The sequence below is a fragment of the Hemiscyllium ocellatum genome, unplaced genomic scaffold (assembly GCF_020745735.1).
Source record: "Hemiscyllium ocellatum isolate sHemOce1 unplaced genomic scaffold, sHemOce1.pat.X.cur. scaffold_1187_pat_ctg1, whole genome shotgun sequence".
Classification (NCBI taxonomy): Eukaryota; Metazoa; Chordata; class Chondrichthyes; order Orectolobiformes; family Hemiscylliidae; genus Hemiscyllium; species Hemiscyllium ocellatum.
Window position 1 is genome coordinate 1,585 of NW_026867700.1, and position 72,089 is coordinate 73,673.

Consider the following 72,089-nt stretch of genomic DNA (forward strand, 5'->3'; position numbering starts at 1 on the left):
CACTCTTTGTCAGCTCCACAGACAGACAGATCTGGGAAGTGAAGCTGTCAGTGTGGTTCTGTATTCGTGGGCCGAGTGGTTTATGCGATGGACTTGAAACCCATTGCGGTTTCCCCACGCAGGTGTGACCCCTGCCGACTACAAAATGAGAAATGTCGCCGAAAAGAAAGGGAGCTTGCTCCCCGGCTTCTTCTTTAAGATTCAAGTCAGTGGAGTGGGAAAACTATTTCACTCACATTGGGACTGGTGGGAATCTGTAACCCACTGCCTGTTCAGGTGGAACAAGCAGATACACGCAGAGCTTCTTTTGAGGCGCTGAGCCAAGTGTCTGGAAATGAGACAAGAACAGTGAGGGGCTGGAAATCGTGATCGAAATGAAGCAGGCACCTGAGGACAAGGGTGTTTCCTTTGCCAGTGAAAGATACTGCTTCACAAAGTTGGGACTGTGGAAGGGAATCAGTGACGCTGATTGTCTTTGGTTGTTGACCTTGTGAATGTTCCCATTGCTGCGCATGTCCGTGTTAGCGTCAGAACTCTGCAGCATGGTGGCGTTAGATACGCACAGGGCCGGGGCGCAATGGATGACGCATCTGTCTCCACCTACCTGTTTGAAATGCAGCTCACAGCTTCTTCACACACCCCAATTAATCTTTCTCATTGTCCTGAAGCCGGCATACTGTTTGAATTCCTGATCTGCGGGAATGAGAATCTTTTCACTGTCTCGCGTCAATAAATGTCCCTCAGAACATCGGAGTCAAGTCACAGCGGAAGCTGAGACAGCCCCACACGCTGCTCACGGGCAAATTTTACTTTCGGGTAAACAATGAGGTCTGCAGATGCTGGAGATCACAGCTGAAAATGTGTTGCTCGTTAAAGCACAGCAGGTTAGGCAGCATCCAAGGAATAGGAAATTCGACGTTTCGGGCATATGCCCTTCATCAGGAAAGGGCATATGCCCGAAACGTCGAATTTCCTATTCCTTGGATGCTGCCTAACCAGCTGTGCTTTAACCAGCAACACACTTTCAGCACATTTTACTTTCCCCAACTCACCGCCCCAACCACTGTGGCTCCTAGGAGTGGAAAGGAAACAATCACCAAAACCCAGTCTTAGCTTTGTGAATCTTCAGAAAATAAGCAAACCTTCATCCCTTCGGATTTTCTATCCTGGGCTGACAGGGATGGGTTTTGTCACTCTTTTGTAGGACATTACAGGTGGATGCTTTGCAGAAAAGCACCACAATTCAATCTGATTAATCAGGATCTGGATGTTTTTGGTGTTTGAATGTAAGTGTGGTACTCCAGAACTTTGTTGTTCACAGTTTATAATACTTTTCTTCCCAGTCCCCTGTATCACTTGTCGAAAATGCTTGTAATACTTTCACGGCTGTTAACTGGAAGGTTGGTGTTTCGAACCCATCCAGGAGGGCTTTATTTGCTGCTCTTCCTCGGCTTTGACAATGTGTGCTTTTAATGGGGCCAGGAAAATGTTCCCCAAACATCTATAGAACATCTATGTTCTGCCTGCAAAAAAGACCCTGAGCTTCCAGTTGCCTGCCAATTCCAACCCCACCCTGTTCCCTGACCAACATCTCTGTCTCAGGTTTGCTGTATTGTCCCAGCGAAGCTCAGGACCAGCAGAACGAAGAGCACCGAATATTCCACTTGGGAACTATACATCCCTTCGGTCCCAATATCAAATTCAATAATTCTAGGGCCTGAAATCCATAGTATCCTCGTCTCTACCACACACACCAAGCCTTGTTGTCACATAGTCTGTCATTACACACTACCTATTCTTAGCCACTAACAGTCTCTATTAACAGTTATTCACCCTCCCACGCAGATCGTTATCAACTCCCTTTCCTGTCCAACAGTTCTTCCCTCGCTTTGGGCTCTGTCCTGATCTATCATTTACTGCATCCGCCTTCCTCCCACAATATCTCCTGCATATAAACCAACGTTTTCCCAATCACCATCGGTTCTATGGAAGGGTCACCGGCAACTACTGTTTGTTTTTTGTTTCTGATATACAGCGTCCGCAGTTCTTTCAGCTTTTAATTGAGGTAGGGTTGGAAATTGTTTCGAGAAACAGAAGGAGAGGTGGAGAGACATAACGCAAAATCATTGTAGTGCGATGACTTCCCTTAAGCATGAATAGAGGCCTCAAATTCTCCACGAGCTTGTGGCGCAACGGTAGCGCATCTGACTCCACATCCGAACGTTACGTGTTCACATCACGTCAGGCTCATTGAAATCGGTTCCGTATATTTCCAATCAAGGAAGGATTGCGTTCACTCGGGATGTTTGTTATTCCCAGTATTATTCCATCCTCTTCTATCTTGTTGTATTTGGTGTTCAAGAATTCTTGGATGGAGAAACTGGAGTGGCGTGAGTCTTCGACTTGGTGTTTTAGTCTTCAGTGGAGGTCTTTGACTAGTCTGTATACTGGTGTTCCAAGTGGTGAGACTGTGGCCTGAGGGGGGCTCCTGGTTTGAAGAGGAGGAGAACAGCAATAAAGTGCCATTCCTAGATGTCACAGTAGAGCGAACAGTCAATGGGGAACTTCAAACTAGCATCAACAGAAAAACAACACACGCAACCAAATACTTAACCGCAGAAGCAATCATCCCAACACCCACAAACGAGTGAACAATCCTCACTCTCTCCGCGGAGCAGGTAAGGGCTGTTTGGCACTGTCTGGTTGTAGACGCGGTTACGTTTGTTTAACGGTTTAAGTTAACTTTTTTTTCAAAAAAAGCGCAGAGCGGACCCGGAAGCTGGTGTAGCGCAAACTTACCTGGGTAGGTTTTTTTTCCTATAAAGGAGCGCAGGAGAGTCCCGGAGATGTGACATGACTCTCCAGTCTCCCTAATGTTGCAGAGATCGCACCGGGAGCAATGGATACAAAAAAAATTACATTGATGGATGTACCGGTGAAAGTCTTCTTACCACCGCAGCCTAGGTTCGATTCCCAGGCAGCGAGGCAATTTTCAGCAGAACTACAAAAGCCGGTCTCGGTCTTCCTGGTGGTCTAGTGGTTAGGATTCAGTGCTCTCACCGCTGCGGCCCGGGTGCGATTCCCGGTCAGGGAAGCAGTTTTCAGCTTTAGGGAAGTACTAACTCCAAAGGTTGCAGACAAATGGGTGACAGTGAGAGGGACTTGGAGGAAGCAGCCAGTGCAGGGACCCCCTGTGGTCGTTCCCCTCAAGAACAAGTTTACTGTTTTGGATACTTGTCGGGGGAACGACTTACCGGGTTAAGCAATGGGGTTCAGGCCTCTGGCACGGAGCCTGTTCCTGTTGCTCAGAAGGGAAGGGTGGAGAAGAGCAGAGCATTAGTTATTGGGGACTCTCTTGTTTGGGGCACAGATACGCGGTTTTGAGGGGGCGAGGGAGACTCACGATTACTCCAGTTACTCCATCCAAGAATTCTTGAACACCAAAGACACCAAGATAGAAGAGGATGGAATGAAGCTGTCCTTTGACATACAGCCCTGTTCACATCCATTAACATCAACGTGACCAAAGAAAACTGAAGAGACTACTTGAAGAACCAAAGACACAAGCACCAAACAGCACCAACGTCATCAGCAATTTTTTTTTATCCATTGCTCCCGATGCGATCTCTGTAACATTGGGGAGACTGGAGAGTCAAGTCACATCTCCGGGACTCTCCTGCGCTCCTTTATACGAAAAAAAACCTACCCAGGTAAGTTTGCGCTACACCAGCTTCCGGGTCCACTCCGCGCTTTTTTTTTAAAAAAACTAAATTTAAACCGTTAAACAAACGTAACCTCGTCTTCAAACAGACAGTGCCAAACTGCCCTTACCTGCTCCACGGAGAGAGTGGGGATTGTTCACTCGTGTGTGGGTGTTGGGATGATTGCTTCTGCGGTTAAGTATTTGGTTTGCGCGTGTTGTCTTTGGTGTTAAAGAATTCTTGGATGGAGTAACTGGAGTGGCGTGAATCTTCGACTTGGTGTTTTCGTCTTCAGTGGAGGTCTTTGACTAGTGTGTATATTGGTGTTCCAAGTGGTGAGACTGTGGCCTGAGGGGTGCTCCTGGTTTGAAGAGGAGGAGAACAGCAACAAAGTCCCATTCTTAGATGTCACAGTAGAGCGAACAGTCAATGGGGAACTTCAAACTAGCGTCGACAGAAAAACAACAACAAAAAATTTAATTTTTTTTTCAAAAAAAGCACGGAGCGGACCCGGAAGCTGGTGTAGCGCAAACTTACCTGGGTAGGTTTTTTTTGCTATAAAGGCGCGCAGGATGGGTATCGGGTCCTTCGTTCTGGTGAGTTGTTGTCTGCGAGTGGCTGTTGGTTTGTGTGCTGTTATGAGTCCTAGTGGTCGCAGTAGTCTGGCTGTCAGTTCTCAAATGCTCCTTATGTATGGTAGTATGGCTAGTCCTTTGGGTTGCGGTATGTCCTCGTTCCGTTGTCTTTCCCTTCGGCATCTGTTGATGAAATTGCGTGGGTATCCGTTTTTGGCGAATATATTGTATAGGTGTTCTTCTTGCTCTTTTTGCAGTTCTGGTGTACTGCAGTGTGTTGTGGCCCTTTTGAATAGTGTCTTGATGCAACTCCGTTTGTGTGTGTTGGGGTGGTTTCTTTCGTAGTTCGGGACTTGGTCTGTATGTGTGGCTTTCCTGTAAACCTTCGTGATGAATTCTCCGTTCGGTGTTCTCTGTACCATCACGTCTAGGAATGGGAGTTGGTTATCCTTTTCTTCCTCTCTCGTGAATCGGATTCCTGTGAGTGTGGCGTTGATGATCCGGTGTGTGTTCTCTATTTCTGTGTTCTTAATGATTACAAAGGTGTCATCCAACATATCTGACCCAGAGTTTGGGTTGAATTTGCGGTAAGACTGTTTGTTCTAACCTTTGCATTACTGCTTCTGCTATGAGTCCAGAGATCGGTGAGCCCATGGGGTGTTCTGTTGATTTGTTCGTATATCTGGTTGTTGAATGTGAAATGTGTTGTGAGGCACAGGTCCAGTAGTTTAAGTATGCCGTCTTTGTTGATAGGTTCAGCGTCCTGTTGTCTGTTCTGTATGTCCAGCAGGTTGGCTATTGTTTCTCTGGCTAGGGTTTTGTCGATAGAGGTGAACAGTGCTGTTACATTGAAGGAGACCATGGTTTCTTCCTTGTCTATGTGTATATTTCTGATGATGTCCAAGAATTCCTGTATTGATTGTATAGAGTGTCAGGATCCGCTGATCAGGTGTTTCAGTTTCTGCTGTAGTTCTTTAGCCAGTTTGTGTGATGGTGTCCCTGTTAGTGATACGATGGGTCTGAGTGGGATGTCTGGTTTGTGCACTTTAGGTAGTCCATGGAATCTTGGGGTGTTGTTGCTTTCAGGTTTCATTCTTTGTAGTCCGACCTGGTTATCTGTCCATTTTTTGTAGATTCCTCAGTGTGTTGTTTATCCTATTGGTGAGCTGTGGGATGGGGTCAAACTCCCTCTTTTGGGAGGTGTTGATATCTGCAAGTAGTTGTTGCGCTTTTTGGATGTACACTGCTTTGTCCAGGATGACCGTCATTCTGCCTTTGTCTGCTGGTAGTATGATTATGTTCTTATCGTTTCTTAGTGTTTTTAGTGCTTCTCTCTCCTGGGTTTTGAGGTTATTTGTTTGTCTTTTCCTTGTTATCAGAGGTGTGATACTTTGTCTCACTATTTGTTGTGTCTCTTCTGTCAGTCCATTGTTCCTGAGTGTGCATTCTAGTGCTGCTAGGACGTCTGCTGTCTTGGCGTCCCTGTGGTTGTAGTTGAGTCCCTTGGCCAGTATTATTCTTTCCATGTCTGTGAGCTGTCTGTGGGAGAGGTTTTTAACCCAGGTGTGTGTTGTGGTGTCCTCTTCGTTGTGTGTTAGTTTGGCCATTTTTTTCTTTTAGTGCCTTTTTTTGCAGTGTGTGGTCCTGTTCTGTCCTATGGTGACGGCCTGTTCTATGGTCCGGGTCCATTCCTGATTGGTGGTTTTTGAAATTAACGATTTTTGGCGCGCAATTTCTTGTCGGTATTTTTGAAGTCTGTTGTGAGCGTCTGTAATCATTACCTGGATCATCCTGAGTCCGTTCTGTCTGGCTGTGTCCCTGGCTTGTGGATTGTTGACTGGTGGGACCTCTATAAACAGGATGGTCTACACCTGAACCTGAGGGGCACCAGTATCCTTGGGGGGAGGTTTGCTAGTGCTCTTTGGGGGGGGGGGTGAAACTCTGCAGGGGCATGGGAACCTAGACTGTCGCTTTAGGGTGCAGGACCTTGAGTGTAGGGAGGTTAGGAACATGGCATCAATCTCGAAGGAGGGTGCCTGCAAACAGGAAGGTGACTTGAAGTGTGTATACTTCAATGCGAGAAGTATATGAAATAAGGTAGGTGAACTCGCAGCGTGGGTTGGTACCTGGGATTTCGATGTTGTGGCTATTTTGGAGACATGGGTAGAACAGGGACAGAAATTGGCTGTTGAAGGTTCCAGAGTTTAAATGCTTTAGTAGGGTCAGAGGTGGGGGCAAAAGAGGGGGAGGAGTGGCATTGCTTGTCAAGGGTAGTATTACAGTGGTGGAAAGGACGATGGATGAAGACTCGCCATCTGAGGTAGTTTGGGCTGAGGTTAGAAATAGGAAAGGTGAGGTCACCCTGTTAGGCGTTTTCTACAGGCCTCCTAATAGTCCGAGAGACGGAGAAGAAAGGATTGCGAGGATGATTCAGGAGAAGAGTGAAAGTAATAGGGTGGTTGCGATGGGGTCTTTAACTTTCCAGATATTGACTGGGAAAGCTATAGCTCGAGTACGTTAGATGGGACGGTGTTTGTTCAACGTGTGCAGGAGGGTTTCCTGACACAATATGTTGACAGGCCAACAAGAGGTGAGGCCATACTGGATTTAGCTCTGGCTAACGAATCAGGCCAGGTGTTAGAATTGGAGGTAGGTGAGCACTTTGGGAGCAGTGACCACAATTCGGTGACTTTTACTCTGGTGATGAAGAGGGATAAGTGTGCACTGTAGGGCAAGAGTTATAGCTGAGAGCAGGGAAATTATGACGCGGTGAGGCATGACTTAGGAAGCGCGGCTCAGAAAAGTAGGCTTCAAGGAAAGGGCACAATTGATATGTGGAGCTTGTTCAAGGAGCAACTATTGAGTGTCCTTGATAAGTTTGTACCTGTCAGGCAGGGAGGAAAGCATCGTGTGAGGCAGCCCTGGTTTAATAATGAATTGGAATTCCTTGTTAACGCGAAGAGGGCGGCCTATGTAAAGATGAGGCGTGAAGGTTCAATTGGGGTGATTGAGGGTTATAAGGTAGCCATGGAGGATCTGAAGAGAGAGCTAAGAGCAGCAAAGAGGGGACATGAAAAGTCTTTGGTTGGTAGGATTAGGGAAAACCCAAAAGCTTTCTATAGGTATGTCAGGAATAAAAGAATGACTGGGGTAGGAATAGGTCCAGTCAAGGATAGTAGTGGGAAGTTGCTCATGGAGGCTGAAGAGATTGAGAAGACACTGAATGAATACTTTTCGTCAGTATTCACTCAGGAACAGGACATTGTTGCTGATGTGAATATTGAGTCACAATTAATTAGAATGGATGGCTTTGAGGTATGTAGGGAAGAGGTGTGGAAATTCTGGAAAGGGTGAAAATAGATAAGTCTCCTGGGCCTGATGGCATTTATCCTAGGATTCTCTGGGAAGCAAAGGAGGAGATTGCAGAGCCATTGCCCTTGATTCTTATGTCCTCGTTGTCTACAGGAATAGTGCCAGAAGACTGGAGGATAGCAAATGTGGTTCCCTTGTTCAAGAAGGGTAGTAGAGACAACCCTGGTCTTCCACTTGATGTTCTTCAGAAAAATTAACAAAGTAAGTGTACTGTTAAATGAACATAGCATAGGCACCAAATTCATGTAAACTGCCAAATACCTTCTGATCACACGTTATCCAGGACACCAAAACTGAAAACTGTCATGCAGCCAGTCAGCCAGCCTTAAGAAGCACCTAAGTGAAGCTTTCCTCCATACACAATGACCTAGAACAAGATGCTGTCAAAGATGTTGCAAATGGAGCTGAATCAAGGACATGAAAATGAAATAACAAGGCCGCTTGAGAAAAGAAAGCCATTTAAGTTGCTGATTGACTTCCTTCTATTCTATTAAATGAAAAAGATGACAAGAAATATAGAATGTTATTAGAAGATAAAGCATATTAGCCATTAAACTTTTACAACAGTGAATCATATTAGATATACTCAAAATGAAGCAACACATATGTACTTTTTATATCAATGTGCTAATCCCTTAAATGCAGCTCGGTTCCATCAGAAACTACCCTTTTAATTGTGTACATGAGGAAAGAAGCTATCCATTTCTAGGGTGCAAATTGTATTCAAATGAATGTGTCAAATTAAAGAAAAAAGTGAAAATACATTTAAGTGGGACAGAGAGCATCTGAGCACCTTTGCAGAGTCTTGTACCTCCCTGGATTCACTGCAGTTGCAATAAGTGAACAGTTTTCCCCCATCTCTCCCTCCCAAGATGAAGAATGGAAAAGGGGAGACATTGCTTTGCTCCTCGGTGTTGTCTAGAGGAGGGAGTTTTACACTGAAATTGAATGAAGATAGAGCTTCATTCCAGACTGCAACTTCCTTCCATTGTCCAACATGTGAGTACGGCACTTTCTGAGGAGGGGAGGCTTGTCAGGATAGATGCCAATAAAATGCTTCCTTGTCAGAGAATCTAGAACTCGATGACACAGATTATAAATAAGGGCTTTCCCATATCAGCAGAATGAGGAATTTATTCGCTCTTCTTTATTGCAATGCTCCCACACAAAGAGTAATAGAGACAGGCTCTTTGAATGTATTCAGGGCTGAATTGAACTGAAGTTTGAGTGACAGGGAATGAAATGTTATGGAGTACAGGTGGCAAATGAAGTTAGCACTACAGCGGGACATGCATGATCTTCTTAATTGGAAAGTAAGCCTGGTGAATGGCAGTGGCAACAGATTTAACACGTTCCATGTGTGAGTCGTCCTTCAAACAGTTGTCGAAGCTGGACAGAGACATGGATTCCCACATCATAGAGAAACCGTGGAAATATGAGGACTGTGGGAAGGAATTCAAAATGCCATATTTGCTTGAACGTCATTGCCACGGTCACACCGGAGAGCGGCCTTTCGCCTGCTCTCTATGCAGCAAGGGCTTCATTCATTTATCCACCCTGGTGCTCCACCGGTAGAGTTTCACGGGGAAAAGACCTTTCATCTGCTTCGTGTGTGGGAAGGAGTTCATTTATTTATCCCCCTGGTGACCCACCAGCCGGCTCACACCGGATAGAGTCCGTTCGCCTGCTCTAAGTGCATGAACGGATTCACCCAGTCATCTGCCTTGCTGGTCCTCCAATAGATCATACTAGGGAAGAGACCATCCTCCTTCTCTGTCTGCATGAAGGTATTCATTAACTTGTCTGCCCTGTTTATGCACATTCGAGTTCACACCAGGGAGAGACTGCTCTCCTGCTCCATGTGCAGGAAGGGGTTCATTCATTTATCCACCCTGGTGACTCACCAGCAGGTTCCCACTGGGGAGAGGTCAGTCACTTGGTCCGAGTGTGGGAAGGGATCCATTAACCCCTCTGACCTGCAGACAAACCGGCACATTTACACCAAGGAGAGGCTGTTCACTTGCTTCGTCTGTGGGAAAGGGTTTAGCCATTCATCCATCCTGCTGGCGCACAGGCGCATCCACACTGAGGATAGACCGTTCTCCTGGTCTGTGTATGGTAAGGGATTCACAGATTATTCCAGTTGCAGAGACACCAGCGGGTTCACACTGGGGAAAGGCCTTTCACCTGCTCCACGTGCAGAAAGGGATTTAGTCAGTCATCCCATCTGCTCAGACACCAATCCAGTCACACCAAGTAGAGCACGTTTGGATTCTTTGTGGGTGTGACTTGTATTAGTATTCAAGAGGAAGGGGAGTATTGCTGAGGCTGGACTGAATGCAGGTAGAGTAGGTGGCGGTGCATGGCTGCTAGCATGGAGCAGAGGATTCGGAAAGAGAATTGTTGCTGAAGGTTTCGAATTTGTAGGTGTACTGGCTTTCCTGATCAGGTTCAAACTGTGTTGGGCTGAATGTGGTCTGGAGTCCATGTGAGATCGGATAGTTCCATAGGCAGTTCTGAGGAATAGCTGATTTTGATGAAGGTCGTCTGCCCGAACGTCGATCCTGATGAAGGGCTTATGCCCAAAACATTGATTCTCCTGCTCCTGGGATGCTGCCTGACCTGCTGTCCTTTTCCAGCAACGCACTCTCGACTAATAGTACTCAAGAGTGCTGACATTCACTGGTCAGGTGAGCACCTATTAAGACACACTTACTGAAGCAGTGGAGTCAGGAAATGTATACTTGTCATGTTTTACTCTGTGAAGAAATCTATCCCATGGAAAGGTTGGCTCCAGTTTGTCCCTTCCCCAGGAGGCTATCAGAACGATAACATGGGAAACAGAGAATACTTGTCCGGTACTGAAGGTTGGACAAATTGGCAAAATGAGAGTTTCTGATAATGTCTTACAATCCTGGTGACTTTTGGAGATATTTTTGAAATTTTCAGGGTCTGTGTGACCCACTGATGTTCCTAGAGTCTGAGCCACACCACAAATGGCAGGATGGAGAAGGGAATGCAGACATGGTTTATATCCCTACCATAGAGTCATAGAACCTGACCGCATGGAAACAAACCTTTCCGTCCAACTCATCCATGCTGACCAGTTATCCCAAATTGTGAGGCCACTTCTGAAATATTGTGTTCAATTCTGGCCTTCTTGCTATCAGAAGGATGTTAAAATTGAAAGGGTTGAGAAAAGTTGCACAAGGATGTTGCCAGGCTTGGAGGGTTTGAGCTCTCGGGAGAGTCAAAGAATCTTAGAATCATGGAGATGTACATACAGAAACAGATCATTCATTCCAAATTGTCCATGCTGACTAGACGTCCAAACCTAAACTAGTCCCATTTGCCAGTACTTGGCCAATATCCCTCGAACCCTTCCTATTCATTTACCCATCCAGATGCCATTTTGAATGCTGTCATTGTAGCAGCCTCCACCACTTCCTTTAATAGCGCATTCCATGCATACACCACCCTCTGCGTGAAAAAGTTGCCCCTTAGGTCCCTTTTATATCTTTCATTTCTCACCGTAAAATTATGCCTGCTAGTTCTGGACTCCCCCACCCCAGGGAAAAAAACCATGCCTATTTCCTCTATCCATGCCCCTCATGATTTTATAAACCTGTATAATGTCACCCCTCACCCTCTGACACTCCAGAGAAAGTAGCCCTATATTGGTCAGAGCATCGAGTATATGAATTGGGAGGTCTCTGTCCCATGGTCACTTACTGTTCCCTTCAATAATTCTATAATTGGAAGTATATGACATAGCTAAAGAACAAAAATACAACAGATAATTGTATTTGAATCTCGGAGACTAGCATAATGAATATAAAGCCATTTATGGGTGGCACAGTGGTTAGCACTGTTGCCTCATACCACCAGAGACCCGGGTTCAATTCCCACCTCAGGTGACTTACTGTGTGGAGTTTGCACGTTCTCCCTTTGTCCTTCCCTCCCACCATCCAAAAATTGTAATTGGCCATGTTAAATTGCCCGTGGTGTTAGGTAAAGGGGTAAATGTAAAGGAATGGGTCTGGGTGAGTGGCGCTTCGGCGGGTCAGTGTGGACTTGTTGGGCTGAAGGGCCTGTTTCCACTCTGTAAGTAATCTAATAACACTAGATCAATCTCTATTCCTTCTCTAGTTCCAGTCCTGATAAATGCTTTGCGGATCTGAGAGCCAAAGATAAGTTGAAACCTCTTCCATTTGATTCACTTCCTCTTTTTCCAGCTGCTATATTGAATAGTTTTACCCCTCCCCCTCTCATTCCCCGTCTCCAAGCCAGCATGAGGAATGGAAAGGGGAGTCATTGATTTGCTAGCAGATGTTGCCCAGAGGGAGGGAGTTTCCTTCTGAAAGTGGCCTCGTCCCGCGTTGTGACGTTCACGATGGAGGGCAGGGTGTCATGAAGGAGCCAATAGGAATCGCAGCGCCGACCAGTGATGTCGCTGTGTTACAAGTTCTTTTGGCCAACGGCCCGTACGTCGCGCAAAGACATGAACCATACTTGGCGACTGACCAATTGCAAACCCTGGAGGACCCGAAAGGAGTCTGGTCCTCCTCCCAATCAGAGCTCACCTATTGTCTAAATGAGCTGCAGAAGCTGCCTCTACTTCTCTGAATGAAGATAGAGCTTCACCCGAGACTGCAACATCCTTCCTCTGTCCAACATCTGTGAGTACGGCACTTTCTTTCTACACCCTTCCCATCCTTTTCAATTTATTTTCTCATTCTGGGGTTAAAATGATATCCCGGCCTTACCTCAGCTCCTCAGAGAACATCTCTATTATGCTCATCCCAGTATATAAGGGGTGTTAGACCCGTTCTGAAGCAGGTAAAACCTGGCCAGGTGGAGCCATTTCTGCTCTTCAAGACTGTTTTGAGCGCACTGACTGGTGGGTGTTCAGGGAGACCCCAAATTTTAGCGATCCCATCAATTTAGAGGAGTACATGGTGTCGACGATTTCCTACGTTAGCAAGTGTATTGACGGTGTCATTGTGTCCCAGACCATCACTTCTTGCCCCAATCAGAAGCCATGAATGACTGCAAAGGTGTGTGCAGTGCTGAGGACCTGTGATTCTACCTACAAAGCAGATGACAAGTTGGGCCTAACAGTGAGAGTGAGGATTGTTCACTTGTTTGTCGCTGCAGAAGCGATCATCCCAACACATGCAAACAAATCTGCATCAGGATGCCATTTCAACGAGCTACTTCACATTGCAGTGCCCAGGAACAACGAAGATCAAGAAACAACTGTACAGCGCATTAAGACCCATTGAAAACTACATCCCTGACCGGGAATCGGACCCGGGCCGCGGCGGTGAAAGCGCCAAATCCTAACCACTACACCACCAGGGAGACGTAAATCCGCTCTTGTAGCTGTGCTGAAAATTGCCTCGCTGCACGGGAATCGAACCCGGGCTGCGGCAGTAAGAAGACTTGATCCGATCTCTGTAACATTGGGGAGACTGGAGAGTCAAGTCACATCTCCGGGACTCACCTGCGCGCCTTTATTGGAAAAAAGCGCGGAGCGGACCCGGAAGCTGGTGTAGCGCAAACTTACCAGGGTAGGTTTTTTTTCCCTATAAAGTCATCACCATCCGCTCTCTCTCTGTCCTGAGAAGGGCTGACACAGTGAACGAAGAGGGTTCGAGGCACAAGAAAGGATGGGGGAGCGGGGTGGTGTGGGTAGAGAAATTGGATGGGAAGCAGAGGCTCGGCGGAAGAGAGAGAGAGAAATGGACATGGGGACAGAGTATTGGAGTTATAGAAACCCTGGGGCTGCACAGGATGGGCGGCAGAACGTTTGTCAGAGAGAGAGAGAGAATGGGGTTGCAGAGTGTGGGGAGAGAGAATGGACGTGGGTCAGTGGGTGGGGAGAGAATGGAAGGGGGGCAGAGGGTGGTGGAGAAAGAGAGCAACAATGAATGTTAGGAGATGGTGGGAGAGAGAGAGGGAATGGATGGAGAGCAGAGGGTGGGGAAGAGAGAGAATGGAGGGGGCAGAGAGTGGGAGGAGAGAGAGAACGAGTGTGGGGAGAGGGACTGGATGTAGGAAGGCAGAGGGTGGATGAGAGACTGGACTGGACGGGGACAGATGGTATGGAGATAGAATGGACGGAGGTGCAGAGAGTGGCATGTGTGTCAAAGGGCGGGGGAAGCTAGGAATAGTGAGAGAGAATAGACTGGGGGTGCTGTGGGCATGATTGGATCTTGATTGAATGGGGAGTTGGTGAATGCGTCCCACCCACTCCCAGCATCCCCTTCTTTCCACATGTGCAGTGCAGATTGTTGTGAATGATGCGAGAGAGAATCTGGAGCGTGAGCGCAGTTACCCTCAGATCCTGGCATCAGCAAACCACTGCCTTTCTGTTTTAAAAACTAAATAAGGATGTGGGAAATATACTGGGAAAAGCAAGAAGAGACTAAGAAACTGAACTGAGAGCGCTCTCCGGTGAGGGGAGCTAGGCAAAAACAGGAGGATGGAAGGATGAATTCGAGTTGGAATCCATTGAAAGGTGGAGGAATTGGGAAACAGAGATTTTGGGTAGGCGATAGGGAAGGCTGTTCGGTACAAACTAGAATTCTCCTATTCTATTTCCTGCCCTGCACTGACAGCAATGATCTGTTTTCTCAAGGTATTAGCAGAGGAGGATTTGCTGTTCAGGCGCACACAAGAAATTTACTCAGGGCCTGAATATCACCAGCGTTTGAATCCAGGAGGGGAAATTATTTGAAACATCAACGTGACTTGAGAAGCCCCGTGATTACACACAGCCTGCGTGGGAGTGTTCCAGGATTCTGATTGTGGAGAGAACTTTAACTCTGTAGCGAAATGTGGACTAGTGTTCTCGCTGTAGACGAGCCCTTCTTTGGATCGTTGAAGCTGCTGAGACGCAATGACCCCTGCACAGTGGAAACTCTGTGGAAGCAAATTCAATTCCCCAAACGGGCTGGAGTGTCACCAGGACTGGCATGAAGCTAATCCATTTCTTCAATCCTGGAATGAAGTCAATCGATTCCTTCAATCCAAGACTGTGGGTGGCGCGGCAGCAGCTCAGTGGTTAGCATCGCTGCCTCACAGTGCCAGGGACTTGAGTTTGATCCCACCCTCAGGGTGATTGTCTGTGTGGAGTTTGCATTTTACTACCCCCTTTCCCCAATCTCTGGGTGCTCTGGTTTCCTCCCAAAGTCCCAAGATGTGCAGTTTAGGGTGGATTGGATGTTCTAAATTCAGGGATTAGCTGTGGAGGTTATTGGGTGGGATGGTCTAAGAAGGGTCAGTGTGTATTATTGGACCAAAGGGCCTGTTTCCACAGTGTAGGGGGTTTGATGATTCCCCCAACGTGTCTGCAGCCTGGCTTCTAGCTGCATCTCTCTGAGCCGAAGGTCCTCCAGCATGTGTTTTCCCTAGTTTCCAGCACCCAGAACCTCCAACTTTCTGCAAATCGAAAGACAAGTCCCACCCTGCCCTCTCCAATGTGTGCTATGTAACTGCTTATTCAGTTTTAGTGGTCCAGCAGAGGCTGGTAGCCAAGTTCGGAACACATGAGGATGGCATCAACCAGGACCTTGGATTCCTGTCACATGACAGGTAACCCCACTTCACTGTCACGCTCTCTCACACCCACACAAAGCACACATTCTCACATTCACAGAGATCCCTCTCTGACACACACACATTCTCACAGGCTGATACTCTATCACTCACACACTTTATCAAGCACGCACACACTCACACATACTCTCATGCATGCACACTTACAGAGAAGGCTTTGGTGTGATTTTGTATTTGCAGGTACATTGTGCGCTTTTTGAGCCAAATACAATCTACAGGCAGTCAATCCATGTGAGATTTTATAAATTCCTACTTTGGAAATAGAACCAGTCTCACTCAAGATTGGGATACAGACCTTAAGTTGTCTCGAGAATGTGTCTTCAAACAAGTTCTGGGATTTACATATTAATGAAGCTAAACCTGCAACCCATTCTAAAAGATGAACGATTTCACAACAATCTAAGTTTGTTCTATATCATTTCTGTTGCATGATTCTGCGACCTTTTGCTATAAATTTTACTATGATCCTGCTCCACAAACATCTGATGAAGGAGCAGTGTTCCGAAAGTTAGTGCTTCCAAATAAACATGTTGGACTATAACCTGGTGTTGTATGATTTTTAACTTTGTTTCTCGTGAATACATCCCACACCTCCAGGTGCTGCCAGTAAACCTTACAATGTCGATGAAATGATGCAATACCTGTAGAGATGAAAAGTTTACAATTTCTAATGATATTAGCTACTCATTCACTGCTCCTTCTGATACACGATATTGGAAACTTAGTGCAAGAGGTTGAAAGAAATGCGCAGCTTTAAAACAAAAACCTATTGGATCTCATAGCTTTCATTGACAGTCTGAGACTGGGGTTAAGTTCAAGTTACCTTTATTGACACTCAACTTTGTTACAGTTTCAGATCTCCCCAGCAAAAAAAAGGTGTATGAAAAAAGCTTTTTTTAAAAAACAGCTCAAAGCTCACACACTCCTCCCAACTCCACTTCCTTTACTGTTGGTCAGCACAGAGTTGTCCCTTCATAATTGGTCCTTGGTACAGCCTTAAGCTGAAGGAAGTGTTGCCTCACTCAGCAATTTCAACCTACATACTGTGTCCATTTAGGTTACTCCCATCATTTTACATGGGGGGCAGTCAAGAGTCAACCATGCTGCCTTGGGTCTGGAGTCAGGTGTACGCCAGACCGGATAAAGGATGCAGTTGAGATGACTGAGTGAATCCTTTCCTAAAAGGGACATGAGTGAATTAGATGACAGTTTCTCCCCCCAAAAATGGTTTCATTATTAGATTCAGAACTCCAAATTTCTGACCGAATTCCAATCGCACCAACTGCCTCCGCGGGATTCAAACCCCGGGAATCCCCGGAACTGGGTTGTTAGTCCAGTCGATAATGGCACTCAGCCGTCGCTCCTTCAATCCTGCAATGTCACGTGAACTCAATAGACAATAGGTGTAGGAGTAGGCCATTCTGCTCTTCGAGCCTGCATCACCATTCATTATGATCATGGCTGATCATCCTCAATCAGCATCCTGTTCCTGCCTTATCTCCATAACCCTTGATTCCACGATCCTTGAGAGCTCTATCCAACTCTTTCTTAAACAAATCCAGAGACTGGGCCTCCACTGCCAGAGCATTCCACCCACCCACGACTCTCTGGATGAAGACGTTTCTCCTCATCTCTGTCCTAAATGGCCTACCCCTTACTTTTAAGCTGTGTCCTCTGGTTCAGGACTCACCCAACAGTGGAAACATGTTTCCTGCCTCCAGAGTGTCAAATCATTAAATCGCTGCAATGCACAAATAGGCCATTTGGCTCATTGAATGCTGTCGGTATAGGAGTTGGGAGGTCATGTTGTAGCTGTACAGGACATTGGTTCGGCCACTTTTGGATTATTGCATTCAATTCTGGTCTCCCTACGATAGGATACGAATGATGTTGTGAAACTTGAAAGTGTGCAGAAAAGATAGATAAGGATGTCGCCAGGATTGGAGGGTTTGTGGTATAAGGAGAGTCTGAATAGGATGGGGAGTGTCCCTGGAGTGTCGGAGGATGAGGGGTGATCTTATGGACATTTATAAAATCATGAGGGGCATGGATAGGGTAAATAGGCTAGAGGAAGTGGTGGAGGCTGGTACAATTACAACATTTAAAAGGCATCTGGATGGGTGTGTAAATAGAAAAGGTTTGGTGGGATATAGGCCAAATGCTGGCAAATGGGATACTAGATTTATATAGGACATCTTATCAGCATGGATGTGTTGGATCAAAAAGTCTATTTCCGTGCTGTATATCTCTATGTCTATTTGACAAAAGATGTTTTATTTCTGTTGATGTAAATATTGTTAGGGAGAGAGAATTCCTCAAGTAGGGGATGATAAGAATCCTGGGAGACCCCTAATTCTGTTCTACTATCTAATTAACACACTTGAAGCACCAAATGTGCATTTATGTCTAATTTTGTTTCATTTTTCTTGTTTTATTCCCTGCTCCGATTACTCTCTCAGTCTGGAAGGTTATCAGACTGAGAATATTGTGGATTGGGCCTTGATCGACTGAATGTTTTATTGCTCTGGAAGGTGTAAAAGGGGCTCAGCAGAAAGCCAGCTGAGCTGAGAACAGACAACATCTTACTCTGTGGGAACATGGAGAAGAGGACAGAGAAATCAAGACCTGAAATCCGAGCTGACACCAGAGTACCATGTTATTAGTGCTTTGATTAGCAGTGCCAACCCTCTACCTTTACCTCGCTTCCTATTCAACTTGAATGTCACGTACCCCCTCAATATTCAGATCCAATCCTTGTCATCCTGAAGCCATGTCCCTGTAAGGAGTCTCAGATCATAATTATTCTCTTCAATGTGTGCAGACAATTCATTCAGTTTTGTTACATTGCAGCACACATTCAGCCAGACAGTCTTCAGTTTCAATTTTTGTGTTCTGTAGAATCCAGTTTTGATTAATTAGATTAGATTCCCTACAGTGTGGAAACAGGCCCTTCGGCCCAACAAGTCCACACCGACACCCTGAAGAGTAGCCCACCCAGACATTTCTTTCTGATTAATGAACCTAACACTATGGACAATTTAGCATGGTAATTTGACCTGACCTGCACATCTTTGGACTGGGACATTTACTTTCCGTGTCCCTTTCTATCATTCTCTGATGTTCATTTTCCACATCACTACATTGCTCACCTGCCTTGATTCGGATTGGCCATGAAAAATGCATGTTTATACATTCGCAGTAATAGAAGCACGAGTAGGCCATTTGGTTTTTCGAGCTACTACACCAATCATTAAGATCATGGCTCATCTATCCATCGTCTCAGCTCCTCTTACCTGCATTATCCTGACTATCCTAAATTCACCTACCATACAAAATCCCATCAAACTATGTCTTGGATATGGCTGCTTCTACTGTTTCCTTGGGCAGAGATTTCTATAGATTCACCACTCTCCGGGAAAAGCAGTTCCTTCTCCTCTGTCTTAAACCTTCTCCCAAATCTTGTGACCTAGTCTCACTCACCGGCAGAAACGACTAGATAGCGTGGGTCTGGGTGGCATGCTCGTCGGATGGGTCAGTGTGGATTTGATGGGATGAATGGCCTGCTTCCACGCTGTAGTGATTCTATGATTTATCGCAGTTGTGTTTGCCATGGACCGCAGCACCAGAAACTCCCACTTTCTGCAAATCGAAAGACAAGTCCCACCCTGCCCTCTTGTACGTGTGTTATCTAATTGCTTAATCATTTCTAGTGAATGCAGTCCATACCTCCCGCTGCTGCCAGTAACCTTTCCAAAGCTGATGAGACAATGCAATACCTGCAGTACTGAAAATCGTAAGGCTTCTAACGCTACCAGTTACTGATTCACCGCTCCCAATGATGGACAGCATTGGAAATACAATGTTGGAGGCTGAAAGAAATGAGCAGTTTAAAACAAAAACTATCCTAACCCTTCCCTAGACTCCCTGCTCAGCACACTTTACTTCAATCACTTCAACTCCACATTAAAACAAATTCCCACTTTCCACCAATATCCTGAATGTCCTCACTCACTCAGTTGCTGTCTCACAAATGAAAGATTTCATTGTAGCTTCTGCTCCCAGTAAGGACAAAACATCCTTGAAAGCTGCTCTGAAAGTCCAGTCTTCACAATGACACTTCTGCTTTCCTTCACTCCACATTGTCCGTGCTGAACAGATATCCCAAATTAACATAGTCTCATTTGTCAGCACATAACCTATATCCCTCTCAATTCTCCCTATTACCAGATGCCTTTTAAAATGCTTTAATTATACCAGCCTCCACCACTTCCTCTGGCTGCTCTTTCCATACACACAACACCCTCTGCGTAAGAAAGGTGCCTGTAAAGTTCCTTTTAAATATTTCCCCTCTCACCTCAGACCTATGCCCTTTAGTTTTGGAAACCCCTACTCTGGGGAAAAGATTTTGGCTATTCACCCTATCCATGCTCCTTATGAACTTCTATAAAATCACCCCTCAGCCCCCAATGATCCAGAGAAAACAGCCCAGCCGATTCAACCTCTCCAGATAGATCAAACCCTCCAACTTTGGCAATAGCCTTGTAAATCTTTTCCAAATCCTTGCAAAAGTTCGTAACACTTTTCCTGTAGCAGTGAAACCAGAACCGAATGCAGTATTCCAAAAGTGGCCTAATCAATGTCCTGTACAGCCGCAACATGACCTCCCAACATCTATATTGAAATGTACTGACCTATAAAAGCAAATATACCAAATACCTTTTTTGCTATCCTGTCTACCTGCGACTCCACTATGAACCAGCACTCCAAGGTATGTTCATTCAACAAGACACCCCATTAAATGTGTATATCCTGCTCTGACCTGCCTTTCCAAAATCCATATTTCAAAGTGGCGTTGAGAAACATATATGCCGTGATTGAATGGTGGAGCAGATCTGATGGACTAAATGGCTTAATTTCTGCACCTATGTTGTATGGTCTCTGGCTGTCCTGGATACAATGAGAGAATTGGAAGCAGGAATAGGTCATTTATATTTCCAGCTGGCACCAGCATTGAACAGTTCATAACTGGATATAAACATACCTGCATCTAGATGGATAGGCTGAGACTTTTTTCAGTGGAGCATCAGAGATTGAGAGGTGACCTTAGAGAGGATTATAAAATCATGAGAGGTATAAATGAGGTGAACGGCAGGCATTCTTTCCCTAGTGTGGGTGTTTCAAGATTAGGGAGCAAATTTTGAAGGTGAAGAATGAAATATTTTAAAAAGACATGAGGGGCACCTTTTTCTAAAAGATAAAGAGTAGATCGTGTGAGGAATCAATGTCCAGAGGAGTTGCTGGATGCAAGCGCAGTTACAAAGTTTAAAAGGCATTTGGATAAGTACATGAATAGGAAAAGTTCGGAGGGATATGGGCCAAGCACAGGCAGGTGGGCCCAGTTTAGTTTCAGAACACCATCAGCATGGACGTGTTCGACTGAATGGTCTGTTTCTATGCTGTATGACTCTGTAACTGTTATGTACTAGTCTTAAAACCATTTTCTTGCCTCCTCCCATAACTTCTTCGTTCTTCAAAGTCACATGAACTCAGCCTTGAATAAATTCAATAACCGACCTAACTGCAGGAAGACATCCTCATTTCTGAACTCAATTCCTCTCGCTGATATACCACTTGCTTTGCTCATTGCTTGCTGCACTTTCTGACAACTGGCAGTGACTGGTGTAGAAGGACACTGAGACCCCTTTGTCTATCCACACGTCACTCTTGATGAAGTGCTCGTGCCCGAAACGTCAACCCTCCTCCTCCTCAGTTGCTGTCTGACATACTGTGGTTTTCCAGCGCCACAATATTCAACTCTGATACAGCACAACAGTCCAACGTTGAACACGTACACCTTAGTCCAACACGGGCACCTCCCGATCATAACAAATATTAAGCGTCCAAATGCGAATACGGGAGACAAATGCCGACGCTATTTTATTTTGCCGATTTTTTTCGCTGTGCCTCGACATTTTATTTCTTTTGCATTTTGTCTGGCTGCTCAACGTTTCTGTCCTTTCCCCAGGGTAGAGGTATTCCAAAACTAGAGGGTAAAGGCTTAGGGTGTGGGAGAAAGATTTTAAAAGATCTGAAAAACTAGGAATAGAACATTTACCCCTTACTGGGCGAAAGTGAGGACTGCAGATGCCGGAGATTAGAGTCGAGAGTGTGGAGCTGGAAAAGCACAGCAGGTCAGGCAGCATCCGAGGACCAGGAGAATTGACGTTTCAGGCAAAACCCTTCATCAGGAAATAGCCATGGGGAACTGCAGGGCTGTAGCCTAATCGAGTGAGTAAGTGGGATGCTGTTGGGAAGGTCGGTGTGAATGGCCTGTAGGGATGATATGGTTCCACTGCCTTAGCCACGTGTATTGTGAGAAATGTAGGAGGAGTGGGTTCCAGTTCGTGGGACATTGACACCAGTCCTGGAGAACGTGGCATTTGTGCCGTCTCTCTCTTCACATTCTGCTCCCCGTCCATTTTCTCCCCATTCACTGCCCCCTGCCCATTCTCTCTCCTCACACTGCACCCTCTATTCTCCCCCAACCCTCTGAACCCCACTCTGTTCCCCAGTCCATTTCCCTCCTTTCTCCACCACCCCCAGCGACCCCCTCATCCCCCGCACCCCCACAATCGTCCTTTCTCGTGCCTCAGCCCTCTTTGATCGCTGTATGAAGTCTTTCTCAGGGGAGAGAGAGAATGGATGGTGATGACTTTACCTGTGAAACACGGCATGTGGGAAATAGTTGATATTTAAAATTGAGACTAACTAAAACCGTATATTCAGAAACTTCGTTAAAGTCGGGAAGAATGTTATTTTTTCCAAAAAAAAGCTGCAAAAATCTTTATGAAACTTGCATTGATGTATGTGCAGTTAGGCCACAACAAAGGAGAGGCTGTAAGGAGTGAATGAGTGAATAAAAGACAAGTCCAACCTTGCCCTCGAGGAGAAAGTGAAAACTGCAGATGCTGGAGATCAGAGTCGAGAGCATGGTGTTGGGAAAGCTCAGCAGGTCAGGCAGCATCCAAGGGGCAGGAGAATCGCGTTTCGTGCATAAGCACTTGGCACTCGGCCATCGCTCCTTCAATCCCCCTGCGATGGCGCGTGAACTCACTGGTGCCTCCGCATGTGGGAGGAGCAGGTGAATCCTTTCCGGCACTGACAGCAGGTGAATGGCCTCTCTCCGGTGTGGACCCGCTGGTGGGTCAGCAGTGCAGCTGTCTGAGTGACCCCTCTCCCGCACATGGGGCACGTGAATGGCTTCTCTCCCTTGTGGACCCACTCGTGCATCTGCAGATGGCAGATCCGACTGAAGCCCTTCCTGCACACTGAGCAGGTGAATGGCCTCTCCCGGTGTGAATGAGTCTGTGGGTTTCCAGCACGGATGGGGAAGGGAATCCTTTCCCACGGTCCCCACATTTCCACGGTTTCCCCATTGAAGGAGCTTCCCTTGTGTTACTCTGGGTTTGAAATTACCAGTCTATCCCCACCGTGAGGGGTGAGAGTTTGATTCCCATAAGCTGAGTAAATGGTTTGAAGCACTTTTCACAGTCAGCGCACTGAATCTCCCTCACTCGGGTGTCTCAGTATTCTTCCTGCCACACCAGCGTCCAAAATCTTTCAAGCAAACATGTCTTCTTGATTGGAATGGCTGCTGATATTCAAGGCCCAATGAATCAAGTGGCTCTGTCAGAAGTTGATGTATCATTTGCTTTCAGATTTCTTTCTGCACGTCTTCCTGCAAGGAAAAATCACAAAATAAGTGACCACTGTCAGTACAGTTAAATGAACATAACATAGGTGGCAATTCCTTTAGATTGCCAGATGCCTGCTGATCACATATTATCCAGGCCACAGAAACCTGAAAACCCTCATGCAGCCGGATAGGCTTCGGTATGTATGGAGGAAAACTTCATTCCAGTGACAATAACATGGAACAAACTGCCTACAAAGATGCTGGAAATGGAGCTGAATCAAGGATATGAAAATGAAATGTTAAGGCTGCTTGAGAAAAGAAGGGCATTAAAATTGCTGAATGACTTCCTGCTAAAAAAAATGACAAAAAAGGACGTAACTCCATTACTACATTAGAAGGTGAATAATAATTACAAAGAAACTTTTACAACAGCCAACAATATCAGATATACATCATATAGAACAAAGAACAAAGAAATTTTACAGCCCAGGAACAGGCCCTTCAAGCCTGAGCCGATCGAAATGTACTGTCTAAACCTGTTGGTCAATTCCTAAGTATTTGTATCCCTCTACTCCACACCCCCTCATGCATCTATCCAGACTCATCTTAAATGAATCTACCGTGCCTGCCTCTACCACCTCTGCTGGCAATGCGTTCCAACCGCCCACCACCCTCTGTGTGAAGTAAAACTTAGTTTCGCTTTGCATAAGTGCTGCCTTTGCTGCGTTCATTGTAATGGTAGCTCTGCCCCATCCCTGATTCAGGAAGTCGGATCTCGTTGAACGAAGCTGCTTTTGAAAGAATTGATTGGCCGTTTTCGCACAAGGCAACGTAAGAAGCAAGGGCTCGTCCGGGATTTGAACCCAGGATCTCTCGCACGTCCACACAGTAGAAGGCCCGAAGCGAGAATCATACCCCTAGACCAACGAGCCACACGGCCCAGCGGCCCTGCATTTTTTAACACGTGCCAATCCCTTAAATGCTGCTCAGATCCATAAGAATCTAACCTTTTAGTTGTGAACATGAGTAAAGAAGCAATCCTTTTCGAGAGTGCAAACTGTACACGTGCCAAACTGAGTGAATACACAAGGAAAATAGTTTTAAGAGAGATAGAATGTATTTGAGCACCTTTGGAGCGTCTGCCCCCTCCCTGGATTCACTCCAGTTGCTACAAGTGAACAGTGTTTCACCCACCCCTACCTCCCCTCCCCCCTCGCTGCTGGAGGATGGTATATGGAAAGAGGGAGACATTGCTTTGCTCCAAGATACTGCCAAGAGAGAGGAAGTTTCACTCTGAAACTGACGGGGCTGCACCGCATTGTGACGTCAACAATGGAGGGCGGGCCGGACAGCTGTCCTGCAGTTGAGGCACGTGTGGAGGGGAGGAGACTTTGCAAATCCCACTCTCCTCCAAGTCAATGCAGTTTGAGTTCAAGCAAAGCAAGGGATTTAAATTTATTTTAGAAAACCTCCTTTGTGCCGTGGGAAAACTCCTGTCGCGGGAAACGCAGTATTGCAGATTCATAGTAACAGAAGCAGGAGGAGACCATTTGGTCAAGCCTGCTTCGTCATTCATTAAGATCACAGCTCCACCAACCTGCATTATCCCGACTACCTTTAAATCCCCTACCATGCAAAAACCCATCCAACTGTGTCTTCAATATACTTCATGAAGCTGTCTCAACTGCTCTCTTGGGTAGATAATCCCATGGAGTCTCACAGAGTGACACAGATGTACAGCACGGAAACAGACCCTTTACTCCAACTCGTCCATGCAGCCCAGATATCCAAACCTAATCCAGTCCCATTTGACAGCACTTGGCCCAAATCCCTACAAAACCTTCCTATTCATCTACACAACCAGACGCATTTTAAATGTTGTAATTATACCAGCCCCCATCACTTTCTCCAGCAGCTCATGCCGTACATGCATCACCCTCTGCGTGAAAAGGTTGCCCCTTGTGTCCCTTCTATATCTTTCCACTCCCCTCCCTAAACCTATGCCCTCTAGTCCTGGACTCCCCCATCCCAGGTAAAAGAACTTGTCTATTTGCCCTATCCATATCCCTCATGGTTTTATAAACCTCTATACGGTCACCCCTTAGCCTCTGACGCTCCAGAGAAAACAGTCTATTCAACCTCGCCCTATAGCTCAACCCTCCAACACTGGCAACATCCTTGTAAATCTTTTCTGCACCTTTTCTAGTTTCACAACATCTTTCCAATAGGAAGCAGACCAAAATTACATGCAATAATCCAAACGTGGCCTGACCAATGTTCTGTACAGTGGCAACATGAGCTCCCAACATCTATCCTCGATGCTCTGACCAACAAAGGAAAGCACACCAAAAGCCTTCTTTACTATCCAATCTACCTGCGTTTCTACGTTTAAGGAACTATCAACCTGAACTCCAAGGTCTCTTTGTTCAGCAACACTTCCAAGGAACGTACCATTAAGTGTAAAAGTCCTGCTCTGATTTGTTTTTCCAAAATGCAGCACCTCATATTTATCTACATTAACCTCCATCTGCCACTTCTCAGCCCCTTGGCCCATGATCAAGGTCCCGTTGCAATCTGAGGTACCCTTCTTTGCTGTCCACTACACCTCCAATTTTGGTGTCATCTATAAACTTACTAACTATACCTCCTCCGTTTACATACAAATCATTATATAAATCACAAAAAGTAGGGGACCCAGCATCAATCCTTCTGACACACCATTGGTCACAGGCCTTCAGTCTGAAAAGCAACCCTCCATCACCACCCTCTGACTTCTGCCTTCGAGCCAGTTCTGTATCCAAATGGCTAGTTGTCCCTGCATTCCATGAATTCCTGAAGAAGGGCTCATGCCTGAAACGTCGATTCTCCTGCTCCTTGGATCCTGCCTGACCTGCTGCGCTTTTCCAGCAACACATTTTCAGCTTCCATGAGATTAAACCTTGCTCACCAGTCTCCCATGAGGACCCTTGATGAACGCCTTCCTGAAGTCCATATAGATCACGTCTAATGCTCTGCCCTTATCAATCCACTTTGTTACTTCTTCAAAAAACTCAATCATGTTTGTGAGACATGATTTCCCAAGCTTAAAGCCATGCTGACTATGCCTAGTCAATTCTTGCCTTTCCAAATACATTTAAATCCTATCTCTCAGGATTCTCTCCAACAACTTGCCCATCACGGATGTCAGGCTCACCGGTCTATAGTTCCCTGGCTTTTTCTTACCACCTTTCTTAAATACTGGCACCACAGTAGCCACCCTCTAGCCTTCCGACACCACACCTGTGACAATGAATGATACAAATATCTCAGTGAGAGGCCCAGCAATCACTTCCCTAGTTTCCCACAGAGTTCTTGGGTACTCCTGATCAAGTCCTTGGGATTTATCCACTTTTATGCATTTCAAGATATCCAGCAATTTCTCATCTGTAATATGGACATTTTTTCAACATGTCACCATCTACTTTCTCACATTTTATATCTTCCATGCCCATCAGTATACACTGATCCATAATATCCGTTCAGTATCCACCCCGCTCCCCTCCCATCTACTGCAGCTCCACACAAAGGCCGCCTTGCTGATCTTTCAGGTGCCCTATTATCTCCCTTTTATCCTTTTGTCCTTAAGGTATTCATAAAAACCCTTTGGATTATCATTAACTCTATTTGCCAAAGCTATCTCATGCCCCCTTTTTGCCCTCATGATTCCCCTCTCAAGTATGCTTGTACTGCCTTCATACTCTCAGGATTCACTCCATCTCTCTGTCTATACCTGACATATGCTTCCTTGTTTTTCTTAACCAAAATCTCATTTTCTCTAGTCATCCAGCATTCCCTCCATATACCAGCCTTTCCTTTCACCCTAACTGAAATATACTTGTCTGGACTCTTGTTATCTCATATCTGAAGGCTTTCCATTTTCCAGCAACCTGCGAACATCTGCCCCCAATCAGCTTTTGTAAGATCTTGCTTAATACCTGAATCTTCCTCCAATTTAGAACTTCAACTTTTAGATCTGATATATTATTTTCAATCACGATTCTAATGTTAATAGAATTGGGGTTGCTGGCCTTAGGTTTTGCACCCTCTCCAGTAGGTACATCCACATTGTGAATTAGAAAATTTCCTTGTACACACTTAACATATTCCTCTTTTTGGCAGATAGGTAAATGGGCAGGAGTTATGCCTTGGGTCCACACTTCATTCATTCCCATCAACCCTACCCCCATTCCTACCCCAATAGTCCAACGCCACTTTCCTCTGCAACTGCCGAATGTGTGACGCCAGCCCATTTACCTGTTCCCTCCTCACTATCTAAGTGCCCAAACTTACCTTCCAGGTGAAGTGGTACTTTACCTGCACTTCCCAGAACCAGTCTACTGCATTTGCTGCTCACAATGTGGTCTCATCTATATTGGGGAACCGAAGCATAAACTGGGTGACTGCTGAACAGAACATCTACGCTCTGCCTGCAAAAAAGACCCTGAGCTTCCAGCTGCCTGCCAATTCCACACCCCACCCTGTTCCCTGGCCAACATCTGTGTCTCAGGTTTGCTGTATTGTCCCAGTGAAGCTCAGCACCAGCAGAACGAAGAGCACTGGATATTCGACTTGGGGACCATACATCCCTCCGGTCCCAATATCGAATTCAATAATTCTAGGGCCTGAACACCATGGTATCCTCGTCCCTCCCACACACACCAAGCCTTGTTATCACATCGTCTGTCATTCCACACTACTTAGCCACGAACAGTCTCCATTAACAGTTATTCACCCTCCCACGCAGATCGTTATCAACTCCTTTATCTGTCCAACAATTCTTCCTTCGCTTTTGGCTCTGTCCTGATCTCCGCCTTCCTCCCACAATATCTCCTGCATATAAACAGACATTTTCCCAATCACCATCAGTTCTGTGGAAGGGTCACATGCTACTCCTGTTTTTTTTGTTTCTGATATACAGCATCCGCAATTCTTTCAGATTTTTATTGAGAGAGAGTTGGAAATTGTTTCGAGAGACAGAAAGAGAGGGGGGAGGAACAGAACAGATATGAACTGTTGATCTCCGTTGCGACTCAAAACGTAAAATCATTGAAGTGCGATCATTTCCTTTAATCATGAATAGAGACCACTGGCCATCCGTGAGCTTGTGGCGCAACAGTAGCGCGTCTGACCCCACATCAGAAGGTTGCGTGTTCAAATCACGTCAGGCTCACTGAACTCGACCAATTACCTTTCAAACCAAGGAAGGAGGATGTTTACTCCGTTTTTCTGTTGAGCCAAATCTTCTTTCCGGAAACTTTCGATCACAGTGAAGCTTTGCTGTCAGTTTGATTTGTGAACACTGAATCAGGGAGGTGGTGTGCCCAGTGTTTGGGTAAATGCTCAGCTCCCCCCAATGTGAGAAATAAAAGACAAACTGTTCATCACGGGATTTAAACACACAGCCGTTTCGTTCAGTTTGTGACAGCGCGGTGTGAAAAACATTATACCGATATTTTTACAACATAATCTAGAGATTATCAGCTTTGTGTTTCAAACTATCAGGAGGTCCCAGCTCCTTCTGTCATAGCAGAGTGACAAACGAGTTCAGATAGAAATGTTTCCCACCAACAGCAAATCCTTTCCTCTCACTGGACACAGTTAAAATTATCTTTATTCAACAGAAGGAGCGGAAACTACAGTCTGACGGCCCCTCTCCACATTAACGGTGAGCCTGAATTGTATAAACGGTGTCAGTAAAATCCAATGGAGGACACTGATTTGGTTCAATCGTTTTTATTTGCCAAGCGTAATTCACCGAGAGGATGCTGCTGTGTGAGACAGCGTGGGGAATTACTGCAGGGCCTCCTGCGCATGGAACACACCGCAACTGATGTGTTTCACCTTCATCAGTTTATTCCCATCTCGGAGAAGAGAGGTTTGATGATTCGGATCATAGGAGGCCGACAGAGAACATGAGAAGAGCACTCAGACCTTCACAAGCTTGTCACCACAGCTGGGTCATCGTGGCCCGTGTATCAGTATGGGACAGTAATCTGCATCTACTGACTGGAAGCACAGCAAATTGGAGTGTTGGTGGGACTATCACACAGGAGAAAACGGCTTCGACAGATCAACTGGAGTGGCTCCCAATGCGCAACTCCACTCACCTCAACTGAATAACTAAACAAATTACTCAGTGATTCAAATGAATACTCGGTTTTGAATCTGCACTGTGTCATGTACCATCGAGAATGATGTCAAAACACTTTCATTGCTGTGATGGAGTATCCTGTTGGGCAGAATATATCCGTTGTCAAATTTCCTACGTTCTGTTGGTCTAACTCCGATTTCACTCAGAATCACGAAATGTGTGACAGCGCAGACTGAGGCCATGCAGCCCACCTTAGCTCTGCTGGTTCAACACAATATGTAAATACGTGCCTCATTCTGTCTCCTTCTCCCTGTAAATCTGCACATTGTTACATTGAACATGCCCACCGAATTCCCTTTTGTGTCCATTGAATCTGCCTCTTTGTCACTGTCAGACAGGGATTTACTGACCCCACTCCCTGTGCGAAAACGGTCTTCCTAATGTCACTTTTGCTTATTTTCCTGATGACATTAAATCTCTGCCAAATTGTTCTCGATCTTTTCAGGCCTGGGAGCATTTTCACTGCATTATTTCCTCTGTCTAAAACCCTCATGATGTGGAAAACTTCAATCAGGCCAGTTTTCAGCCTTCTGTTCTGCAAAGACAACTGCCCTAACTTTCCAATCTACCTTCATGACTGACATTCCTCGTACACGGTACCATTCACTTCAACCTGTTCAGCGCCGTCTGCAATCACTTCACTTCCCCGCTTCCTGAAGTATCACCCTCAGAATTGAGCGTAATACAGGTGGAGGATTCATTCAGACTCGGATTGCGCCGGCGAGAAATCTGCAAGACTTGTTCTCACTTTGAGCAAGTGTTTCCCTTCGCCGTGTTCACTGCAATGGTCCCTCTGTCCCATCCCTAATTCAGGCAGTCCGATCTGATTTAACAAAGCGGCTTTTGAGAAAACTGACCCGGCATCTTTGCTCAGGTCAATTTAAGAAATGAGGGTTCGCCTGGGATTGGAACCCGGCACCTCCCACCCGTCTGTATAAGCTAGAAAACCCAAAACTGACATCATACCCCGAGACAAATGAGCCAAAAACCATGTGCGCGCCCAGCTCCTGAAGCAACTGGGAGTTGCTCAGTCCGAAATACATTGTACATTGCTCCCAGAATTACAAGCAGCAGAGAGTTTCAAGAACATCTGCTTCTCATTCTGCCTCCCTGCTCCCAGGACGCTGCTGTTTGTTCCGTCCCCAGGAACCAGGCTGTCTCCACTGGTGGATAATTGAACCATTTCGTTTCTACTTGCAATTCTCCCGCCGACAGAGGCTGTTAAGTCCATCGAGTCCACCGCGACTGTCTGCCACTTGTCTCTTTCTGAGGTGATTCACAATCAGTGATATCTGTCCTAATAGTAAGGGACTGTGTCTGAATGGTGATACAGTTTCTGACATGCTGATTGTCTTGTCATTCACGTCCGGCCCGGCGTGGCGAATTACTGCAGGGAATGGGCGAAACCGCAAGGCATGCGTTTCAACTTTTTCAGCTCATTGGCATCTCAGAGAAGTGGTTTTGCGAATCAGTTCATAGGAAACTGATGAAGAACAGGAGAAGACCACTCAGACCTCCAAAAGCATGTTACTTGAACCGTGTGAGGTTCGCGAGTGTATCGGTATGATACAGGGTATTCAGACACTCAGGCAGTAGGTGCAAAGGCAAGATACAGAACAGAGCACAGCACCATTACAAAAGGAAGCTGCTCAAGGAGACATCGAACAACAGCAGAGGATGGTTTCAATCCATCGATCTCTGCGTTATGGGCCCAACCCGCTCCTGTTTTCCCCAGGTCCCTTCAGCCTGTCGTCGGGCACGCGGCATGCACGTTCGAGACTGATGTCAAAGACCTCCGCTGCTGTCGTGTAATATGCTGGTGCGCAGACGTATGGAGGCTGTGTAAATAAAAACTTTTTTCTCACTTCCCACATTGTGTTGATCGAACTGTGATTTCATTCTGAATCACAGCATGTGTCACAGCGCAGACGGAGGCCATGCGGCCCACCTTCCCTCTGCTGATTCGACACAGTAAGTAAACGTGTGTCTCTATTCGTAGCATTCGCTTGCCTTCCCCGTGTGTTTCTGCACATTGTTACTTTAAACATGACCAGCGAATTACCTTATGCGTCTATTGAATCTGCCTCTTTGTCAATGTCAGAAGATTTGCTGACCCTAACCTCACCTTTCTAATCTCTCTTTTAGTTCTTTTCCTGATGACTTTAAAACTCTGCCGATCCTTTCAGGTGTGGGAGCATTTCAACTGCATTACTTTCCCTGTCTGGACCCCGCATGACTTGTAAAACTTCAAACACGCCAGATTTCAAACTTCTGTTCTCCGAGGAGAGCTGTCCCAATTTTCCAATCTGCCCTCATCGCTAACATTCCCTAAACACGGCACCACTGACGTCAGCGCAATATTCCATCATTTCACTTCCTGGCTTTCTGCTCAATTTGTACTCCAAGCAGCCCAACCTACTTTAGCAAGAGTGGGTTTTGAGAAAGTTAAGCGGGCACTCTTGCACAAACCTGGAAACGCAGGCTCATCAGAGATTCGAACCCTAGATCTCCTGCAAGCCTGCACAATAGAAGGCCCAAACCGCGAATCATACCCAGAGACCAACGAGCAACACCGAGACTGCGCAAGCCCCCCCGCTGTTCCTCTTCAGCCAGCTGAGTCTTGCTCGGTGTGAAATACATTTGACATTGCTCTGAGAATTGCAAGCGGCAAAGAGTTTCCAGAACAGCTGCTTCTCATTCTGTCTCCCTGCTGCTGTTTGTCCCGGGTCCTCTCTACTGGTAGAATTTTAAAACATTTTGTTTCTAAACTTTTCTGTAACACCGGAGTGACCAGTGATAAGCATTGCCCTCCTCAACACAGGATACAGAGAACAACAGAAGACCAGTCAGACCTCCGCGAGGCTGTCATCTCAACTGTGCACATTGGGACAGTATATCAATGTGAAATATTTATGTCGAAGTTTTTTGTGAAAGAGATGAGAAGGCGAGGTGCAGAACAGTGCGCCGTTAGACGGGAAAGTTGCTGAAGACGACATTGACTGAATAGGAGAGATGGTTTCCCTTCTGGGTGATGCTTCCATCACACACCCGCAGACATATCGCCGTTGTACCAGTATAAACTCTGTCTAAATTCCCACATTCTGTTTTTCTGAACTGTGATTTCGCTCAAAAGCACAAAATTTCAACACTCGCAATGTTCAAACTTTAACAAAGTGCTCATAGATATATTTAGCGAACACCTGGAAGGAATTCTGCCAAACGTACCTTGGGAATTTCGGTTTGAGTGCTCTTGAACTTTAAGTCAAAGGAAGGGAAATTTGCCTCGAGGCTGTGTAATGTGGAGATGTGTTCCCCATGTAAACTGATAGTGGTTAGCCATCCCAGTGCTTCCCGATGCATGGCTGCGCTGACCCACAGGGAGGTTTCTTTGATAAACTGTCCCGGGGACTTCCAGTCGCACCATGACGTCATAGTGCGAGCCCCCGGTGATGGCCTGCAGCTGCTGTGACGCAATAATGGTGCTGGCCCCGGAACATGAATACGAATTAGTTCATGAGTCACGTGGTACTGAATCATTCTATGGAGTGTTCTTTCAACTTCACGGATTTATATATGAGAGGAGGAAAATGGGCAGGGCTTACACCTCGGGTCCACTCGTCCTTCACTCTCACACCCCACAACCACCTCCCATTGTCCCAAGGCACTTGCCCCTGCAACCGCCGAATGTGTAACACCTGCCCATTTACCTGCTCCATCCTGAATATCCAAGGGATCGAACATACCTTCCAGGTGAAGCAGCACTTTACCTGCACATTTGTCACAAACTAGTCCACTGCATTCGTTGCTCACGGTGTGGTTTCCCCAAAGTAGCATGAAGCATAAACTGGGTGACTGCTTCGCAGAATATCTCGGTTCTGCCGAAAAAAAGGCCCTGAGCTTCTGGTTGCCTGTCACTTTAACACTCCACTCTGTACCCTGGCCTACTTCTCTGTCTCAGGCATGCAGCAATATTCCAGCAAAGTTCAGCCCCTGATTGAAGACCAACGCCTCATTTTCTACTTGGAGATCCTATAGTCATCAAGTCTTCAACATCGAGTTCAATATTGTTCGGACCCGAACTCCCCCATGCCCTTGACCCCGACCACACCCACACGAGGCCTTATTTTTACATCTTCTGCTGTTACACACGACATATCGTTAGCCAGCAACAGTCTTCATTAACAGTTAGTCACCCTCCTACACAGATCGTTATTCACTCCTTTGGCCATCCAATGTTCTCCCTCTGAACTGGTGGCAAAGAGAGCAATGTGGACTGATAGCCCTGAGTCAGCAGTTTGTCCCATCTCCAGGAACCGGGTTCTCTGCATTGGCGGATTATTAAACCATTTTGTTGTTGCGTTGATGTGAGGAGACTGTGTAAATATAAACTTTTCTAAATTCCCACCTTCCGTTGGTCGAACTGTGAGTTTACTCTGAATCACAATGCGTGTCACAGCGCATTTGGAGGCCCACCTTAGCTCTGCTGGTTCTACACAGCAAGTAAATAAGAGTCTCTATTCGTATCATTCTCTTACCTTCTCCCTGTAAGTCTCCACATTGTTACTTTGAACATGACCACAGAATTCCCTTTTGTGTACGTGAATCTGCCTCTTTGTCACAGTCAGACAGAGATTTACGCATCCGAACCACTCCTTGTGCCAAAATGTTCTTCCTAATGCCACTTTTACTTTTTTTCCAAATGCCTTGAAATCTCTGCCGATTTTTTGGGAAATTGAAATGATTCTCATTCCTGCACATGAGGCTGAAATGATTTAATTTCTAACGTAAAGGACTGCGGATGCTGAGAATCCGAGACAGAAAGATGAACTGCTGGAGAAACTCAGCAGGTTTGGCAGTATCTGTGGGAGAAAACAGAGTTCTGAAATATTGTCTCTGATTCTCTTTCCACCGATGTTGCCTGACCTGCTGAGTTGCTCCTGCAATTTCTGTTTTTGCTTTTAACTGAAAGTTCATTTCATCTTTCGGTGTGAAACAACCAGACTCTCCATTTGCGGATATTTAACCCTTTCGTAACCTGTGAAGTGATTGGATTCAAACAAACCCAGCAATAATTCACTCTTTCTCAGCTCCACAGGCAGAGAGACCTGGGAAATGAAGCTGTCAGTGTGGGTCTTTATTCGTGGGCAGAGTGGTGAATGCGACGGACGTGAAATCTATTGCGGTTTCCCCAGGCAGGTGTGACCCCTGCCGACTACAAAATTGGAAATGTCGTCAAAACGAAAGGGAGACTGTTCCCCGGTTTTTTCTTTAAGATTCAAATCAGTGGAGGGCGAAAGATATTTCACTCACATTGGGACTGGTGGGAATCTGCAACCCACTGCCTGTTCGGGTGGAACAAGCAGATACACGCAGAGCTTCTTTTGAGGCTATGAGCCAAGTGTTTGGAAATGAGACTAGAACAGTGAGGGGCTGGAAATCGTGATCGAAATGAAGCAGGGTGATTCCTTTGCCAGTGAAAGATACTGCTTCACAAAGTTGGGACCGTGGAAGGGAAGCAGTGACTGTGATTATCTTTGGTTGTTGACCTTGTGACTGTTCCCATTGCTGCGCATGTCCGTGTTAACGTCAGAACTCTGCCGCATGGTGGCGTTAGATACGCACAGGGCCGCGGGCGCAATGGATGACGCATCCGACTCCACCTAACTGTTTGAAATGCAGCTCACAGCTTCTTCACACACCCCAATTAATCTTTCTCATTGTCCTGAAGCCGGTTTGAATTCTTGATCTGCAGGAACGAGACACTTTTCACTGTCTCACGTCAGTCAGTGTCCCTGAGAACATCAGAGTCACGTCACAGCGCTGTCAGAGGAGGGGAAGCTGAAATAGCCTCACAAGCTGCTCACAGGCACATTTCACTTTCCCCAACTCACCGCCCCAACCCACTGATCCTGGGAATGGAAAGGGAACAAACACCAAAACCCAGTCTCATATTTGTGAATCTTCCGAAAATAAGAAAACTGTTTATCCCTTCGGATCTTCCATCCTGGGCTAACAAAGGGTGATTGTAAATGGTTGACCATTCAGTGTCGATTCTTTTTGGCTGAAAATATCTTCCTTATCTCATCCCAGCATTTCTTGCCACAGATAACTGTGCGGGTAAAAAATGAGGTCTGCAGATGCTGGAGAGCACAGTTGAAAATGTGTTGCTGGTTAAAGCACACCAGGTTAGGCAGCATCCAAGGAATAGGAAATTCGACGTTTCGGGCATAAGCCCTTCATCAGGAATGAGGAGAGGGTGCCAGGCAGGCTAAGATAAAAGGTAGGGAGGAGGGACTTGGGGGAGGGGCGATGGAGGTGTGATGGGTGGAAAGAGGTCAAGGTGAGGGTGATAGGCCGGAGTGGGGTGGGGGCGGAGAGGTTAGGAAGAAGATTGCAGGTTAGGAGGGCGGTGCTGAGTTGAGGGAACCGACTGAGACAAGGTGGGGGGAGGGGAAATGAGGAAACTGGAGAAATCACCTACCACCCCACCAACCTCCGTATACAGCGTATCATCCGCCGTCATTTCCGCCACCTCCAAACGGACCCCACCACCAGGGATATATTTCCCTCCCCTCCCCTATCAGCGTTCCGCAAAGACCACTCCCTTCGTGACTCCCTCGTCAGGTCCACACCCCCCACCAACCCAACCTCCACTCCCGGCACCTTCCCCTGCAACCACAGGAAATGTAAAACTTGCGCCCACACCTCCTCCCTTACTTCTCTCCAAGGCCCCAAGGGATCCTTCCATATCCGCCACAAGTTCACCTGTACCTCCACGCACATCATCTATTGCATCTGCTGCACCCGATGTGGCCTCCTCTACATTGGGGAGACGGGCCGCTTACTTGCGGAACGCTTCAGAGAACACCTCAGGGACGCCCGGACCAACCAACCCAACCACCCTGTGGCTCAACACTTTAACTCTTCCTTCCACTCCACCGAGGACATGCAGGTCCTTGGACTCCTCCACCGGCAAAACATAACAACAGGACGGTTGGAGGAAGAACGCCTCATCTTCCGCCTGGGAACCCTCCAACCACAAGGGATGAACTCAGATTTCTCCAGTTTCCTCATTTCCCCTCCCCCCACCTTGTCTCAGTCGGTTCCCTCAACTCAGCACCGCCCTCCTAACCTGCAATCTTCTTCCTAACCTCTCCGCCCCCACCCCACTCCGGTCTATCACCCTCACCTTGACCTCCTTCCACCTATCATATCTCCATCGCCCCTCCCCCAAGTCCCTCCTCCCTACCTTTTATCTTAGCCTGCCTGGCACCCTCTCCTCATTCCTGATGAAGGGCTTATGCCCGAAACGTCGAATTTCCTATTCCTTGGATGCTGCCTAACCTGGTGTGCTTTAACCAGCAACACATTTTCAACAGATAACTGTGCGGCAGAGTTCATGTGTATATTTCCTTGAATGATATTTTGTAACTAACATTCGTTTGCTAGTTGTTTGTATCGGGTATTTCAGGTTCATTAGCCGCTGTTCAAGTGTGTTGGTAGATTTGTGGGCTACCATGATGCTGAGAGGTTTGAGTTGTCTGGACACCATTTAACAGATGTATTTAATGTAAGGTAATGTGGCTAGGGTTTCTGCACAAGTTGTGTCTGCTTGTGTCAATTTGTTGATGAGAAATCGGCAAACTGGGTTTATTGGGTCGGCAAAGGTGAGGACTGGAGATGCTGGAAGCCAGAGTTTAGATGAGAATGGTGCTGGAAAAGCACAACGGGTCAAGCAGCACCTGAGGAGCAGGAACATCGAAGTTTCGGGCAAAAGCTCTTTATCAGGAATAGACGCAGGACGTCTCCAGGGTGGAGAGATAAATTTGGGTGGGGGGTATGCTGGGGCGAAGGTAGCAAAGAGTAAAATAGGTGAATGGTGGTGGGGATAGAGGAGACAGGTCAGAGAGGAGGGTTTAGCGGATAGTTGGGAAGGGAGATTGGCAAGGAGGACAGGTCATGAGGTCAGTGCTGAGCAGGAAGGTTGGAACTGAGGTAAGGTCGGGGGAGGGGAAAGGAGGAAACTGGTGAAATCTACATTGATGCCCTGGGGTGGAAGTGTTCTGAGGCGGAAGATGAGGTGTTCTTCTTCCAGGCCTCGGGTGGGGAGGGAGCGGCGGTGAAGGAGGCCCAGGACTTGCATGTCCTTGGCAGCATGGGAGGGTGGATTGAAATGTTAGGCCACAGGGCGATGGGGTTGATTGGTGCGGGTGTCCCGGAGAAGTGACTTGACTCTCCAATCTCCCCAATGTTATAGAGATCGCATCGGGAGCAATGGATACAAAAAAAATTACATTGATGAATGGACCGGTGAAAGTCTTCTTTCTCCTGCAGCCCGGGTTCGATTCCCAGGCAGCGAGGCAATTTTTAGCAGAGCTACAAAACAGGTCTATATCTCCCTGGTGGTCTAGTGGTTAGAATTCGGTGTTCTCACCGCCGCGGCCCGGGTTCAATTCCCGGTCCGGGACGCAATTTCCCCCGGGGCTGCAGGCTATCCATTCTTCTTAAATGCGCTGTATCGTTGTTTCCTGATCTTCGTCGTTCCTAGGTGCTGCAATGTGAAGTAGCTCGTTGAAATTGCATCCTGATGCAGATTTGTTTGTATGTGTTGGGATGATTGCTTCTGCAGCTTAAGTACTTGTTTCGCGTGTGCTGTTTTCCTGTCGACGCTGTTTTGAATTTACCATTGACTGTTCGCTCCACTGTGACATCTAGAACAACAACACTTTTTGTTGTTCTCCTCTTTTGTGAATTTTATGCCAGTAAGGAAATTGTTGATGGTGTTGTAGGTTTCCTCTAAGTTGTTTCACGTTGTGGTGACAAAAGTGTCATCACTGTAGCCGACCCAAAGTTTGGGTTGGATCTTTGGAAGGGCTGTTTGTTCGAAACTCTGCATTATTGCTTCTGTTAGGAATCCTGATATTGGTGGTTTCATGGCTGCTCCGTTGATTTGTTTGTCAGTCTTGTTACTGAATAGGAAGTGGGAGGTAAGGCACAGCTCCACGAGCTTGACAGTGTCATCTTTGCTGATGAAGTTGGTGCTGTTTGGTGTTTGTGTCTTTGGTTCTTCAAGTAGTGTCTTCAGTTTTCTTTGGTCACGTTGATGTTAATGGATGTGAACAGGGCTGTATGCCAAAGGACAGTATTATTCCATCCTCTTCTATCTTGTTGTCTTTGGTGTTCAAGAATTCTTGGATGGAGTAACTGGAGTGGCGTGAGTCTTCGACTTGTGTTTTAGTCTTCAGTGGAGGTCTTTGACTAGTCTGTATACTGGTGTTCCAAGTGGTGAGACTGTGGCTTGAGGGGGACTCCTGGTTTGAAGAGGAGGAGAACAGCAACAAAGTGCCATTCCTAGATGTCACAGTAGAGCGAACAGTCAATGGGGAACTTCAAACTAGCGTCGACAGAAAAACAACACACGCAAACCAAACACTTAACCGGAGAAGCAATCATCCCAACACCCACAAACGAGTGAACAATCCTCACTCTCTCCGCGGAGCAGGTAAGGGCTGTTTGGCACTATCTGTTTGTAGACGCGGTTACGTTTGTTTCATGGTTTAAATTTAAATATCTTTTTCGAAAAAAGTGCGGAGCGGACCCGGAAGCTGGTGTAGCGCAAACTTACCTGGGTAGTTTTTTTTCCCAATAAAGGCGCGCAGTGGTTAAGTAAATGGGCAGGTGTTATACCTTGGGTTCACTCTTCCTTCATTCCCACCAACCCTAACTCCACTCCCACCCCAACAGTCCAACGGCACTTTCCCCTGCAACTGCCGAATGTGTGACATCAGCCCATTTACCTGCTCCCTCCTGACTATCGAAGGGCCCAAACTTACCTTCCAGGTGTAGCGGCACTTTACCTGCACTACCCACAACCCAGTCTACTGCATTTGCTGCTCATAATACGGGCTCATTTACATTGGGGAAACCGAGGCATTAACTGGGTGACTGCTGCACAGAACATCTACGTTCTGCCCGCAAAAAAAGACGCTGAGCTTCCGGTTGCCTGCCAATTCCATACCCCACCCTGTTGCGTGGCCAACATCTCTGTCTCAGGTTTGCTGTATTGTCCCAGCGAAGCCCAGCACCAGCAGAACGAAGCGCACCGGATATTACACTTTTGGACCATACATCCCTCCGGTCCCAATATCGAATTCAATAATTCTAGGGCTTGAAATCCATAGCATCCTCGTCCCTACCACACACACCAAGCCTTGTTATCACATAGTCTTTCATTACACACTACCTATGACTGCCACGAACAGTCTCCATTCACCCTCCCACGCAGATCGTTATCAACTCCCTTTTCTGTCCAACAGTTCTTCCCTCGCTTTGGGCTCTGTCCTGATCTATCATTTACTGCATCCGCCTTCCTCCCACAATATCTCCTGCATATAAACCAACGTTTTCCCAATCACCATCAGTTCTATGGAAGGGTCATCGGCAACTACTGTTTGTTTTTTGTTTCTGATATACAGCATCCGCAGTTCTTTCAGCTTTTTATTGAGGTAGAGTTGGAAATTGTTTCGAGAAACAGAAGGAGAGGTGGAGAGACAGAACAGACTGAACTGTTGATCTCAGTTGTTACGCAGACGTAAAATCATTGTAGTGCGATCACTTCCCTTAAGCATGAATAGCGGGCCCAATCTCCTCGTGAGCTTGTGGCGCAACGGTAGCGCGTCTGACTCCAGATCAGAAGGTTGCGTGTTCAAATCACGTCAGGCTCATTGAGGTCAATTTTGGATACTTGTGGGGAAGACGACTGAGCAGAGGTAACCAATGGGTTTCAGGCCGATGGCACGGAGCCTGCTCCTGTTGCTCAGAAGTGAAGTTTGGAAAAGAGCAGAGCAATCGTTATGGGGCACCGATAGGCGGTTTTGTGGGGGCGAGAGAGACTCACGATTGGTATGTTGCCTCCCAGGTGCAAGGGTAAGTGACGTCTCTGATCGTGTTTTCCGGGTTCAGAAGGGGGAGAGGGAGCAGACCGAAGTCGTGGTCCACGTTGGCATCAGCGACATAGGTAGGAAGAAGGATGAAGATGTCAGGCAGGCTTTCAGGGAGCGAGGCTGGAAGCTCAGAGTTAGAACAAACAGAGTTGTTGTCTCTGGTTTGTTACCCGTGCCACGTGATAGCGAGTCGAGGAATAGTCAGAGAGAACAGTTAAATGCGTGGCTACAGGGATGGTGCAGGAGGGAGGTATTCCGGTATCTGGATAACTGGGGTTCTTTCTGGGGAAGGTGGGACCTGTGTTGTGGTTCTGTTCGCCGAGCTGGAAATTTGTGTTGCAAACGTTTCGTCCCCTGTCTAGGTGACATCCTCAGTGCTTGGGAGCCTCCTGTGAAGCGCTTCTGTGATGTTTCCTCCAGCATTTATAATGGCTTCTCTCTGCAGCTTCCAGTTGTCAGTTCCAGCTGTCCGCAGCAGTGGCCAGTATATTGGGTCCAGCTCCATGTGTTTGTTGATAGAATCTGTGAATGAGTGCCATGCCTCTAGGAATTCCCTGGCTGTTCTCTGTTTGGCTTGCCCTATAATAGTAGTGTTGTCCCAGTTGAATTCATGTTGCTTGTCATCGGCATGTGTGGCTACTAAGGATAGCTGGTCGTGTCGTTTCATGTCTAGTTGGTGTTCATGGATGCAGATCGTTAGCTGTCTTCCTGTTTGTCCTATGTAGTGTTTTGTGCAGTCCTTGCATGTGATTTTGTAAACTACATTGGTTTTGCTGATGCTGAGTATCGGGTCCTTCCTTCTGATGAGTTGTTGTCTGAGAGTGGCTGTTGGTTTGTGTGCTGTTATGAGTCCTAGTGGTCGCAGTAGTCTGGCTGTCAGTTCTGAAATGCTCCTTATGTATGGTAGTATGGCTAGTCCTTCGGGTTGCGGCATGTCCTCGTTCCGTTGTCTTTCTCTTAGGCATCTGTTGATGAAATTGCGTGGGTATCCGTTTTTGGCGAATACAGTGTTCTTCTCGCTCTTTTTGCAGTTCTGGTGTGCTGCAGTGTGTTGTGGCCCTTTTGATTAGTGTCTTGATGCAACTTCGTTTGTGTGTGTTGGGGTGGTTGCTTTCATAGTTCAGGACTTGGTCTGTGTGTGTGGCTTTCCTGTATACCTTTATGGTGAATTCTCCGTTCGGTGTTCTCTGTACCATCACGTCTAGGAATGGGAGTTGGTTATTCTTTTCTTCCTCTCTCGTGAATCAGATTCCTGTGAGTGTGGCGTTGATGATCCGGTGTGTGTTCTCTATTTCTGTGTTCTTAATGATTACAAAGGTGTCATCCACATATCTGACCCAGAGTTTGGATTGAATTTGTGGTAAGACTGTTTGTTCTAACCTTTGCATTACTGCTTCTGCTATGAGTGCAGAGATCGGTGGGCCCATGGGGTGTTCCGTTGATTTGTTCGTATATCTGGTTGTTGAATGTGAAGTGTGTTGTGAGGCACAGGTCCAGTAGTTTAAGTATGCCGTCTTTGTTGATAGGTTCAATGGCCTGTTGTCTGTTCTGTATGTCCAGCAGGTTGGCTATTGTTTCTCTGGCTAGAGTTTTGTCAGTAGAGGTGAACAGTGCTGTTACATCGAATGAGACCATGGTATCTTCTTTGTCTATGTGTAAATTTCTGATGATGTCCAAGAATTCCTGGATTGATTGTATAGAGTGTCTGGATCCGCTGATCAGGTGTTTCAGTTTCTGCTGCAGCTCTTCAGCCAGTTTGGTAGGTGTTGGTATCTGCAAGTAGTTGTTGCGCTTTTTGGATGTACTCTGCTTTGTCCAGGATGACCGTAATTCTGCCTTTGTCTGTTGGTCGTATGATTATGTTCTTATCGTTTCTTAGTGATTTTAGTGCTTCTCCCTCCTTGGTGTTGAGGTTATGTGTTTGTCTTTTCCTTGTCATCAGAGGTGCGATACTTTGTCTCACTGTTTGTTGTGTCTCTTCTGTCAGTCCATTGTTCCTGAGTGTGCATTCTAGTGATGCTAGGAAGTCTGCTGTCTTGGCGTCCCTGTAGTTGTAGTTAAGTCCCTTGGCCAGTATTATTCATTCCGTGTCTGTGAGCTGTCTGTGGGAGAGGTTTTTAACCCAGGTGTGTGTTGTGATGTCCTCTTCGTTGTGTGTTAGTTTGGCCATTTTTTCTTTTAGTGCCTTTTTTTTGCGGTGTTTGGTCCTGTTCTGTCCTATGGTGACGGCCTGTTCTATGGTCCGGGTCCATTCCTTCCATCCATTGGTGGATTTTGAAATTAACGATTTTTGGCACGGAATTTCTTGTATGTATTTTTGAAGTCTGTTGTGAGCGTCTGTAATCATTACCTGATCATCCCGAGTCCGTTCTGTCTGGCTGTGTCCCTGGCTTGTGGATTGTTGACTGGTGGGACCTCTATAAACAGGATGGTCTACACCTTAACCTGAGGGGCACCAGTATCCTTGGGGGGAGGTTTGCTAGTGCTGTCTGGTGGGGTTTAAACTAACTCTGCAGGGGCATGTGAACCTAGACGGTCGCTTTAGGGTGTAGGACCTTGAGTGTAGGGAGGTTAGGTTCATGGCATCAATCTCGAAGGAGGGTGCCTGTAAACAGGAAGGTGATTTGAAGTGTGTATACTTCAATGCAAGAAGTATACGAAATAAAGTAGGTGAACTTGCAGCGTGGGTTGGTACCTGGGAGTTCAATGTTGTGGCTATGATGGAGACATGGGACAGAATTGGCCGTTGCAGATTCCAGTGTTTAAATGCTTTAGTAGGGTCAGAGGTGGGGGTAAAAGAGGGGGAGGTGTGGCATTGTTTGTCAAGGATAGTATTACAGCGGTGAAAGGACGATAGATGAAGACTCGCCATCTGAGGTAGTTTGGGCTGAGGTTAGAAATAGGAAAGGTGAGGTCACCCTGTTAGGAGTTTTCTACAGGCCTCCTAATAGTCCAAGAGACATAGAAGACAGGATTGCGAATATGATTCAGGAGAAGAGGGAAAGTAATAGGGTGGTTGTTTTGGGGGTCTTTAACTTTCCAGATATTGACTGGGAAAGCTATAGCTTGAGTACGTTAGATGGGTCGGTGTTTGTCCAATGTGTGCAGGAGGGTTTCCTGACACAATATGTTGACAGGCCAACAAGAGGTGAGGTCATACTGGATTTGTTTCTGGGTAACAAATCAGGCCAGGTGTTAGAATTGGAGTTAGGTGAGCGCTTTAGGAACAGTGACCACAATTCGGTGAATTCTACTCTGGTGATGAAGAGGGATAAGTGTGCACTGCAGGGCAAGAGTTATAGCTGGGGGCAGGGAAATTGTGATGTGGTGAGGCATGACTTAGGATGCATGGCTTGGAAAAGTAGGCTTCAAGGGAAGGGCACAATCGATATGTGGAGCTTGTTCAAGGAGCAACTATTGAGTGTCCTTGATAAATATGTACCTGTCAGGCAGGGAGGAAAGGGTCGTGTGAGGGAGCCGTGGTTTTATAATGAATTGGAATCGCTTGTTAAAGCGACGAGGGCGGTCTATGTAAAGATGAGGCGTGAAGGTTCAATTGGGGTGATTGAGAGTTATAAGGTAGCCAGGAAGGAGCTTAAGAGAGAGCTAAGAGCAGCAAGGAGGGAACATGAAAAGTCCTTGGTTGGTAGGATTAGGGAAAACCCAAAGGCTTTCTATAGGTATGTCAGGAATAAAAGAATGACTAGGGTAGGAATAGGTCCAGTCAAGGATAGTAGTGGGAAGTTGCGCTTGGAGGCTGAAGAGATTGGGGAGACACTGAATGAATACTTTTAGTCAGTATTCACTCAGGAACAGGACATTGTTGCCAATGTGAATATTGAGTCACAATTAATTAGAATGGACGGCTTTGAAGTATGTAGGGAAGAGGTATTGGAAATTCTGGAAAGGGTGAAAATAGATAAGTCCTCTGGGCCTGATGGCATTTATCCTAGGATTCTCTGGGAAGCAAATGAGTTTGCAGAGCCATTGGCCTTGATTTTTATGTCCTCGTTGTCTACAGGAATAGTGCCAGAAGACTGGAGGATAGCAAATGTGGTTCCCTTGTTCAAGAAGGGTAGTAGAGACAACCCTGGTCTTCCACTTGATATCCTTCAGAAAAATTAACAAAGTGAGTGTACTGTTAAATGAACATAGCATAGGCACCAAATTCCTGTCAACTGCCAGGTGCCTTCTGATCACACGTTATCCAGGACACCAAAACTGAAAACTGTCATGCAGCCAGTCAGCCAGCCTTAAGAAGCACCTAAGTGAAGCTTTCCTCCATACACAATGACCTAGAACAAGATGCTGTCAAAGATGCTGCAAATGGAGCTGAATCAAGGACATGAAAATGAAATATCAAGGCCGCTTGAGAAAAGAAAGCCATTTAAGTTGCTGAATGACTTCCTTCTATTCTATTAAATGAAAAAATGACAAGAAATATAGAATGTTATTAGAAGGTGAAACATATAAGCCATTAAACTTTTACAACAGTGAATAATCTTAGATATACTCAAAATGAAGCAACACATATGTACTTTTTATAACAATGTGCTAATCCCTTAAATGCTGCTCAATTCCATGAGAAACTACGCTTTTAATTGTATAGGTGAGGAAAGAAGCTATCCATTTCTAGGGTGCAAATTGTATTCAAATGAATGTGTCAAATTAAGGAAAAAAGTGAAAATACATTTAAGAGGGACAGAGAGCATCTGAGCACCTTTGCAGAGTCTTGTCCCTCCCTGGATTCACTGCAGTTGCAATCAGTGAATAGTTTCCCCCCATCTCTCCCTCCCAAGATGAAGAATGGAAAAGGGGAGACATTGCTTTGCTCCTCGGTGTTGTCTAGTGGAGGGAGTTTTACTCTGAAATTGAATGAAGATAGAGCTTCATTCCGGACTGCAACTTCCTTCCATTGTCCAACATGTGAGTACGGCACTTTCTGAGGAGGGGAGGCTTGTCAGGATAGATGCCAATAAAATGCTTCCTTGTCAGAGAATCTAGAACTCGATGACACAGATTATAAATAAGGGCTTTCCCATATCAGGCAGAATGAGGAATTTATTCTCTCTTCTTTATTGCAATGCTCTCACACAGAGAGTAATAGCGACAGGCTCTTTGAATGTATTCAAGGCTGAATTGAACTGAATTTTGAGTGACAGGGAATGAAAGGTTATTGAGTGCAGGTAGCAAATGAAGTTAACACTACAGCAGGACATGCATGATCTTCTTAATTGGAAAGTAAGCCTGGTGAATGGCAGTGGCAAGAGATTTAACACGTTCCATGTCTGAGTAGTCCTTCAAACAGTTGTCGAAGCTGGACAGAGACATGGATTCCCACATCATAGAGAAACCGTGGAAATGTGAGGACTGTGGGAAGGAATTCAAAATTCCATATTTGTTTGAACGTCATTGCCATGGTCACACTGGGGAGCAGCCATTCGCCTGCTCCATGTGCGGCAAGGGCTTCATTCATTTAATCCACCCTGATGATCCACCTGAAGAGTTTCACGAGGAAAGACCTTTTTTCTGCTTCGTGGGAAGGAGTTCATTTATTTATCACCCTGGTGACCCACCAGCCGGCTCACACCGGAGAGAGGCCGTTCGCCTGCCCTAAGTGCATGAACGGATTCACCCAGTCATCCGCCTTGCTGATCCACCAATAGGGCCATACCAGGGAAGAGACCACCCTCCTGCTCTGTCTGCATGAAGGTATTCATTAATTTGTCTGCCCTGCTTATGCACCTTCGGGTTCACACCAGGGAGAGACTGTTCTCCTGCTCCATGTGCAGGAAGGGGTTCATTCATTTATCCACCCTGGTGACTCACCAGCAGGTTCACACCGGGGAGAGGTCATTCACTCGGTCCAAGTGTGGGAAGGGATCCACTAACCCCACTGACCTGCAGACAAACTGGCACATTCACACCAGGGAGAGGCTGTTCATCTGCTTCGTCTGTGGGAAAGGGTTTAGCCATTCATCCATCCTGCTGGCGCACAGGCGCATCCACACTGAGGATAGACCGTTCTCCTGGTCTGTGTGTGGTAGGGGATTTACAGATTATTCCAGTTGCAGAGACACCAGCGGGTTCACACTGGGGAAAGGCCTTTCACCTGCTCCGTGTGCGGAAAGGGATTTAGTCAGTCATCCCATCTGCTCAGACACCAATCCAATCACACCAAGCAGAGCACGTTTGGATTCTTTGTGGGTGTGACTTGTATTAGTATCAAGAGGAAGGGGAGTATTGCTGAGGCAGAACTGACTGCAGGTAGAGCAGGTGGCGGTGCATGGCTGACAGCATGGAGCATAGGATCCGGAAAGAGAATTCTTGCTGAAGGTTTTGAATTTGTAGTGTGTACTGGGTATCCTGTTCAGGTTCAAACTGTGTTGGGCTGAATGTGGTCCGGAGTCCATGTGAGATCAGATGGTTCCATATGCAGTTCTGAGGAATAGCTCTGAAAACGTGTTGCTGGTTAAAGCACAGCAGGTTAGGCAGCATCCTAGGAACAGGAAATTCGACGTTTCGGGCCAGAGCCCTTCATTAGGAATGAGGAATTTCTGGCAGTTCTGAGGAATAGCTGATTTTGATGAAGAGCTTATGACTGAACATCGATCCTGATGAAGGTCATATGCCCAAAACATCGATTCTCCTGCTCCTGGGATGCTGCCTGACCTGCCGTCCTTTTCCAGCAACGCACTCTCGACTATTAATACTCAAGAGTGCTTACATTCACTGGTCAGTTGAGCACCTATTAAGACACACTTACTGATTTGGAACATGCAGCGGAGTCGGGAGATGTAAACCTTTTATGTTTGACTCTGTGAAGAAATCAATCCCATGGAAAGATTGGCTCCAGTTTGTCCCTTCCCCAGGAGGCTGTCGGGACGATAACATGGGAAACAGAGAATGATTGTCCATTACTGAAGGTTGAACAAATTGGAAAAATGACAGTTTCTGATAATGTCTTACAATCCTGGTGGCTTTTGGAGGTATTTTTGAAATTGTCATGGCCTGTGTGACCCACTGATGTTCCCAGAGTCTGAGCCACACCACAAATGGCAGGATGGAGAAGAGAATGCAGACATGGGTTATATCCCTACCATAGACTCATAGAACCTGACCGCATGGAAACAGACCTTTCTGTCCAACTCATCCATGCTGACCAGTTATCCCAAATTGGTGAGGCCACTTTTGAAATATTGTGTTCAATTCTGGCCTTCTTGCTATCAGGAGGATGTTAACGTTGAAAGGGTTCAGAAAAGATGCACAAGGATGTTGCCAGGCTTGGAGGGTTTGAGCTCCAGGGAGAGTCATAGAGCCTTAGAATCATGGAGATGTACATACGGAAACAGACCATTCATTCCAAATTGTCCATGCTGACTAGACATCCAATCCTTAACGAGTCCCACTTGCCAGCATTTGGCCCATATCCCTCAATCCCTTCCTATTCATATACCCATCCAGATGCCATTTTGAATGTTGTCATTGTAGCAGCCTCCACCACTTCCTTAAAGAGCACATTCCATACATGTGCCACCCTCTGCGTGAAAAAGTTGCCCCTTAGGTCCCTTTTCTCACCGTAAACTTATGCCTGCTAGTTCTGGACTCCCCCATCCAGGGAAAAAAAACCTTGTCTATTTCCTCTCTCCGTGCCCCTCATGATTTTATAAACCCGTATAATGTCACCCCTCACCCTCTGACACTCCAGAGAAAGTAGCCCTATATTGGTCAGAGCATTGAGTATATGAATTGGGAGGTCTCTGTCCAATGATCACTTACTGTTCCCTTCAATAATTCTATAATTGGAAGTATATGACATAGCTAAAGGACATAAATACAACAGATAATTGTATTTGAATCTCGGAGGCTAGCACATTGAATATATAACCATTTAATAACACTAGATAGATCTCTGTCCCTTCTCAAGTTCCAGTCCTGATAAATGCCTTGCGGATCTGAAAGCCTTGAGAGACAGAGAGAATCTGAAACCGCTTCTATTTGATTCATTTCCTCTTTTTCCAGCTGCTATCTTGAATAGTTTTACCCTTCCCCCTCTCATTCCCCGTCTCCAAGCCAGGATGAGGAATGGAAAGGGGAGACATTGATTTGTTCTGAAACTGGCCTCGTCCCGCGTGGTGACGTTCGCGATGGAGGGCGGGGCGTCGTGAAGGAGCCAATAGGAATCGCAGCGCCGAGCGGCGATGTCGCTGTGTTCTAAGTCCTTTTGGCCAACGGCCCGTACGTCGCACTGACCAATTGCAAACCCTGGAGAACCTGAAAGGAGTCTGGTCCTCCTGCCAATCAGAGCTCACCTATTGTCTAAATGAGCTCGGGAAGCTGCTACTACTTCTCTGAATGAAGATGGAGCTTCACCCCAGACTGCAACTCCCTTCCTCTGTCCAACATCTGTGACTACGGCACTTTTTTTCTACACCCTTCCCATCCTTTTCAATTTCTTTTCTCATTCTGGGGTTAAACTGATATCCCAGCCTTACCTCAGCTTCTCAGAGCACATCTCTGTTATGCTCATCCCAGTATACAGGCGTGTCAGACCGGTTCTGAAGCAGGTAAAACCTGGCCAGGTGGAGCCATTTCTGCTCTTCAAGACTGTTTTGAGCGCACTGACTGGTGGGTGTTCAGGGAGACCACAAATGATAGCGATTCCATCAATTTAGAGGAGTACATGGTGTCGGTGATTTCCTACGTTAGCAAGTGTATTGACGGTGTAATTGTGTTCAAGACCATCACTTCTTGCCCCAACCAGAAGCCATGAATGACTGCAAAGGTGTGTGCAGTGCTGAGGGCCTGTGATTCTACCTTCATAGCAGATGACAAGGTGGGCCTGACAACAGTGAGGGCCAACCTGACCCAGGCATCAAAGAGTAAAAAATGAGGTCTGCAGATGCTGGAGATCACAGCTGCAAATGTGTTGCTGGTCAAAGCACAGCAGGTTAGGCAGCATCTCAGGAATAGAGAATTCGACGTTTCGAGCATAAGCCCTTCATCAGGAATAAGAGAGAGAGAGCCAAGCAGGCTGAGATAAAAGGTAGGGAGGAGGGACTAGGGGGAGGGGCGATGGAGGTGGGATAGGTGGAAGGAGGTCAAGGTGAGGGTGATAGGCCGGAGTGGGGTGGGGGCGGAGAGGTCAGGAAGAGGATTGCAGGTTAGGAGGGCGGTGCTGAGTTGAGGGAACCGACTGAGACAAGGTGGGGGGAGGGGGGGAAATGAGGAAGCTGGAGAAATCTGAATTCATACCTTGTGGTTGGAGGGTTCCCAGACGGAAGATGAGGCGCTCCTCCTCCAGCCGTCGTGTAGTTGTGTTCTGCCGGTGGAGGAGTCCAAGGACCTGCATGTCTTCGGTGGAGTGGGAGGGGGAGAAAGAGTCAAAATGTACATACACACAAAAAATACACAGCCACTTTCAGGACAGCAGTGATAAACTGAGCGTGTGGAAGGGCACCCAGGCCAACACTAACCACCGAACAGCATTGCCTGGTTGTGCTGGTGGTGCCTCCCCACTGCTGGATGAGTTGAACAACTTTTTATGCATAATTTGAGGCTCAAAATGATGTGGCAGTGAGGAACTCTAACCCCCACCCCCCCTCACAACCCACCTCCCAATTCAGTCTCTCACGACCAGACTGTGCAACAGTTTCCTCCCCCAAACCATCTGACTCCTTAACACTGTATGATTGGACTCTTTTTCTATCTGAAATTTTTTGCACAACTTCGAATTGCTGCTAGAAAAATGTCTATTCTTTATCATTCTTTTATTATGCGGTAACTTGTGTGTTTTGCACTCTGGTCCCTCGAAGTAGAGGAGATGACAGAAACATTGGAAGCTTCTGAGAGAGCGTTCTCAAAATTAATCCTGGGAATTGACGTGTTTGCTAATGATGCAATGTTGAGTAGCTTAGTTGAGCATTCGTTCGAGTTTGGAAGAATGAGAGGAGATCTTAATGAATAAATATCAGAATCTTAGTGGGCCTGAAAGGTTAGTTGCCAAAAAGGTAGTGTTCATTTGTGGGAGAGTCTCAGACCAGAAGGAATAGCCTCTAATCTTAACCGTTTGCATATTTATTATGGAGATGATGTGGATATCTTCTCTCAGCGGTTAATGAATGACAGGGCTACTGAAGTTCTATCACTAAGTATAGTCAAGGCATATGGTGGGCAGAATTTTAATCAATAAGGGAATCAATAATAAGGCATGAATGTGGATTTTTAGATTATAATATTAATAAATGGTGGAGCAGATTCAATGGGCTGAATGGATTATTTTGGTCAAAGATTTTATAAACATCCTGTGGGATCTTGACAGGGCAGATATGGATAAAGTGCTTCAACCTATGCACGATATTCAGACCTAGGGTTCCACAGGAACCAGAATTGTCTGTTTTGAATTTCTATCCTGTGCAGATGGTGATGCTTCCTGTAATCTCCTTTTACAGGATATGAGAAAGGGAAGGAATTGCAGCCAGAAATATCAAAACAAGATCTGATAGAGACAATCATCATCAGCCTTTGAATCTCTCAGGATTTATTATGTCTCTGCTGCCCTGTCTGCTTCAAAAGGTTTCAAACATCAGTGAGACTGAGGCACACTGAGTGAGAGTGTCGCAGTGAACTGACTGTGGGAAGAGCTCTAAGCGGATACACAGCCTGAAATAGTAACATCCCATTTGCAGTGACAAGAGACAGAACACATTCCGTGTGTGAGTGGTCTTTCAACTGATTGTCAAACCTGGAGAGAGACCAGGACTTCCACGTGATGGAGAAACCATGGAAATGTGAGGATTGGAGGAAAGACTTCAAATTCCTGTGTCTGCTTGATTCCCATCATCGTGGTCACACTGGGGAGAGGCCATTCACCTGCTCAGCGTATGGGAAGGCATTCGTTCATCTATCCACCTAGTGACTCACCGGCGGGTTCACACCGGGGAGAAGCCATTAATTTGCTCAGTGTGTGAGAAGGTCTTCACCCATTCGACTTCTCTGCTAACTCACCAGCACATTCACACCTGCGAGAAGCCATTCTCCTGCTCCACCTGCAGGGAGCACAGATTCCTCCGCCCCGCAGATACAGCAGTGTGTTCACACCGGGGAAAGACCATTTACCTGCTCAGTGTGTGGGAAGGCCTTCAGTCGGTCGTCCCATCTGCTGAGACACCTCTTCAGCCACACCGAGTAGAGAGTTTTTAAACTCTTTATGTAGGTGTGACTTGTATTTATATTCAAGATAGCACACATTCACTGGTCAGTTGAGCATCTATTAAGAGGCTCTTAACGATTTGGAACATGCAGTGACATCAGGAGGTATATACCTGAAATGTTTGACTCTTTGAAGAAATCTGAGTTGAAAAGTGTGGCACTGTAAGAAGTACAGCAGGCCAGGCAGCATCCGAGGGGCAGGAGAGTTGATGTTTCAAGCATAAGCCCTACATCACATTCCAGTGCCATACTTTTTGACACTGACTTTCTAGTATCTGCAGTCACTCGACTGCTCTGAGTCTGTGACGAAATCTGCCCCGTGTAAAGATTAGCTCCACTTTCTCCTTTCTCAGTAAGGCTGTCAGGATGACTACATGGGTAAAAGAGAGAGCTCTTCCAGTGCTGAAGGTTGGACAATTAAATTTAGGTAAAATAAAGTTTCTTACTGCGGCTACAATCCTGGTAGCTTATGTGAGAAATGCCTCAAGGTATTTGGACATTGTCAGAATCTGGTGACCAACTGAGATCCATGGTTTGAACCACACAACAAGTGGCAGGATGGAGGGGGGAATGTAGCCATGGGTTATGTCCCGACCATAGAGCCATAAAACTCCACTGCACAGAAACAGACCTTTCAGTCCAACACGTCTATGCCGACCAGATATCCCAAATTGATGAGGCTATTTCTGGAATACTATGTTCAGCTCCAGTCTCTCTGCTTTGGGAAGGATTTAACACTTAAACGATTCAGAAAAAGTTTACAAGGCTGTTGCCAAGATTGAAGAGTTTGAGGTAAAGAGAGAGGATGAATAGGCTGGGATTGGTTTTCTCTGAAGCATCAGAAGTTGAGGGGTGACCTTACTAAGGTTAAAAAATCATGAGTGGTATGGATAGGGTGAATACTGATGTTGTTTCCCCAGTGTGGGCGACTCCAAACCCACCCACCCCCACACCCCCGCCCCCGGATAAGGAATGGAAAGAGACATTGCTTTGTTCCCAGATGTTGCCCAGAGGGAGTCTCCCTTTGAAACAGGTAGATAAGATAGTGAAGAACATGTTTGTTATGCCTTCATTTTTTGGTCAGAGCATTCAGTATAGGAGTTGGGAGGTCGTGTTGCAGCTGTACAGGACGTTGGTAAGGCCACTTTTGGAATATTGCGTGCAATTCTGGTCTCCTTCCTATTGAAAGAATGTTATGAAACTTGAAATGATTCAGAAAAGATTTACAAGAATGTTGCCAGGGTTGGAGGATTTGAGCTATATTGAGAGGCTGAAAAGTCTGGGGCTGTTTTCCCTGGAGTGTCGGAGGCTAAGTGACCTTATAGGGGATTATAAAATAAGGGGCATGGGTAGGATAGAAATATTGGAACACAGACTTTAACCTAATGCATTATCTGAGCTGAGATGGCACCTATTGTTAAAGCTATCTTGAGAATGTAACTTTTAAAAAGTTGTGGGATTTACATATGAAGGAAACAAAACTAATGTGAACTTTGAATTGGTGGGGGGTAAATGACATCTGATTCACTCATATCCTTTTTAGGGAAGGAAATTGCCGTTGTAGGAAAGGATTCACTCAGTTGTCCTAGCTGCATTCTTTACCCAGTCTGGACTACATGTGACTTCAGACCCACAGCAGAATGGTTCACTCTTGATTGTCCCTCTTCCACCCAGGGAGACATTTACTTGAATGGCAGCACGGTGGCTCAGTAGTTACCACTGCTGCTTCACAGCACCGAAGTTCCCGGTTCGATTCCAGCCTCGGGTGACTGTCAGTGTGGAATTTGCACGTTCTCTGTGTCTGCGTGGGTTTCCTCAGAGTGCTCCGGTTTCCTCCCACAGTACAAGTATGTGCAGGTCAGGTGAATTGTCCATGTTAAATTGCCCATTGTGTTAGGTGTATTAGTCAGAGAGAAATGGGTCTGGGTGTGTTACTCTTCGGAGGGTTGGTGTGGACTGGTTGGGCTGAAGAGCCTGTTTCCACACTGTAGGGAATTTAACTAATCTAACCATATCCGAACTTAACCGTATCTCTCTAAACCCTTCCTATTCATATACCTATCCAGATTCCTATTAAACATTGTAAATGCACCAGCCTCCCCCACTTCGCCTGGCAGTTCATTCCGTACACACACCACACTCTGTGCGAAAAAGGTGCCTCTTCGGGCCATTTTAAATATTTCTCCCCTCACCTTAAACCGATGTCCTCCAGTTTACAACTTCATCTGCCCTGGTGAAAAGACTTACAAAAGTTGAGCAGCCAGACAAAATGAAAAAAGAATACAACGTCGAGCCACCCGGAAAAATAAAATTGTGGCTCCAGCCGTTTTTTCTCCTTTTGGCCTTTACATTCTTTACATCTGTCAGTAACAGTAGTCACCAAAGCGCACACTGCGCATGCTCCGAGGTGTCGGCGAGGAAGGCGCATGCTCATCGGTGTCAGCAAAGTAGTACGCATGCTCCTCGAAGTCCGAAGAACGGCACGCGACTTCCTTTAGATGGACCAATGGTAAAGCCTGGAGGACCGGATGGAGATTGGTCCTTCTGCCAGTTAGAGCACCCCTATTGTCTGAATGCAGAAGGAGGAGAATGAGCTTCTGTCGCTGCTGTGAAGATTGAGCTTCACCCCAGATTGTAACTTCCTTCTCTCTAATATCTGTGAGTACAGCACTTTCTTTTCTCATCCCCTTTTCCATTTAGTTTTCATTTTGGTGTTCAATTATAGTCATAGAGATGGACAATACGGAAACAGACCCTTCGGTCCAACTCGTCCATGTCGGCCAGATATTGCAACCTAATCTCGTCCTGCTTGCCAGCACCCAGCCGATATCCCTGTTCATGTAGTGTTGACTTGCAGCAACTGAAAGGAAAGGGAGTGATTCTCTGGGGTGCAGACAGACTCTGGAAATGTTGGACACAGTTGGCAAACACATGGCAAATGCAGTACCTCAATGTGAAGCTATAGCCTTTGTTGTGCAGAAAGGAGGTGCGTTTTTAAATGTGATACATTGGGATGTGGAGAAAGTGAGGATTGCAGATGCTGAAGATCAGAGTCGCAGTGTGGCATTGGAAAAATACAGCTAGTCAGGCAGTATGAGAGTTGATGTTTTGGGCACGAGCCCTTCATGAAGGATGATGTGTAGATGTACAATGGGACTTCAGTGTCCTTCTGCACCAGTCACTGCCAGTTGTCAGACAGGTGAAACAAGCAATCAGCAAGGCAAGTGGTATATTAGCAAGAGGAATTGAGTTCAGAAGTGGGGATGTCTTCCTGCAGTTAGGGGGTCATTGAACGTATTCACTGCTGAGTCCATCTGATATTTTGAACAAGAATGAAATGGGTGTTTATGGGGGATGTCAAGAAAATGGTTTCAAGACCAGTATAGAACTGTTCCAGTGTCAGACAGCACAGAAACAGACCCTTCAGTCCAACCAGTCCATGCTGACTATGTTCTCAAACTAAACTAGTCCCACCCGCCAGTATTTGGTCCATATCCTCTGAATCTTTCCTATTCAGATACCTAGCCAAATGTCCTTTAAGTGCGATAACTGCACCTGCATCACTTCCTCTGAACATTCATTCCACACATGAACCACTCTCTGTGTAAAACGAAAAATAGTGTCCCTCGTGTCTTTCAAATCTTTCTCCTCTCTCCTTCAAAATTTGTTCCCTAATCTTGAAACCCCCACCCAAGGGAAAGGACACCTGCCATTCATGTTAGCTATATCAGTCATGATTTAACCAACCTCAGCAATGTCACCTCTCAACATCCTATGTTCCAATGAAAACTGTCCCAGCCTATCCACCAAATTGTAGGTATTTTCATATCCAGTTATGATCTGTGCAATACTGGTCCAGGCTTGAAAAATCAAATGTCCTAGTCCTGCTCCCAATTCTCACCCTCTGTGTCCAGGACAGCAAGAGACCATAAGACATAGGAGTTGAGATTAGGCCATTCAGCCCATCAGGTCTGCTGATAGCACACAATCGCAGCTGACAAGTTTCTCAGCCCCATTCTCCTGCTTTCTCCCCGTAACTCTTGATCCTCAAGAACCTGTCTACCTCCGTCTTAAATATTCTCAATGACCTGTCCTTTACAGCCTTCTGTGGCAATGAATTCCAAAGATTCACCACTTTCCGGATGAAGAAGTTTCTCCTTATCGCTGTTCCAAAAGGGCCTTCCCTTTACTGTAAGGCTGTGCCTTCAGGTTCTTGTCTCTCCTACCAATGGAAACATCTTCCCAACGTCCAGTCTGTCCAGGCCATTCAGTATTCTGTATGTTTCAATTAGAGTGTGGGCCTGTGGATCAACATGAACCAAACCCTTCAGGATGAGATGCAGCAGGAATTAGGTTCAGCAAAGTGAGAATGGAGGGAATGTGTGTGGGAAGGAGATTTTCAGCTTCTAGGGAATAAGAGAGGAAAGAGAGTTTGCTATAAATGGGAATTGAGCAGATGGGTCATTGGGCCAAGGAGTGGGAGATGGAGTTTAATTTAGCCAAATGTGAGGAGTTGCATTTTGGTCAAGCAATCCAGGCAGAACTGACACAGTTGAGGGGAGTGTTGCTGAACAAAGACCTTGGAGTGCAGGTTCATAATTCTTTGAAAGTGGAGTCTTGGGTAGCTAGGGTAGTAAAGAAGGCATTCGGTATGCTTTCCTTTATTGGTCAGAACATTGAGTATGGGAGTTGGGAGGTCATGTGGCCGCTGCACACGAAATTGGTTGGGCCACTTTTGAAACACTGCATTCAAGTCTGGTCTCCTTGATATAGGAAAGATGTTGTGAAACTTTGAAAGAGGTTGGAAAAGATTTACAAGGCTGTTACCAGAGTCGGAGGGTTTGAACTACTGGGAGAGGCAGAATAGGCCAGGGATATTTTCCCTGGAGCATCAGAGACTGATGGATGACCTTATTGAGGTTGTAACGGGCATGGATAGGGTGAGTACCCAAGATCTTTTCCCCAGGATGGTGCAGTCCAAAACTAGGCGGTGCATATTTGAGGTGAGAGGAGAATGATTCACAAGTGTGGTTGTGAAGACTGGACCTTCAGAACAGCTGTCAAAGATGTTTTGCCCTGACTGGGAGCAGAAGTTGTAACAGTGAAATCTTTCATTTAAGAGCAAACAACTGAGTGAGTCCGTCTATCCCAGATTTTGGTGGAAAGTGGGAATTCGTTGCTGTTGGGCGAGATAACACCTCAAGATTAGGGGGAGTAGCTTTCAAACAAGGATTAGGAGGAACTGTTTTTCCTGGAGAGTAGTGAATCTGTGGAATTTTCTGCCCAGTGAAGCAGTAGAGGCCACTTCAGTATATTGAAGACACAGTTGGATGGGTTTTTGCATGGTTGGTGAATTAAGGATAGCTTTGACAATGCAGGGAGGAGGAACTGCGATGGTGGATTGATCAGCCATGATCTTAATGAATGGCAGAGTAGGCCTGACAGGACAAGTGGCCTACTCCTGCTTTTATTACTGTGGAACTATAACCCTGCATTTCCAATGGCTAACCCAGCTTCAGGATGACAAGGATTGTATCCTGAATATTGAGGGGATAGTCAAATGGGAAGCGAGGTAAAGGTCGAGGGTTGGCACAGCTAATCAAAGTATTGATCCCAGGGTAGTCTGGTGTCAGCTCAGATTTCAGGTCCTGATTTCTCTCTCCTCTGTTGATCTCCCTGTTCGCTAAGAATAAGATGTTAGTCTGTCAGCTCTGCTGGATTTCTGCTGAAGCTTTGACACCCATTTTACACCATTTGGAACAATAAAACATTGAAGTCAATCGAGACCCAACACACCATCTCAGCCTGTCAACCATCCAGATACAGTGTTGTCATGGCAGGGAATCAAACAAGAAAAACGAAACAAAATTAGAAATAAATAGATACTTGTGCTTAATGTTTGTTCACTAGTAAGTAAACCAGAATAGGGTTCTCCCACGTTACTTATAGTGCCCTATTTTGAGGAATTCTGTCCCTTACATCTACTATTAGTACCCAGCTATAAATTACAACAACATTTACAACCACAGAAATAAAGCATCTGTTATCTCAATGTCTGTGTGATATGCAGCACAGAAATAGACATTTTATTTCTGTCATGCGTTTGTGTGTACACACAAGTCCATGGCAATGAATTTGTGTTTGCAGCATTATATTTGCTGATTCATTCTATTTTGCTCCTAAAATGAACAATCTCCAGGTAGTCAATACATGTAGTATTATGTAAATTCAACTTTGAAAATAGAACCAGGCTGACTCAAGGTTAGGATAGACAGGCTCTGATCTCACACCTTTCATGCATTGTCTGAGCTGAAACAGAGTCGTAGAGATGTACAGCACAGAAACAGACCCTGCGATCCAACTTGTCCATGCTGACTAGATATCCCAACCTATCTCGTCCAACCTTCCCACACCCAGCCCATATCCCTCCAAACCTTTGCTATTCATATATTCCATCCAGATCCCTTTCAAAGGTTGCAATTGTACTAGCCTCCACCTCTTCCTCTTGCAGAACATTCCATACACGTACCACCCTCTTTGTGAAAAGGTTGCCCCTTAGGTCTCTTTTATATCTTTCCCCTCTCACCCTAAACCTATGCCTTCTAGTTCTGCCCTCCGGTTCGGGTGGATTAGTCAGAGGGTGAATGTAGAGGAATGGGCGTGGACTCGTTGGGCCGAAATGCTTGCTTCCACCCTATGGGGATTTGTTGAAGGGAAGAGATTTTCCCAACTGTGCAGGGCAGCGCAGGTCCTGCGGCGGCCGTCTGGAGCGGGCGTAATGCGGGTCAGTCTGACACCGACCGCAGCAGGCGCAGTGAGGGCCAGCCGGATGCCGTCCGACCGCAGCAGGCGCAGTGAGGGCAGCCGGACGCCGGCCGTCTGGAGTAGGTGCAGTGAGGGTCAGCCGGATGCTGCCGTCTGGACTAGGCACAGTGAGGGTCAGCCGGATGCTGCCGTCCCTCCGGAGCAGGTCCGTCGGATGCCGGCCATCTGGACCAGGCGTAATGCGGGTCAGTCGCACGCCGGCGTCCGGAGCCGGCGCAGTGCGGGGGCTGTGTGTTGGCCTAGGTCTGATCTTGTGAATCATTATTAATGTCACAACGTGGAAGTGGCCCTGTCAGTTTCAGAGTGAAATTCTTTCCGTCTGGGTAACTCTTTATCCTGGGGGCGAGAGAGAGAAGGGAGGGACCTTTGTTCACTTGAGCAACTGGAGTGAATTCAGGGAGGGAGCAAACTCAGGTATGAATCTTAATTATCCGGGTGAGTGAAGATGGAAGTATAGGATGGGGTTGTTTTCCCTAGTGCGGCAGAGTCTGAGGGGTGACTCACTGAGTAGAATTGCTTGTTCGGAGTTTCTACTCCGACTGACAGTGATGACATTTATAATCTCTTTTTACAGAGTATTTGAAGATAGAAGTTTCAAATCAACAGATGAAGGACTTATGCCCAAAACATCAACTCTCCTGCTCCTCAGATGCTGCCTGACCTGATGTGCTTTTCCAGCACACTTCTCGACTCACTGTACAGCATCTGCAATCCTCGCTTTGACATCAATATCTGAAAGTCACTCAATCCATCAGACCTCAGCTATTTTCAACTTAGATTCTGTGAGAAGGAGCAAAGCTTTTTGGTTCCTGTTTCAATACATTTTCAGCATCAGTGGGACTGGATGAGAGACCCGACTGTTGAACTGCACTGAGTGTGGAGCCTGGAAGAGTGATACGGCCAGGAACGAGGAATTCACGGCGGGGAGGAGCTATACACGTGTTTGTGTGCAGCTGAAGCTTTGGCCATGGAGAATCCCGAGGAATCTCGCCCTGTGGAGAAACCGTGGAAGTGTGGCGACTGTGGAATAGGCTTCCGTGTCCCGTCTGCCCTGGAGATTCATCAGCGCAGTCACACCAGGGAGAGGCCATTCTCCTGCACGGCCGCCACCCTGCTGAGGCACCAGCAGGTCCACACGAGGGAGAGGCCATTCTCCCGCCCCGAGTGCGGGAAGGGCTTTACCCAGGCCTCCTCCATGCTGACCCACCAGCGGGTCCACACAGGAGAGAGGCCCTTCAACTGTCCCGAGTGTGGGAAGGGATTCAGTCAAGTGGGCACCATGCGGGAGCACCATCTGCTCCACACCGGGGGGGAGGCCCTTCAGCTGCCCCGAGTGCTGGAAAGCTTTCAGTGATTCCTCTGCCCTGCTGAGGCATCAGCTGGTCCACACGGGGTAATGGCCTTTCAGTTGTCCCGAGTGTGGGAAGGCCTTCAGCGATTCCTCTAATCTTCAGACCCACCGGCGGGTTCACACGACATCTGCAATTCTTTCAGATTTTTATTGAGAGAGAGTTGGAAATTGTTTCGAGAGACCTAAAGAGAGGGGGGAGAAACAGAACAGACATGAACTGTTGATCTCCGTTGTTACTCATAACGTAAAATCATTGTAGTGCGATCACTTCCCTCAAGCATGAATAGAGGGCCTTGGTGACACGTGAGTTTGTGGCGTAACGGTAGTACGTCTGACTCCAGATTAGAAGGTTGCATGTTCAAATCGTGTCAGGCTCACAAACAATCAGCTTCTTACCTTTCAAATCAAGGAAGGATTACATTCACTTCATGTGGAAACTTTCGATCACACGTGAAGCTTTGCTGTCAGTTTGATTTGTGAACACTGTGTCAGGGAGGTGGTGTACCCAGTGTTTGGGTAAATGCTCAGCTCTCCCCAATGTGAGAATGAAAACACCAGCTATTCATCACTCGATTTAAACACAATGCCGCTTCCCTCTGCTGGTGACTGCGTGGTGTGCATAACATTATACCGATATTTTTACAACATAATCAAGAGATTACCAGTTTTGTGTTTCAATCTATCAGGGGTTTCCAGCTCCTCCTGTCATAGCAGAGTGACAGCGAGTTAATATATGTTATTTGTTAACTTCCATGGAGCAGTTTCTCATCGGCCCTTTCGTTTCTTGGTCCAGAAAGAGTTATTGCTGACTCATGAAGCTATCAAAGTTCTGGAGTTTACAGGACCACACCACATTCCTCTCTGCCTCCGCCAGGAATAACGATTGCTCCTGAGACACTCGCATTTCCTGACATTCCTTGGTATCCCCAAATACAATCCATATGTCAGGAAATCACTGGTGCTGCCCTGACATCAGATAGTCGCTGTTGGAACAGAGGAATTATGGGGAGAAAATGAAGAAATCCGAAGTGCAAAGAGACTTGGGAGTTCAAGTCCAGTGTTTTCTCAGTGTAAACTTGCAGATTGAGATGCACTTTCGCCTGCAACTGCCGAATGTGTGACACCAGCCCATTTACCTATTCCCTCCTCGCTATCTAAGGGGCCAAACTTACCTTCCAGGTGAAGTGGCACTTTACCTGCACTACCCACAACTCAGTGTACTGCATTTACTGCTCACAATATAGGCTCATCTCCATTGGGGAAAACGAAGCATAAACTGGGTGACTGCTTCGCAGAACATCTACGTTCTGCCTGCAAAAAAGACCCTGAGCTTCCAGTTGCCTGCCAATACCACACCCCATCCTATTCCCTGGCCAACATCTCTGTCTCAGGTTTGCTGTGTTGTCCCAGCGAAGCTCAGCACCAGCAGAACGAAGAGCACCGAATATTCCACTTGGAGACCATACATCCCTCCGGTCCCAATATCGAATTCAATAATTCTAGGGCCTGAACGAGACTCTTTTCACTGTCCCGCGTCAGTAAAAGTCCCTGAGAACATCAGAGACACGTCGCAGCGCTGTCAGAGGAGGGGAAGCTGAAATGGAACCACACGCTGCTCATGGGCACATTTCACTATCCCCAACTCACCGCCGCAACTCTTGGGAGAGGAAAGGGAACAAACACCAAAACGCAGTCTCCGTTTTGTGAATCTTCAGAAAATAAGAAACTTATTCATCCCTTCGGATTTTCTATCCTTGGCTGACAGGAATAGGTTTGTCACTCTTTTAGGAGAACATTGCAAGTGGATGCTTTGCAGAAAAGCACCACAATACAATCTGACAGTGACACCTGGTTAATCAGGACCTGGATGTTTTCGATCTTTGAATGTGATGTGCTCCAGAACATTGTTGTTCACAGTTTATATTACTTTTCTTCCCAGTCCCCTGTATCACTTGCTGAAAATGTTTAATCTGCGTCTTGTAATCCTTTCACTGTCTGCTAATGAGAACAGCATTTCTTTGCTTTACCTAAATTACTTTGATCTTGCATACGTCAAGCCTCAAGCTAATTTCACTGGAAACCTCCTCCAGTTCAAAAGCCACCTGATAATGATAGCTCTGTTTTCTGTCACGTAACAAATTTCAGATCGATGTTGTTATTATCGCTTTTACTACTTCAGGTCCCGATTTCGCTCACAGGGCTAGAACAGAACAGTTATAAAATACATTTACCAATCTACGTTCATCCTATCGATTGTATTCACATCATCAACACTTCTCATCAAAATAACTCCAGAGACTTTCATCACAATTTTCTGTGAACATTTCTACTTTAGCTTTCCTGAAAGAACCCCAAATTTCTTTATGTGTTTTCTTATTTTCGGCCTTAATTATTAATCTCTCTTTACATGGAAATGGATCTTTCCCACCCGCTCTACCTCTCATCAATGTGTGCAGTTCAGTTCAGTTTTCCATTAGCCTCCGCTGTTCTGATCAAATCCAGGAGAACAGGAAGCATTGGGGTTATGGTGCAGACATGACAAGCCCAATACTCACCTTTCCTGTTGGACCCATTCCATGAGAAATATTAGACCACAACTTGGGGTCTCTGGTTGTGGCTGAAAAACGTTGCTGCCTTAGACATCCTTTGAGATTCCCCCGACCAGGTTGGAATCCTGCTGAATTTGTTTACTTCGCTGGCGATTTTCAATGACTTCCTGTTGGCTGCATCATCGCTCAAACTTCACAAAACTCTTCTCAATAAAGCCATGTTTTCTCACATCAGGGAATTTATTGCCATGCAGGAAACTCGAGTTCTGAACAAAAAACATAGCACACCCAAAACGTCAGCTCCGTTTACCTTTCCACAGATGCTGCTCGACCCGTTTGCTTTCTGTAGTATTCGCTGTGTTTGTTCTACACAAATGCTGAATTCCATTAAAGAATCTCAAACCCTGTACTCTGGTAACTGACCCTGGTCAGTGGCAATAGGTTCTTCTGTCCATTCCCACCACTTCTTCTCCCATCATTGCCAACAGCCCCTGGATATCTCCAGTTAAACTTCTTCGCTGCAAAGAGAACATTCCCAAACTTGGGAATGTCTCCACAAAGTGGAAATGCCTCATCCATGAACATGATGCAAGTGTTACATGAGGGAAGAGATGTTGGCAAAAAGTTGTCAGTTAGCAGATGTTAAAATGTTCAGGAAATGAAACAGAAATCCCAGTCTCCAGCTTTGTGAATCTTGAGAAACTCTTTGCGAAGTGGAATTAGAGGAGAATGAAAGATGAACTGTCCGACTGAGCAGAGACAGTCCAGACATCATCCCCTTGTTTAAGACACCGGGAGATTGACTCTATAATTCTCGGGACATGAACTGAACAGAAACATTGAAAAAATTCTCGTTCATGCACATCAGGAAAACAAACCCCTTCTTGGCTCCAGATCAATGTGAAAAGTCAGGAACAGGCAAAACACTGAAAGGCACGATGGGCGATGGCCCCGGTGTTGGAGGGCTAATTCCTCGTGACATGGATGTGCCTGCCGATGGTGGGATCAGATTGTCCACCCAACCCACCCCCCGCCCACACCCCCACACCTCCCCCCCCCCCCCGTCTTCACAATGAAGGGCGTAGGATTTATTATACAAAAGTAGAGGGCAATGATAATTCTGGGCACGGGAGGCTGAATTATGAATGAAAACAGCCTCCTCTAAGAGATTGTGCAAGCGGCAGTAAGAAGACTTTCACCAGTACATAAATCAATGTAATGTTTTGAAACCAAATGCTCGCGATGCGATCTCTGCAACATTGGGGAGACTGGAGAGTCAAGTCACATCTCCGGGACTCACCTGCGCGCCTTTATTGGAAAAAAGCACGGACCGGACCCGGAAGCTGGTGTAGCGCAAGCTTACCTGGGTAGGTTTTTTTTCCGATAAAGGCGCGCAGGAGAGTCCCAGAGATGTGACTTGACTCTCCAGTCTTCCCAATGTGATAGAGATCGCTTCGGGAGCAATGGATACAAAAATATTAAATTTAAACTGTTAAACAAACATAACCGCGTCTATAAACAGACATTGCCAAAAAGCACTGACCTGCTCCGCTGAGAGAGTGAGGATTGTTCACTCTTTTGTAGCTGCAGAAGCAATCATCCCAACACATGCAAACAAATCTGCATCAGGATGCTATTTCAACGAGCTACTTCACATTGCAGTGCCCAGGAATAACGAAGATCAAGAAACAACTGTACAGCGCATTAAGACCCGTTGAAAACTGCTTCCCTGACCGGGAATCGAACCCGGGCCGCGGCGGTGAAAGCGCCAAATCCTAACCACTAGACCACCAGGGAGACGTAAATCCGTTCTTGTAGCTGTGCTGAAAATTGCCTCGCTGCCTGGGAATCGAATCCGGGCTGCGGCAGGAAGAAGACTTTATCCGATCTCGAGAACATTGGGGAGACTGGAGAGTCAAGTCACATCTTCGGGACTCACCTGCGCGCCTTTATTGAAAAAAAGTGCGGACCGGACCCAGAAGCTGGTGGAGCGCAAGCTTACCTGGGTAGGTTTTTTTTCCGATAAAGGCGCGCAGGAGAGGATCCCGAGGAACTACAGTGATAGTGCCTCCCACCCGCCCTCCTCCTCTAACCTTATAATAAGACCCATTGTGGTAAGCAGGTCAGTGCTGCATTTTGCTTGTTCTATTCTTCAGACCTAGTTTTTCTTAAAAGTTACTTTTAGAGGGATGGCAGTGAAGACAGTGCAATGTTCCTCTTGCAACATGTTTGAGGGGAGGGATGCCATGGTCGTCCCTGATGATTACACTTGCCGTAAGTGCACCCATCTCCAGCTCCTCCAAGAGCATGTTCGCGAACTGGAGCTGGAGTTGGATGAATTTAGAATCATTCGGGAGGCAGAGGGGGTCATAGATCGGTGCTTTAGGAAAGTAGCAACTCCAAAGATTGCAGACAGATGGGTGACAGTGAGGGTCTTGGAGAAAGCAGCCAATGCAGAGACCTCCTGCGGTCGTTCCCCTCAAGAACAAGTATACCATTTTGGATACTTGTTGGTACGACGACTTACCGGGGTAAGCAGTGGGGTTCAGGGCTCTGGCACGGAGCCTGTTCCTGTTGCTCAGAAGGGAAGGTTGGAGAAGAGCAGAGCAAGAGTTATTGGGGACTCGATAGTTTGGGGCACAGATAGCCGGTTTCGTGGGGGCGAGAGAGACTCACTTTTGGTATGTTGCCTCCCAGGTGCAAGGGTAAGTGACGTTTCTGATCGTGTTTTCCGGTTCCTTAAGGGGGTGGGGGAGCAGCCCGAAGTCGTGGTCCACATTGGCAGCAACGACATAGGTAGGAAGAAGCATGAGGATGTTAGGCAGGCTTTCAGGGAGCTAGGTTGGAAGCGCAGTGTTCGAACAAACAGAGTTGTTGTCTCTGGTTTGTTACCCGTGCCACGTGATAGAGAGTTGAGGAATAGTGAGAGAGAACAGTTAAATGCGTGGCTACAGGGTTGGTGCAGGAGGGAGGGATTCCAGTATCTGGATAACTGGGGTTCTTTCTGGGGAAGGTGGTATCTGTATAAACAGGATGGTCTCCACCTGAGCCTGAGGTGCACCACCATCCTTTGGGGGAGGTTTGCTAGTGCTCTTTGGGAGGGTTTAAACTAACTCTGCAGGGACATGTAGACTGCAGCTTTAGGGTGCAGGACCTTGAGTGTAGGGAGGTTAGGAACATGGCATCAATCTCGAAGGAGGTTGCCTCTAAACAGGAAGGTGGCTTGAAGTGTATATACGTCAATGTGAGAAGTATACGAAATAAGGAAGGTGAACTTGCAATGTGGGTTGGTACCTGGGATTTCGATGTTGTGGCTATCACGGAGACATGGGTAGAACAGGGACAGGATTGGCTGTTGCAGGTTCCAGTTTTTAAATGTTTTAGTAGGGTCAGAGGTGGGGGTAAAAGAGGGTGTGTGTGGCATTGCTTGTAAAGGATAGTATTACAGCGGTGGAAAGGACGATGAATGAAGACTCGCCATTTGAGGTAGTTTGGGCTGAGGTTGGAAATAGGAAAGGTGAGGAGTTTTCTACAGGCCTAATAGTCCTAGAGACGTAGAAGAAAGGATTGCCGAGGTGATTCAGGAGAAGAGTGTAAGTAATAGGGTGGTTGTTATGGGGGTCTTTAACTTTCCAGATATTGACTGGGAAAGCTATAGCTCTAGTACGTTAGATGACACAATATGTTGACAGGCCAACAAGAGGTGAGGCCGTACTAGATTTGGTTCTGGGTAACGAACCAGGCCAGGTGTTAGAATTGGAGGTAGGTGAGCACTTTGGGGACAGTGACCACAATTCTGTGACTTTTACTCTGGTGATGAAGAGGGATAAGTGTGCACTGTAGGGCAAGATTTATAGCTGGGGACTGGGAAATTATGATGCGGTGAGGCATGACTTAGGATGCGTGGCTTGGAAAAGTAGGCTTCAATGGAAGGGTGCAATCGATATGTGGAGCTTGTTCAAGGAGCAACTATTGAGTGTCCTTGATAAGTATGTACCTGTCAGGCAGGGAGGAAAGGGTCATGTGAGTGAGCCATGGTTTAATAATGAATTGGAATCCCTTGTTAAAGTGAAGAGGGCGGCCTATGTAAAGATGAGGCATGAAATTCAATTGGGGCGATTGAGAGTTATAAGTTAGCCAGGGAGGATCTAAAGAGAGAGTTAAGAGCAGCAAGGAGGGGACACGAAAAGTAATTGGTTGGTAGGATTAGGGAAAACCCAAAGGCTTTCTATAGGTATGTCAGGAATAAAAGAATGACTCGGGTAGGAATAGGTCCAGTCAAGGATAGTAGTGGGAAGTTGCGCATGGAGGCCGAAGAGATTGGGGAGACACTGAATGAATACTTTTCATCAGAATTCACTCAGGAACAGGACATTGTTGCCGATATGAATATTGAAAATTGATGGCTTTGAAGTATGTAGGGAAGAGGTATTGGAATTTCTGGAAAGGGTGAAAATAGATAAGTCCCCTGGGCCTGATGGCATTAATACTAGGATTCTCTGGGAAGCAAGGGAGGAGATTGCAGAGCCATTGGCCTTGATTTTTATGACCTCGTTGTCTACAGGAATAGTGCCAGAAGACTGGAGGATAGCAAATGTGGTTTCCTTGTTCAAGGAGCAGAGTAGGGATAACCCTAGTAAGTATAAGCCGGTGAGTCTCACTTCTTTTGTGGGCAAAGTCTTAGAGAAAATTGTAAGGGATAGGATTTATGAACATCTGGATAAGAATAATGTGATCAAGGATACTCAGCATGGTTTTGTGAACTACGAAGAGCAGAAGAGAAAGATGTATATAGTGTATTTAAGGAGAACAGGTACCTAATAAACCCAGTCCGCTGATTTCTCAATTATGCTTCCAAGTTGACTTCAAAAATTCGGTTTGTCCTTCCCTTTTTTTCCTATTTTATTTTGCGAGTTTTAAAAACTTTCACAATCCTCTAACTTGAGTATAGGAGTTGGGAAGTTTCGTTGTGGCTGGACAGGACACTGGAATATTGTGGAATACATTTGGAATATTGTGTGCAATTCTGGTCTCACTCCTATCAGAAGGATATTGTGAAATTTGAAACGGTTCTGAAGCACCAATGAGTCCACAGTGAGGAGAGGCCCTTCTGCTGCCCCGAGTGCGGGAAGGCCTTTAGTGATTCCTCTGCCATGCGGACGCACTGGTTGATCCACACCTGGGACAACTGTTCTCAAGCCCTGAGTGCGAGATGGCCTTTAGCAGTTCTTCCCACCTGCTGAGACGCCAGTGGGTCCACACCGAGGAGAGGCCGTTCTTCTGCCCCGAGTGCATGAAGGGCTTTGCTCTTTCTTCTGACCTGCTGGCCCACTCGTGGGTCCACATGGGGGAGAGGTTGTTCAGTTGCTCTAAGTGCAGGAAGGCCTTCATCAAACCTCAGACCTGCATGTCTTTGGACAGGACCACCCAGAGAAAACCCACGCAGACACTGGGAGAATGTGCAAACTCCTCACAGACAGTCACTCAAGGCTGGAATCAAACCTGGATCTGCGGCACAGTGAGGCTGCGGTGGTAACCACTGAGCCACTACCTATTGCAACCCGAAGTAGGCAAGCAGGAGGTCGGGCGAATACAGCAAGCCAGGCAGCACCAGGATGTGGAGTAGTCAGCATTTTGGGTATTAACGCTTCTTCAGGGCTTAAACGTTGACTTCTCTATGAGAAACGATTTACGAAATGTTGCTGGGGGTTGGAGGGTTTGAGCTACAGGGAGAGTCTGAATAGGCTGGGGCTGTTTTCAGTGGAGCATTGGAAGTAGAGGAGTGACCTAATAGAGGTTACAAATTCATGAGAGGGATGGACAGGGTAAAAGACAAGGTATTTTCCCTGGGATGGAGGAGTCCAGAACTAGAGGGCATAGGTTAGGGTGAGAGGCGAAATATGTTAAAGGGTCAACTTCTTCATGCAGAGGGTGGTACATACATGAAATGAGCTGCCAGAGTATATGGGTCAGGTGCTGTCAAATGGGACTAGATTAATTTAGGTTATCAGGTCAGCATGGAAAAGTTGGACTGAAGGGTCTGTTTCCATGTTGTATGTGTCTCTGACTACTGGTCCCGATGTAAGTTTAAAAGAGAGTCCAAGTAACTTTGAATACTTCAATCTTGTTGAACTCACCTCCTCAAATATTTCAAATGACTCCCTCCGAGCGATACTGTTTAAACATGCTGAGTTGGACAAAATATCCTATCAAGTTCAACACAAACCCAGAGTTGAAGATGTCAGAAATCACACGATACCGAGGGGACCAAAACTGATCACAATATTCCAGGTGCAGCCTCATCAACGTTCTGTATAACTACACTATATCTTGCCAACATCTATACTCAATTCCCTAACTGATGAAGATTAGTGTGCCTAAACCTTTCTTCACTGCCTTGTGCAGCGATGTTATCAGAGATATAGGATCGACTTTAAACTGATCCACAATCCTGCGACTGGGAGCACTGAAGCAGAGTAGTGCAGTATGAGTGTGCTGGGCGCATAACCGAGGGGTCAAGACCATGTGATGCTATTGCTCAATGTCTCCATAAGCTGCTTTCCTTGGCAAAGGTGCTCTGTTCTGTATCTTGCCTTTGCATCTGCTTCCCAAAGCTTCTTCAGTAGAGCAGTGGCTGCTAGAGCCCAGGAGCTCAACAACCCCCCGGAGCTGGAGAAAACTCCGAGTTCCAAAAGGGGGGCTGGATTTGCTCAAGGCTTGTATCTATTAACTTATTTAAATGGTACCTACTGTATGGGGCTTTGGTTCACATTAAAACCGGAGGGTCATGTCAGAGTGTTTGTTTATATTTAGCAGTGGTAGTTCGTAAAATACACTCCCTGGAGGAGCACCTTCTGTGATGCTGCATTTCTTGCTTTCTGCACTTCCCCATTTATTATCTCCCATCTTGATTGTATATTTTTTTGGTCAAATTTGATTTCATATTTATCAGGCTTGGTATTCACTGTGTGCTACTAATTTGTTTGTTCGAATATTGTCAGTCAAAATTAATGTTGTAATTTCATTTCTGATGTCAGAGTTTGACATTGAATGTGCAGGTGTGAATACCAGTAAGTTGTGAAAATAAATCAAAAACTTGTGGTTTTACAGCAAAAAGAGCAGTTCACCGCTATCAATGGCATTTTCTCATTTCAAGGGGATGAGTTGAGCCTGACCAACAAACCGTTTCAAACAGTCACCCAATTTTATTAATATTTTCGTTATCTTCATTAAAGATAATAACTCCAGCATGCTAAAATTTATACAATTTGTTTATAAAATTTATTTATATGTCCATTGCTCTGCCACATTGGGGAGACTGGATGCCAACTTGCAGAACATTTCAGGAAACAGCTCTCGGACTCCAAACCTAAACGACCCCACCGCCCTGTGGCTGAATACTTTAACTTCCCCTCCCAATCCGTCAAGGGCATGCAAGTCCTGTGCCGCATCCCCCTGCAAGCTCTAGCTACCTGACGCTTGTAGGAAGAACACTTCATCTTTCGCCTTGGGACCCAGCAACTACATGGGATCAATATCGATCTCACCAGTTTCCATATTTCTCCTCACTCTCACTCCCACACCACGCGCCTTGTCCCAGATCCAACCTTCCAACTCGGCATTGGTCTCTTGAGCTGTCCTATATTTTCATCTTGCTTCCCACCTATTCGCTCCACCCTCCTGTCTTACCTCTCACGATAAATCAGCACCTCCATCGACCTATTTCATTCACAGCTACCTCCCCTCCATCCCCATCCCCTTCCCAATTATCTCTCAGCCCCGTTGGACCAACCTTCATTCCTGATGAAGAACTTATGCTCTGAACCAAGACTGTGGTGAAGGAACATCCTTAATAAGAAAGAGTTCCCAATTCAGATTTATTCCCCATTTGTTCCCCCGTTCTTCGAGAATTAAGAAATGTATTTTTCTTCCACTAGAAAGTGATCTTACACTTTGCGGTGTCTGAAGTGTTATACCACTCCACTTTGTTGCCCACCTTTTAAGAATCCTTTCAACCTGTTTTTCAGACAATGGTGGCGGTGACCAAAAGCAATCATTTCACTCCTCTTCAATGCCCCATTTCTCCTCCTATGAACCACTTTTACAAGTTGTCTGAGTGTACTTGGTTTTCAAAATGTAATTTGGCCGTTGAAGTAAACAGGGTTAGTCTTTATCGATCGCTAGCTTTGTTTGCACCAACTGTAATTATCCACCAATTTGCTGGTTTTTTTTGTTCCAGCAGAGCTGGAAACAATGATCTATATTTATTTTGCACTCAGGTGTGAAAACTCATCCCAAGAATCGTCATATTATTATAGTTGATTGATGCTATAACAGGAGGAATTGTGTGGCAGTTTCAGACTAAACTCTTGGCTGGAAAGAATGTAGATTGATGATGAAAGTCAAAAAGCAGAATCTCTGGCCACAATCTATCAGTCTGGCTTGATTAATTGGTGGCTCTTGAAAAGCACTTCCAAGCCATCACCTCAACCACCAAGAGCAGGTAAGTGTGAACACAGCATTCCAACTGTGAAATATATCGCATTGCTTCTTTGTTATTGATCAACAACCTGGAACTCGCTCCTGAACATTATTGCAGACCAAATTATGTGAAGCAATTTAAGTGGCAGCTCAGCGCCACATTTTCAAGGACAGTTTGGGAAGGGTTATTGGCAGAGCCAATGATATTCACATCTCATGAAATAATAAGCAAAGAGGCATGGATAGAGGATTGGCTAACCAATGATACAATTGGGATAAGGGGCATGTTCAGGATAGCAAATTGTAATCAGTAGTTTGCCACAGGGATCAGTGCTGGGGCCAAAATTATTTACAATATGTATTATTTACAATTATTTACTTGGATAAGTGAAGTGAATGCACTGTTGCCAAGATTGCAGAAAAGATGGTTGATAGGAAGGCAGGTGGTGAGAAGACATGAAATATCTGCAGAGGTATATAGACAGGTTAAGCAAATGGCAAATGGAATAGAATTTGGGGAAATGAGGTTGTGCACTTTGCCAGGACGAACAGTGCTGAATGTTAAATGGAGAAAGCTGTTGAGGGGTTTGGAAGCCCATACCCATGCATCTCTTCATCCAAATTCAGTGAGTAATAGGGAAGGCAAATGGGAGGTTGACCTTTAAATAGAGTATAAATGTCGGGAGGTTATAGTGAACCTCTATCAGGCAACAGTCAGGCCAAAACTGAACACTGGGTGGGTCCTTTACCCAAGGAAAGATATACTGACTTTGGTGGCAGTCCAGAGAAGTTTGACCAGGATGAAAAGAATATCATATGAAGAGAAGTGAATTGGTTGGGCCTATACTTATTAGAAGTGAGAAGATTTAGAGGTAACCTTATTTTCACATAAGCGCTTCTGAGGAGACTTGACAGGCTTGATGTGGAAAAGTTTACCTTTGTGGGTGAGTCTAGCACCAGAGGGAATAACCTGCAAATGAGAGATTGCATGTTGAAGACAGATCGGAATTTTTACTGGGGACTGTAAATCTGTGGACCATGTTACTACAGGGGGTTGTTGAGCTTGGGTCGTTAAGTACATCCAAGGCTGTCAGTTTTTGTTTAACTAGTGAGGGAATCGAGGATTATGTGGAAATAGCAAGAAAGTGGAGTTGATCTTTACCAGAGCTAACGTGATCTGAATAAATGGCAGAATTGATTCAATGAGCTGAATTGAATAGTTAATAATAAAGGGGCCAGTACATCCTTCCTGATATATGGGACCCAAAATTGCGTTCAATACTCCAAATGCGGCTTGACCGGAGCCTTACAGAGCCTCAGAAGTATATCCCTGCCTTTATATTCAAGTCTGATCAAAATAAATGCCATCATTGCATTTGCCTCCCCAACTAGTGATTCAACCTTCAAGTTTACCTTGAGAGAATCCTGGAATAGAACTCCATCGTCTCTTTGCACATCTGATTTCTGAATTTTCTCCCCATAATCCTTCTGTTCCAGAGTAGCAGCAGAGATTTTCTGACAAACCGATTTTATTCAGGGATACCAAGGTGTCTCTGGAATTTCCAATATCTC

General features: G+C 46.2%; 4 non-coding genes across 4 annotated transcripts; 2 read left to right on the forward strand and 2 right to left on the reverse strand.

Annotated features, from left to right (window-relative positions):
• Nucleotides 1–3,022: 3,022 nt before the first annotated feature.
• Nucleotides 3,023–3,094, forward strand: trnae-cuc (transfer RNA glutamic acid (anticodon CUC)). Its single transcript has one exon. It is a non-coding gene; the product is annotated as a tRNA-Glu (tRNA).
• Nucleotides 3,095–23,809: 20,715 nt separating this feature from the next.
• Nucleotides 23,810–23,899, reverse strand: trnap-cgg (transfer RNA proline (anticodon CGG)). The gene is given in 2 exon segments: nucleotides 23,810–23,845; nucleotides 23,864–23,899. It is a non-coding gene; the product is annotated as a tRNA-Pro (tRNA).
• Nucleotides 23,900–39,809: 15,910 nt separating this feature from the next.
• On the forward strand, nucleotides 39,810–39,881 carry trnaw-cca (transfer RNA tryptophan (anticodon CCA)). The gene has a single exon. It is a non-coding gene; the product is annotated as a tRNA-Trp (tRNA).
• Nucleotides 39,882–63,761: 23,880 nt separating this feature from the next.
• trnae-uuc (transfer RNA glutamic acid (anticodon UUC)) lies at nucleotides 63,762–63,833 on the reverse strand. The gene has a single exon. It is a non-coding gene; the product is annotated as a tRNA-Glu (tRNA).
• Nucleotides 63,834–72,089: the final 8,256 nt, after the last annotated feature.